The sequence below is a fragment of the Lepidochelys olivacea genome (assembly GCF_965140295.1).
Source record: "Lepidochelys olivacea isolate rLepOli2 genome assembly, chromosome: 1".
Classification (NCBI taxonomy): Eukaryota; Metazoa; Chordata; order Testudines; family Cheloniidae; genus Lepidochelys; species Lepidochelys olivacea.
Window position 1 is genome coordinate 126,616,158 of NC_140411.1, and position 72,089 is coordinate 126,688,246.

Here is a 72,089-nt window from a genome sequence, read left to right on the forward strand (position 1 = left end):
CAGGGGCAACCAACCCACTGTTTTCCACTCAGAAAGGCGTTCAAAAAGAAATAAATAGGCCTGGAGGAAGAAGGTAAACTGACAAAGAATCAAGTGAAGGAGTGGGCAGGCAAATGGTCAGGCCTATGCATCTGAGCAATTCAGGTAGAAAATTGTGCAACATCTTTTTTTAGTCACCTAATCACATTATACAAGTTGCTTTAACAAAAGCACAGCATCATAGCACCACCAAAGGGCTGGGCTCAGCTAAGTGCGCTCTGCGTGGGTAGAACTAGGGCAAGGGAACACAAATGTGTGTCACATGAATGTCCAGGAAGAAGGGACGTCACTGCACTCATTAAAGTGGCTGCCCTACTGCTTGTAATCCCTGGACTTAAAACGAAACAAAACAAAACCAAACTTGCTGTAATGGGCTATAAATTACCCTGAGGTGACAAACCACTTGTACTGAAAAGACCAGCAGATGTGTGGATAAGAAAATCAGCTGGGTTAGCCTGGGCCCTGTTCTCAGCCCCTTAGATAGTATTAGGCTCCAGCCCTGCATTATGATCCATGCAAACAGACTACTGTGCGGGTGTGAATTTCAGTATGATAAAGCATATGTGTACTGCTACAAAGAAGCTTGTTTGTTTGCAACAAAGGGAAGAAAAACTCAAAGCCCTGAAAGTGTCCACATAATAAACTGCATGAAGTGGCCTTCTAGTCCCCAACTAGGGTTGTCAAGTGTCCAGTTTTCAACCGAACACCCGGTAGAAAAGGCACCCTCCCCAACCCTCCCCAGCCTGGTGAAAATGAGCTGGTGAGTGATGTTGGGGGAGAGCGAGCGACGGAGGGAGGGGGGATGGAGGGAGTGGGGCAGGGCCTCGGAGAAGGGGGTGGGGGGCAAGGGTGTTCGGTTTTGTTCAGTCAGAAAGTTGTCAATCCTATCCCCAACACAAGAGAAGAATAAAATATAAAAAGTGGATTCCAGATTTTCATGCCTACATTTTCAAGTGATTTTAGGTACCTCCACTGTGGGGAGGAGGGCCCAGCTGCAGACACCTGGCAGGGCTGGATGCTCAGGGAGAGCTGAGCACCCATGCACATGACATGAGACCCCTTTAAGGTATCTCAAGTCGGGGACCAAAAAATTAAAACACACAAATTAGTAATCACGTTTGAGAAATTTGGTTTTAAAATATAAAGTCAGTTGGAACTGGGGAGTCTAACAAAAGAACTCTTAAAACAATCATTGTTCTTTAATCTGCTGTGTAAAAGAATACCACATTTTAAAATTAATGTTAAAGTCTCTTAAATTCCCTTGTATGCGTCTTTAAGAAAATAAATTATGATAAGATGATGAGACTGCCTACAATAGCATGTAGCTAATCTCCATTTGCTAGCAGAAAATATCTCCAACAGCCAGTGATGGGACACTAAATGGGGAGGGCTCTGAGTTACTACAGAGAATTCTTTCCCAGGTGCCTGGTTGTTGGGTGTTGCCAAAATGCCCCAGGACCAACTGATCACCACATTTGGGGTTGGGAAGGAATTTTCTCCTGGGTCAGATTGGCAGAGACCCTGGGGGTTTTTTTTGCCTTCCTCTGAAGCATGGAGCATGGGTCACTTGCAGGTTTAAACTAGTGTCAATGATGGATGCTCTGTAACTTGAAGTCTTTAAATCATGATTTGAGGACTTCAGTAACTCAGCCAGAGGTTATGGGTCTATTACAGAAATAGGTGGGTGAGGGTCTGTGGCCTGCAATGTGCAGGAGGTCAGATTAGATGACCATGATAGTCCCTTCTGGCCTTAAAGTCTATGAGTCTAAGATACTCAAATCTGTACCTTAAGTTATGGGATGACCATAGGAAGAACTTGGAAGGTTAACGCAACATCCTGTTGGTTTTTGTTTTTCCCACTACATACAGGGGGGCAGAATTGGGATCTGATTCACTTACTCATATAACAACATCATGGAAAAGAAATTGTCCTCAGAAGTATATTTGGGTTTGCAATAAGATTTGAAGTACCTCAGACAGTCTTAGCACAATAATTTGCATATCTTGAACACTTGATGTGGCAATAATTTGGCTACGATAGCAGTCAAGGGATTTTCTGAAATCTCTGAACCATCTATATTTCAGTTATAAAATGTCATACCTCTTAATTGGCATCATACATATTCTCACTCCCCCCCCCCCCAAAACTGTATATATGACATATTTTTGGCTAGTTCCTCAGACACCACAGAATGACTAATGCCTCATCACATGTAACCATAAGAATCAACTTCAACACTAGTAAAAAAACATCTTTTTTATTTCTTTAATCAATATTTTTAACAGCTTTGAATACATATGTCTAGATGCATGTGGAGAAATTCTGGTTTGCAAAGGATTTTGAGATTAAAAAATTTGGCTTCCTTCTGAATCAGAACAAACTCCCAAATGTAAAACTTATTCAGAAAGCTCCAAAAACAACAAATTGATCAAAATGTTTTGTTTCTATTTGACTTTTTATTTTATATTATAATATATAATGTAATACATTACAAATTAAAAATGAAAAGTCATTTCAAAATTTCAAAATTGATTTATATTCCTGAAAAAAGTCAACATGACATTTTGACTTTGTGGTGACTTTTCTTTTCTTTCTTTCTTTCTTTCTTTCTTTCTTTCTTTCTTTCTTTCTTTCTTTCTTTCTTTCTTTCTTTCTTTCTTTCTTTCTTTTGTTTTGTTTTCATTTGTTTTGTTTTTTTGGTTTTCTCCACAATGAAATTTCAGTAAAATCAACATTAGTTCATACAGCATTTCTATTTCAAAGGCACTTCACTGTCTCACAGAAAATGACTTCATCTGTGGTTTTTCTGACCAGCTCCATTTCCAAACAGTAATGTCAATTTACACTAACTGAGAAGCTAGTCCAACAATCTTAATCCTTGGTGTAACTACTTTGCCTTAAATAGACTTGTGCCAGGGATGAATTTCATCCTAAATGTTTGACTACAATGTTTGCTTTCAAGAAGCATGCACATTAAATGATGTAGGAAGATATTCAAAACACAGTTTGCAAGAATCAAGTGGGTTTTCCCGAGTCCGCTATCTAACAAAATGAGGTTAGAGAAAAAAAAATATGACATAGTTTAGCTGAAGTTGGAACACATACAATAAAAGGCTAATAAATGAACAGCTATATCCGGCATAGCATAGTCATTAATAAAATCTACAGTTGCTGAACATGCTAGAAGATGTAAAATATCGAGCAAAGATGAGACTTTCTCAGTCAAATTAATCCACCATTAAGGGTGAATTATCCCATTTGTCTACAAGAATGTGTCTACTATATGAAGAGAAAACCTAAGGACATGTACATGACTAGATGCTTCGAGCCCGATCTTGCAATAAGGTCCACATGCACAGACTTCTGTGCCTGCATGGACCCCCTAGCGCATTTGAAAGGGCTGCCCAAACAGAGCTCATTGCAGGATCAGGACCCAGTGTGACTCTGTACATCCTCACTATCATATTCTTGGGGGCAGATTCTGGTTGGTTTTTTTTCAGATCCTAGCTCCACGAGGTGCGGTGCAAATGTTCACCTCACCCATGAGAGCTGCTGGAAGCATTGTGCACAGCTCCTGCCACCCCCTTTGGAAAGGTGTCGCATGTACTCCACCACGTTCTGCTACCAGATGAGAAGGAGAAGGTAGGTCGATGGCGCTGCCCTAACTCTTACATTTTCCGCCCACTCGGATATGGCTAGTGCAGTTGTTTTCATTACCTGCACATAGTGCGTGCACTCCCTCAGAACAAGGACTGAGTTTGTGCCCAGCTCTTAAAAGGTGTGCAGTGAGTGAGAAGGATTCCTTGAATGCTCACCATGCAGGATGGGGCTCGGTTTAGCCAAAGAGATGGGCCCAAACTAGAGCCCCACATCCAAATACACCTGAATTGCCATGCCTTCTTGTTTCTCTAATGGACCTGCATAGGTTGTCCCTGAATTCTGGGAAAGTTGCAATCCAGATCCAGATTGGATAGTTTTGTATGTTATGCCAGGCAAGCCTGATTCTAACTTTTTACTCTACTCAGATAGCTTCTTTAAACTCATCAGGATCCTGTGTACCTTTTCCCGACACCATATGTTCCTACTGCATTATATAGTTTCATAAGATGACATACATGTCTTCATTCATACAGAACTTAAAACTCCCAAAAGAAACTGTATCACTGGCTGGTGGTTGCAGGCAAGTGTTCTGAGCAGAACTCAGATAATCTCTTTCATTCATGTTTGACAATTCACAAAGCTTTTCACTAGCTTCCTTCTCATCTTCCAGCTCAGTTCTCTCCTCAATGATGCACTCATGTTCTACACATTCCATCTTGGTGTGGCCCATTGCATTGTCAGTTTGGTCAATCCATTCCTAGGAGAATGAAAGGTTGGTGTCAGCACACTCCCTAATTTCATTTGAAACAAGCACAGGCTACACTGACCTTCATCATTGCTCCAGTAATGGCATGACCCCAGGACCTATACATTTGGGGGATGTCATGTTGGAGAGGAGGAAATAGCAGGCAAGCAGAAAATAAGACAAAAGCAAAAAACATGAATGCACACAAAGAACAAGGAAAACTTCAAGAAAATTACCACTGAGGACACCTTCAATGTTGGATTTAATTTTATATAGCACTTACAGTGATAGGTGCTTTCAACACACACTAGATGAATACATTACCTCCCTCTCCCCCTCCATTTGTCAGGGTTTTGCAAATCCTTTAAGCCAAGTCCTACCTCAATCAAAGCTTCAGTGGGAGATCTGCCTGATTAAGGAGTTCAGGATCAGGCCCTTTATTATTATTTTGTATCTTTTCAAACTTACCTTGGGCAAGTACATTTTTGACTCACAAGTAAAACATTATTATTGGTTTTCATTTTCATCACTGTTGTAACGGTGGCCCAGTAGCTATTATGCATCAGATAGTGAATATTCCTAATTATTTTGCCAGGCTGCTTTCCGGTATAGCATAGTCTAAATAGTAAGGTGCTGGGCAGATTCAAGAACATTCAAATAACAAATGCTCTTCAGGTAAACTACATACATTTCAACATTTCAATTTAATGGGAAGCAAACAAAAAGTTTGTTCCTCTGTCAGGCTGTGTGAAGATTTGCTGTTTCACAGCAAGCTGTGTGCTAAAGGATTGGAGGGCATAGTGGTAAATCAGGCAAGTTGGGAAACCATGGTTAGTTTTGTAAAGGACAAAGCCTTTTATGACAGGAGGGCTGGAAAGAGGATTGTACAATAATTTGGCCTGTTGTGATCTCTGCTTTTCATGCTGGCCACCATTGCTTCAGTCTTATTCTGTATGTTTCCACATATCTTCTCTTCTACTTTCACTGCAAACTCCCCTGGGCAGGAACTGTCTTTGTACAGTCCTTAGCACATTAAGTCCTCTTCTATGACTGGGTTCTCTATGTGCTAATACAGTGCAAATAAGTAATAATAATCATTCTTCTGTAAGACCAGGTGGTCACGTAGTAGAGCGAGAGGCTGCTTTTGGATCAGAGAGCGCTGAGTTTAAACTTCAAAAGAGACCACAAAGGTAGGCTACATTTTTTAAATTATGTGCAAGGTAGGACTGTTGTGTTGGAATGAATGCAACCTCACCAAGGGAAGTTCAAGAGTGCTTGGATATTTACCTGGAAGTTTCCATTATGATCATTAAAGAGATCAGAAAATATATGCTTTGGGTCTGGTATAACAGGCATAACTGATTTCTGCAATCTGTAAACAGAACAAAACAAAGTAAGCATTCAGCTGCTCTAAACTCTGCCAGCTGGTAGCAGTCCCAAGGGAACTATCCACTGGCTGGGAATTACCTGAGCACAGCACATCCCGCCATGTCCCCTCCCTTCTGGAGTGGTAGTGTAGGAGCCAGTCATAGTAGCTGTATGCCTGCTATGGAACTGAGGCCTGTTTCTGCTTTTTTGCTATTCAGAGTGGCATAAACAGAATGAAGAGGAGAAGCAATTCTGGGCCTGTAACATCAGTGGACTTCCCAGTAACACTTATCTCCAGTAATGTAATTGTGGTTCAACAGCATGGGATTTTTCAGAGAGAAAAAAGGCTAATTCAGTGGTTTTGGCAGTTGGCAGCTTTTGTAGAGCTGTAATATATGTACTGTAGATCTGAATTGATGAGCACAGGCATGCAAACCATAAATCTTAACATTGGCATCATCTTGCATGTGCTGATTTTGCTCATCAGTGCAACAGAGACTGATGCCAAGATCACTGGTGCTCTGATCGTGTCCAGTACTGAAGCAGGCAGTTGACGGAGAAACAAAGGAGTGAAAGTCAGCTTATCAGTAATAGGAAAAAACAGTTAGTTTGAAAGATTTAATTTTGGCTCTATGTAGGAGCAATAAAAAAAGTGGAACAGACAGCATTTTGCCCTGAAAAACTGTCTTTTAATTTCCTCTGGAAAACTACTCTAGTACTGGCCTACGTAGGCCTCGTAGGACTAGAAGAGTCACCTCTGCACCCTCACAATCACCCTAGTGGTCCTTGAAAATGAAAGGAAGAAAAGTCTGGGGAAGTACAAGGAAAGGAAGTTCCACGGTGCGGCATATCCGGAAGCCTGAATTAAGGTGTTGGCTTCCAGCTCCTCAGCATCCATTAAAGCTGACTTCATTATCAGATAAGTAAATGAGTGCCAAGTAGTCTAATCTTGAAGTCAAATCCAGCGATAGCATGGGAATTAAAGGTAGCTCCTTCCTGGCAGCCAGTGTTCAGATGGGATTCTACATTTGGCAATCTGAGCAGTTTCAAGTACAAATCAAGAGGTGCTGCAAGGCCACTGTATGGAATTTCATAGTTACTCTGGGAAGGACTGAGGCTGTCTACACGAGCGGTTCTTAAAGCCGGTCCGCTGCTTGTTCAGGGAAAGCCCCTGGTGGGCCGGACCGGTTTGTTTACCTGCCGCGTCTGCAGTGTGGCTGATCGCGGCTCCCACTGGCTGTGGTTCGCCGCTCCAGGCCAATGGGGGCTGCGGGAAGTGGCGCGGGCCAAGCGGCGGACCAGCTTTGAGAACCACTGGTCTACACTACAGACCTTACAATGGCACAGCTGTATTGCTGCAGCTGCTGACTGTAAGGTCTCCCGTGCAGCCGCTCTATGCCGACGGGAGAGAGCTCTCCTGTTGGCATAATTAAACCACCCCACAACGAGTCAGCGGGAGAGCTTCTGTCGGTGAAACTTATGTCAGTCAGGGGTATGTTTTTTCATACCCCTGACCAACAAAAGTTTTACCAACAAAAGTGCTAGTGTAGACAAACCCTTAGCTTTCAAGGGCTAGAGCCCTCTCACAATTCACACATTGTTGGAAGGCTGGCAGAAATTCAGCTGGGAGAGACTGTCTTTCTATTTTATTTTTAGGTCATATTGATAATTGGAAAGAGATGGTTTGTGTTATATTAAATGGGCAGATGGGACCCTTTAAGGTCAAGCCTTCCAAAATGTAGCCATTAGCTGTATTATTGTTATTTGTATCACTGTAGTGCCTGGCAGCCCCAGTTATGGATCACGACCCCATTGCACTAGGACAGGGGTTCCCAAGCTTGGTTTGTGGCTTGTTCAGGGTAAGAGATGCTTTGTTTACCTGGGCGTCTGCAGGTACGGCCACTCGCAGCTCCCAGTGGCCGTGGTTCGCCATTCCTGGCCAATGGGAGCTGCGAGCGGCCGTACCTGCGGACGCTCAGGTAAACAAAGTATCTCACGGCCCGCCAAGGGTTTACCCTGAACAAGCCACGGACCCTGAACAAGCTGGAAACCAAGTTTGGGAACCCCTGCACTAGAACAAATGTTTTTGTTCATGTAGCCTTGGTGCCCAGGGGCCCTTTCCCAGGCCCACCTGCCATGCTTCCACTCTTTCCTATTCTACTGCTTTGTCAACACAAGAAAGTTGTACTTGTTTAACTTAAATCAGTTTTTAGAATAATTTGCCTAAACCAATGCAAACTCTTGTATGGATGCTCTTATTTCAGTTTAAGGGTGGCTTATTTTGGTTTAGCTGAAACTGATTTCTAACTCATTTGAGCTAGACCAAAATAAAAATGTCCACACTGGGCTTCACCCCAGTTTAACTAAATGTGTTTAGTTAAACCAATGCATCTTTCTTAAGTAGGTGAGGCCATGGGGTATGTCTCCACTGCAATCAATGGTGGGATTGCAGCTCAGATAGGCATACCCCTGCTAGCTTTAATTTAGTTAGCACAGCTAAAATAGCAGTGAAGACAGGGCAGAACACACCCTAGCATGGGCTAGCAATGCAAGTACACAGTCAGGATTCTTGAAGCTTGTACAGCCTGCACCGAAGGCCAGGCTGCTGGGTCTACACTGCTATTTTTAGCAACCTAGTTAGATTAAAGGAAGCATGAGTATGCCTACCTGAGCTGCAAATCACACCTTTGATTGCAGTATAGACATAGCCTGAGTTACTTCACAAAACACACTTCTTCAAGGAGAATTTTAGTCTATGGTCACATATATATATGTTTGACTAAAGAGAAAAGACGGAACTCTTTGTATTCCTCAAGGTGCACACATTATTCACTGAAACACATTATCTCTTTCTTTTCACCACCACCATCCCCTCACGCATCCCTGCCCTATATTTGTCCCCTTGTATTGTGCCTGTCTTAATTTATGTTGCTAATTACCGTGCATAATGGTTATACAATAGAAATAAACAAACAATGATGAATATTCTCAACTGCAGCTTCTTTAAACATGTTTCAAGTTCCGTAATAGCTATCACTCTTGCAACATGCACCCTTTTAATATTTAGTACTGTAGCTCAAAAAGTTAACAGAAACAGCCTAAATTCTCCTTGGAATTGCAAGCCCAAAAGACTGTTTGCAAGACAGAATGCTCATAAAATGGATTTTCTTTTGAACGCTCACAGATGTTACGATTATGTTGCTTCCAACGTGCACCTCAGTGCCACAAAGTTTCAGTTTTGGTTTCTCATGTTTCATTTGTAATAGATCAGATGAGGCAGGAAGGCAAGTGAGGGAGTTGGTAAGAAGAATCTAGTGCCAATGTTTTATAAACCCCAGCCAGGAGATGCTATTTTTAAACTATCTTTACGATTTATAAATGAAAGAGAAAAGCAAATGCAGATGTCTTGGGGCTTTGATCCCACATTTGTCATTCAAGCAGTATTGTAAGTAAGGATTATTACAATAATACTATTTCCATGCAACGGGCCCAAAGTGCTTTCCAGGTACTACTGACAAAATCTTCACAACGTCACTGAAGGTTATGGTAGTCTTGTTAAGACCATTAAATAGATCAGGAGACTGCCACTCACTTCACCTCACCTATCCCCTGCTCCTCTACCACTATTTGAAGCTCTCCCATTTAATCACCCTTTACAACTTTTCATCTTTTACCTGCCTCCTTTTCTTGGTCATCCATTCCACCACCACCTCCCCTATCTTCCCCTTTAACATCTTTTGCACTCCTCCCCTTTACTTTTGTCATCTTTTCTTCTTTGTTACCCTGCCTTTCTCACCCTGTGGCTCCATCACCCTTCCAACTGTCACTCTTCAGGTAGAAGGAAATTCTCACCTTCTGTTCTTAGCTCCTCTAGTAGAAAGTATGTGTCTGCAGCTGCAGAAGCTCCCTGCTTCTATGGCAGTGAGGGTTGGGATCTCTGATTACAGGCACTCCAGAGATGTGCTCTCTACAAGTATGGCAGCAGGAAACTAAAGAGCAAATGACTGGGTCTGCAGTCTGCAGACTTTAGGCTGAAGGTGCCAATGATTCCATGGCATCATAAAGACCAGTGGGAGCCTATTAGGTTGGGGAGTATTTAATATTTAATTATTCTTTGTTTTCCAGTAATACCTACAATGTGCAAGGCACAGGACACAACCATAAGGAACGCGCCATCCCTGCCCTCAAGAATTTGCACTTTCAGAGGACAAACAACAATGGATGGTGGGAGAAGGAGAGGATCAAAATATGCACATTTTTTGCGTACGTTGCATTATCATGACACAAATATCAGTAGGGACCAGTAACACTTACCTTTGGCACTTGCACACAAAAATCAGAAGGAGGATTATGACTAGAAGGGCTGCCAGCACAGAAATTAAAAGGATCACATTGTCTGACAGAGGCTTTTTTTTTATATCATCAGCACATGAATCTAGGAGTAATCACAAAAATAATATTTTAAAATGTCATGTTTCTATAAATGTAAATTTATAAATGTACCTATTGCAGATGTTCTCTTTAAAACAGTAGCAATGTTAGGTAAGAAACTAGACAAACTAATCGAAATCTGCAAAAGAAAATCACAGTTCCTTCGCTCTTGCAATGAAATGCTTTCTGGTGGTGTTAGACAGAGAAGGTGGGTGAGGTAATATCTTTTTACTGGACCAACTTCTGTTGTGAGAGAGGCTATGTCTACAGTACCGACCTCACATCAGCCCAGCTGTACCACTATAGCTGTGCTACTGTAAGGTCCCTGGTGTAGCCGCTCTGTGCCGAAGGGAGAGCTCTCCTGCTGGCATAATTAAACCACCCCAAGGAGTGGTGTTAGCTATGTCAGCAGGACTCCTGCCAACACAACACTGTCCACACCAGAACTTTTACTGGTGATACTTATGTCGGGGGAGGGAGGGGTGCCAACAAAAGTTTTACTGACAAAAGTGGTAGAGTAGATAAAACCAAAGGCAAGCTTTTCAGCTGACACAGAGCTCTCTTGCAGGTCTGGGAGACTAAGACCATATCTACACTACACAGTTGTGTTGACACAGGGCAGCTTACATCAACCTCACTCTGGAGGTGTACACAGTGCAATGCTCCTGCTGCCAGTTTAACTCACCTGCTACACCGACATAATAAAATCACCTTGACGAGAAGCATCGAGCTTAGGGCAATGTAGTTAGAGTGATGCAGTGTCAGTGATGCAATGACACCACATTGCTTACAGTGACTTCCAGGAGGTGTCCCACAATGCCCACCCTGACTGCTTTGGTCACTGTTTTGAACTCTGCTGCTCTGCAGCAAGGGACACAGGTGAACACCCCTCCCCTGTTAAAGCCCCGGGAAGTTTTGAACTTGCTCTTCCTGTTTGCTCGGTATGGAGAGATCACATAGCAACTGCCCAGCTGAGCATGCCGGCTCCATGCAGCAAACCCACTTCTGCCTGAAGTACATGGGAGGTGGTGGATTTTCTGGGTCTGTGGGGAGAGGAGGCTTTGCAGTCACAGCTCCGCTCCAGCTGCAGGAACTTGCTCAGGGTATGGAGAAGGGCTATGATAGGGACACACGGCAGTGTCCTGTAAAAATCAGAGAGCTGCAGCAGGCATAGCAGGAGGCAAGGGAGGCAAATAGTCACTTCTACAAGGAGGGGACTGGGGTCAGAATGGTGGTGAATAGCCCCTCCCCGCACATTGAGCTCCTCCTAAAGCCTTGTATTCATAACGCACAGCACAAGACTAAAGGGCAGTGTGGGATCCATGCTTTATGACACAGATGGCTGGCTCGCAGGTTACCAGGGCACCTGAAAAGCAGCTGGAAACCTAGTAGGATGCCCATGCAATGCTGAGATTGAGAAACCTGCATCATGTGATGCTTACCTGCCCCATGAGGCACTGCAAACCCTTTCCAAATCACCCTGCAGCCAGTTGCACAGTGGGATAGCTACCCACAGTGCACTGCTCCTTGTGTTGATGCAAGAGCTGCTAGTGTGGATGCGCTCTGCCAACAGAAGGTGCATAGTCTGGACATGCAACAGCAGTTTAATTATGGTGGTGGCTGGATGTTGCCGTAACTTAAGTCGACTTAACTTTGCACTAAGAAAAGGAGTACTTGTGGCACCTTAGAGACTAACCAATTTATTTGAGCATGAGCTTTCGTGAGCTACAGCTCACTTCATCGGATGCGTACCGTGGAAACTGCAGAAGACATTATATACACACAGAGACCATGAAACAATACCTCCTCCCACCCCACTGTCCTGCTGGTAATAGCTTATCTAAAGTGATCATCAAGTTGGGCCATTTCCAGCACAAATCCAGGTTTTCTCACCCTCAGCCCCCACCCCCCCACACACAAATGGATTTGTGCTGGAAATGGCCCAACTTGATGATCACTTTAGATAAGCTATTACCAGCAGGACAGTGGGGTGGGAGGAGGTATTGTTTCATGGTCTCTGTGTGTATATAATGTCTTCTGCAGTTTCCACGGTACGCATCCGATGAAGTGAGCTGTAGCTCACGAAAGCTCATGCTCAAATAAATTGGTTAGTCTCTAAGGTGCCACAAGTCCTCCTTTTCTTTTTGCGAATACAGACTAACATGGCTGTTACTCTGAAACCTAACTTTGCACTGTAGACATAGCCTTACTCAGAGTGTCACTGCTAAATACAAGGAGGAACAGATTGTTTATCATAAGTAGTTAACACATTTCAAGGGACCATTCAAGGTGAAGTGACCTGATAACACCCCTCCAGTCATAGGGAGGAAAGGAAGGGGGTGGAGAAAGCAGCTGGGAGTGCAGGGGATTGCTAGTGGGTTACAGATTGTTGTAATTAGCCATAAATCCAGTGTTTCTATTCAGTCTATGATTGTTAGTGTCTAACAAAGTTATGAATTTAAGGCTGTGGTATTATCCATTAGAAATAGCCTTGTGTGTGATTAAAAGGAGGTCTTAGGCATCATTTGGGGTATTCCATATCATGTTCAACAAACAGTACTGATTAAACAATACTGCAATAATTATGGACAATGGTACATGTTTCTACTCAAAATTGCCCCCCAAAATGACCTAGTTTTCACATGTAATCCCTGCTTTTTATTTCTCAAAAACAGAACAAACAGACAAGACCTCCAAATGTTTCATACCTAAACCCAGAGAGAGTTAGGGAGAAGACTACTGGCGCAGTGTGACGCATTTACAAACCTCCTGGAATTCTTAGTTTTCCTTGTAGTAAAAACCTTTTATTGTGCCAGCTCAGCACTCTAACTGGAGCAAATAGGGCTTGATTCACAGAGGGACTTGGGTGTTGTGATATTCAGTGTCACAACACCTCACTTTTAGGTGCCTAGAAAATCACAGGAACACACTGCAATCTACAAAGCCTGAGTTAGGCCCTAGCTCCTTACACAACAAATGGGGAGAAATACAGGCGTTAGACTGTGATTCATAAAAGCCGGCATCTGAAGTGGGGCGCTGCCTCAGCTAGCAAGGGAGATGCTGCCAAGAGGAGTGTGTGGTAAGCCCCGCCTTTCTCCTACAGATAGGTGCCTAAATCCAGATTGCAGGGAGGAACTTATCTCCACTAGTGATTTCCAGTTATGGGTCCTCTTTGAAGTCAGATGCCTAAGGAACTTTTTGCAAAAAGCAGAGGGGAGAAGAGCTATTCCCTCATAAATATTAGCCCAGTGATTAGAGTATTCACTAGGGATGTGGGAAACCACCAGTTCAAGTCTCCCTTCCATTTCTTGAAGAGAAGGGACTTGAACAGAGGTGTCTTATCACTCAGATGAGTGCCTAACAACTGGATGAGGGGATATTCTGATGTGGGGCTCTCTTAATCTCTCTTGTTGAAGCTGGTTTCATTTAGGCCACACACAGAGAGGGTTAGCACATACTCCCAGAATGTGAGAGACCCAAGCTCCAATCCCCTTGCTCCAATGACTCTTTAAGGAATTAGCCACAGTGGAACAGCTTCAATAGGAGAGACTGAAAGAACCATACATCAGAATACCATATAGCTCAGTGGTTGGGGCGCTCCTCTGAGAGGTAGCAGAGGCCTTTTCAAATCCTTTTTCCACAGCTGGTGGAAGAGGGACTTGAACCCAGGGTCTCCCACATGAATAACGTAACCACTGGGTAAAAGTTATGAGGGAGGTCCTCCCATGGCTGTTGTGTGTGAACTTCTCTGAGGGGCCTAAGCCAGTAGGTGGCCTTTGAGCATGCCTACCAACTCAGGCCCTGCACATGCTCTTGGGCTTTGGAAGAGATAGATGTCCAGACTCCTTAAGTGAGGCAGCTGTGCTCAATTCCAGGGGCAGAAACATAGGCACTGAAGGAAAGTCTTACTGAAGAAACTGAGGTGCCAAGTGAGTTGAGGTGCCTAGAGGGTTCAGTGGGAGTTTTGTGAATCACAGTGAAGCCTAAAACTAAACTCAGGATCCTAAACCCAAGACTTCTGCTCGTAAGTACTTTTGTGAATCTAGTCCATGAGCTTCTGCTCTTCGAAAGGTAACATAACTTATATATTGATATAATTTAAATATTATTTAATATTTAATATATTGGAATGACTGCATTATGGGTAAAGTTCCAGTTTTACACCCTACCCAACAACAGAGTTTTCCACCTGCCCATCTGGTCCATATTCACAAAAAGCCACAAGGAGAAGGGATGATGTCTCTAGACAGTACTTGGATTCAGACATTATGGAATTTTAAGAGACTCTTCTTGGCTTGCCTTTCAGATGTTATTTAGTATGCAGGCACTGAAAACTTTGGTATGGTCCCAGAGTGAAATCCTGGCTGCACTGAAAACAATCAGAGTTTTACCATTGACCTCAATGAGGCCAGGATTCCCACCCTAGTGTTTCGTGTAGACAGATTTTCCCCAGGAAGTTACTATCCCCATGTGTCAAAGTAGAGATATCTTTTTGGGGAGTTAGAAATCTGAGTCTCTCACAGTTCCTATAAAGCCTAGTGGATGGCACCTTGTGGAGATCTGATTTGAAGGTGTGTGGACTGAGTGACTGCCTGTGTTCATGTAACTACAGCAACTCTCTCTCTATTGGTTCATGGCACTCATTGGGAGTATTGCTTTCCAGCAAAGCGATAAGGAATAATCCAGACCTACTAAAGCTTGTGAAAAGTGTCCTCTAACTTAATGTGATCTGTCTTTGAGACTGTACTTAGAAGAACGAGGCACAGGATGGCACTAGGGGGTCTTGTTAGATCCAAAGCTTACTTGATGTTCACGTAACAGCTGCTGGCAAGAGTTCTGGTTTTTTCATTGTGCTTGGCGAGGAATGAGCAAAAGAAAAGGTCAGAGGCAGACCTAGCCAGACACTTGATATTCTGGACTGCACTCTAGAGGGGGCTGCATCTTGAGACCACCAAATACTGAAGCTGGTGCAGCAGCTGTAACATCAGCGATCAGTGAGCTCCACTGTCTGCCTGTTACTTTGTAGGTGGAATATAAAGTGTTGATTTTAACTTACAAATCCTTAAAAGTGAGCTGGCTACTTGGAAGACACCTTCTCTCAGCCTACACTGATAGAGTTCTCTCATTTTAAACCTGATGGGATTGCTGGTGTGGCATTTTCTGTGAAGGCCACACAACTCTGGATTATACTTCCACTTTTGGCCTGCCAGAACCTGGATCTGTTAACCATACAGACATGCTGAAAAGCCCTTCTGTTTTCTGAGGATTTAGGCCAGTTGTTCTTAACCAGGAGTGCATGCACCCCCTGGGGGTGCGAGATGCCCTTTCTGGGGGTGAGAGACATGCCAGATTTTTTTAGAAGGTAAATCATCAAAAACACAAATTAAACACAGGCACGTAAGTACAATTACTTTGTTTCATCAAACCTAAATGTTAATTTATTAACATTATACATTTTTAAATTATTACTGTAATATACAAACAAAAAATATATCTAGGTTTAAAGAACTGACCTACTTCAACTATTTTTGATAAGGGATGTGGGAACATATTTTGATTTTTTGATAAGGGGTGCGAGAACATATTTTGAGAACCAAAGGGGTGCAGGCTGCAGTAAAAGTTAAGAACCACTGATTTAGGCAATGGTTGGCTGATGGTTTAAGGCTTTTCAACTTAATTGGCTGTGGGTATTTCAATTTCATTTTTATTGGAGGTTATTGTAGTATTCTATTTTATTCCATTACTTTATTGCACTATATTCTTTGTACTAGTCTCATAATTATAGTGATTATTGGATGTATGAACTATAGCTAAATTTCACAGAGCTGTGGATGGGAATTTTGCATTTTTAAATCTAAATAAATAAATAAATAACATTGAGGAACCCTGAAGAGTTCCTTCAAACAGGGATGTCAGCAGCATATATATCTCACAGACAAACCAGACAAGGTAAACAAAACTGTGGGAGAAAGGAAAAAGTATTATCTAGAACTAAAAAAATTAAATCATGTGTATAAGATCTCAATGGCACAGACAGTATCTTTTCCTTATTTATCTCTGTCATTGAAAAATTGCACACATCATTTGAACAATCCATGAATCAACTTTGTGTATAATTATTAATGTCACTGTAATTCTGAAATAGTGTACTGACAAATTTTCCACTTTAGAGGGAAATTGTACAGGGCTTAGCACAACTGGAAACTAATTTCATTTAGGGTATGTAGGTGCTACTGTAATACAAAGCCTATTTGTTACTGGCCAAATCAGTAGTTTTCATAGATTCATAGATTCATAGCTATTTAGGTCAGAAGGGACCATTATGATCATCTAGTCTGACCTCCTGCACAACGCAGGCCACAGAATTTCACCCACCACTCCTGCAAAAAACCTCTCACCTATGTCTGAGCTATTGAAGTCCTCAAATCATGGTTTAAAGACTTCAAGGAGCAGAGAATCCTCCAGCAAGTGACCTATGCCCCATGCTACAGAGGATGGCGAAAAACCTCCAGGGCCTCTTCCAATCTGCCTTGGAGGAAAATTCCTTCCCGACCCCAAATATGGCGATCAGCTAAACCCTGAGCATATGGGCAAAATTCACCAGCCAGATACTACAGAAAATTCTTTCCTGGGTAACTCAGATCCCACCCCATCTAACATCCCATCACAGGCCATTAGGCCTATTTACCATGAATATTTAAAGATCAATTAATTACCAAAACCATGTTATCCCATCATACCATCTCCTCCATAAACTTATTGAGTTTAATCTTAAAGCCAGATAGATCTAGTTGCTTGGGACATCTACAGCAACATAGATCTGAACTGAAGGATCAGGCCACCAACCCAATTTGCACTCATGAATCAAATTATTTTTGAAAGGGCTATGAATTAACCTGATCCATCCATCATCATGATGGCAAATTGCAAAGGGACGTATTCTCCTTGCAGATTGAGCACCACCCACATAAATCTCTACCTGGTCCTTTAGGTGGTCTGCCTAGATATTCAGTTTATGTCTATTGCTGGCAAATTTATTCCGCCACCAAAGCTTTTGGTGACTAGATGATTGCCAGCTGTGTAGCAGCATTCCTAGATAAACATGCTTCGTAATTCATTGGTATTCCATCCTATTAATATCTCTGTACCAAGAAAGTCACTGAAACCAAACCAACATTGATGGAGGTGGCTGTTGGTTTCAGTTTCAAATATCCTCATTTCTGATCTTGTCCTGCCACTTGATATGGAACAGTGATCAAGTTCCCCTGCCATTTAATAGAGTCAGTATAACCATGGTTGTGTAGATCCACAACTTCATAGCAAGCTTGATGTCACGACCTCCCCCCATAAGTCACTGAAGAGCCTGAAACATGGCAGCAACTGTCTATGTCACTTCCCAAGTATTTGACAGATTCAAGGGAAATTTCCACTTCCATGTCAATGTCTTAAATCAGTGGCAAAGGCCAGAATACTCAATGTGGCTTTAGACTCGGTTGTTCCATTGTTTGACTAGATCTTTACTTTGAATTAACCTGATGCACCACCTGACATCCCCTCTCCCAGCCTCCCCTCCCCTGATTATATTCCCAGCAAAGAACATGAATGTAGCTTAGCATTTACCTAGTAAGCTGCCATTTCTCCAAACTGTTGCCTCTGCCCATTCACTGGCATAAGGAATTCTATTGCAAAAAGGAACGAGTCTTTCCAATCTGACCCGGAAGGAGTAGCACTTTTCCAGATCAAATCCTTGCTCTTCAACTTTGCAACATGCAGATTTTCTAGACTGGACAGGAAGATATTTGATCATTAATTATTATTTCCAACATATATTTTTCTTCTCACAGTATTATACTATATCATTGTAATAACAAACATAGGAGATGGGCTGACACAAGTAGAACATCCCCAAAAATTTTAGGAGATCTGGATCTTGGATGGATTTTCCTGGTTCAAATTGATTTCTAGCCTTAAACAATGTTACAGTTAAGTTAACGTATAAGTTCTTTGTTACATTTATGTCTCAATAATTATTTGCAGTGAAACAAACAGAATTAGCTTTGGTCCACAAAGCATACCCGTTAGTTATGAGCCTAGGAAGAATTAATCCATGAAATGAAATGTAAAGCTGGTATTCATGTTCTAGATAAATAAGTTGCCTGAAACATTGTCTCTTCCCCATCTCCTGTTCTCTGTTGTTTTTCTTCTTTCTCCCATTTTTCATCATCATTTCCCATTTATGATTCCCCTCCCTGCTCCCATTCTTTATATATGGCCTTTCCCCTATGTCTTCTTGATATGTGTGTATGAGGTGAAGTGAATCTCCCTTGAAATGTGGCCATTTACTGGAATGCTGACATTCAGCACACATTAGATATCCAGGAGTCTAGCAAATGTTAGGGCTTGCCTTCACTGCTAAACAAGATGTGTTTTTTACTGGGGATAACTAACACTGTCTTGAGGTAAAAATACACTGAAGACCAGCCACTTAGTTTACCATGAAGTAAACTCCTCAAGGCTAATCCCTGGAGGAGGTATAGGATTGTTTTGCTTGACAACTTTACCTTTCTTTAAATTAAAGTGTCTGGCCTTCAGCATGTATTTACCTCAGGGTAGCACATGTGTGTTAGTTACCCCAAAGGAAAAAATGCACCTTTTTTGCAGTGAAGACTAGACATTATTCTGCTGCCAGCCCATCAAGTGTATGTTAATGGGATGGGATGGGATGGTCCTGTTGGGAAAACCCATGCTTTCTGTTCTGTGGAGGTGCCACTCCCATCTCTTTCCTGTGCTAAGTGAGAATTCCAAACTCTACCCACCTGCCATTCTTTGTCATACTTGCTTTTATACTGAAGTTCAAGCTTCAAGCACCTTGCTGTTGTCTTTGGTTTATTACATTCTATCGTAACCGTATCTCTTTTCCAATGGAAGGTTACATTTTCAGGCGGATTGGGTTTTACTGAGGAAAAAATTTGATATAAATTACACAATACGCTCTTAAAAAGAATCACTACAACTCACTTCAAACCATCGCTCCCAAACCCAAGCCTTCCTGGAATTCTTTAGACTGTCATGAAGTTCAGTTCTCCTGGAATGTTCAGTTCTCCAGCTGGCCTGTTTTCTGTACATCAAAATGTAATTCAGACCCATGGCATCATGCATTTGTGCTGTTCTAAATTGACACATTGATTACAGATGGTCAGCGGTTATGGGCACAATATTTTGAACCATTTGGTTGTTTACCTCTTAGCAGTGGAAGTTGCATCTTCATGGGAGTTGGAGCATAACACCCTTCCTAAAGTACATTAGTGCACCCTCTCTTTTGATCCACACCACCTGCAAGAAATCTAACTACTTCACTCCCATTCCTGTAGTATCTGAGCACCTGGTAAATATTAATGAATTTTCGCAAAACCCCCTGTGAGATCTGAAGCACTATTATCTCTGTTTTAGGGATGGAAGACTGAGGCACAGAGATCCAAAGTGACTTGCCCAATGTCTCACAGGACATTTGTGACAAAGCTGGGAATTAAACCTGAGTTCCTGAACACCACTCCAGTGTCTTAGCCATAAGACTACCCTGCCTCCTGGGAAGCTCTCCTAACTTTAGAAGACATGCTCAGTGGTGCTCTATAGCTGGTTTATTTTATTTTATTTAGTATTAGTTCCTACTATTCTGCAGATTTCTTTGCACTAATAGTCATTACATGTTGAACCCATAAGGCACATCTACATACATAAAACCAATAAAAGTATAACAGAAATGGAAATGCCTCTTTCTTACTCTTCCAGTGTTTTCTCACTGTAACCCGTTGTCATTTTGGCATTGTGATATCATCTATTTACCCCTCCACTATGAAAATGGAAGCATGGCTTCCAGTTGTTGCTACATGTATGTTTACATGTTCTACATAGTCAACTATACTAAATATTTCAAAATCCAAACATATCTACATTTTTAAGTGTTCAAAATCCAGATTTTGATCTGAATTTGGGGGGCTTTATTCAAAACAAGTAGCCCCAGTGAAGGCAATGTGACCACTGAAGTAAGTGTTGAAGAAGAAGCCTCAGTATACCCAAACAGAGAACAATATTCTGTCCATCCTGATAATATTTTATACACTTGACTAATTCGCCATCTTCCTCGATAATATTTTATACTCTGAAATAGTTCTATCTCTTCATCTCAGACTCAATACAAAAGAAGATCACTGAAGGCACTAGCATTACCAAGGAATCTGGTAATGTCATTGCTCACTCACTTACTAAAGGAATCAGATTTTAGCTGATGATGGAAAAGCTCTTCACTTCCATTCTTATCCTTAAAAGAGATGTTAAGAGTGAGTCCCTCTGTCTTAAAGAAACAGCCAGAATTGTAACCTTGGTCAAGTATATAGTGGGGGCATTGCTTCCAAGTTCTGTTTTGAAGAGCTGTGCCAAATCTATAAGTAAAAACAAAATAAAATTAGTTAACACAGTTATTATGTTACCTATTGAAATGAGTTAGTTGCGTTTTGTCACTTTAGCTTATTAAAATACTTCTCCCATGGGAAATTTATAGATGGGATTTTCAAAGCGGAAAAGGGGAGTTTGGTACCTAATTGCTATTGCCTTTCCAGATAGCTGTTCATTACAATTTGAGATTGTGAGGTTTCTTTAATATTGTCTTTTCTAGGAAGGGAAGGGTTTGTTTTAACAGCTGTGTCAGACATTCACCATTTGGTGACATGTCCTATTTCTACACCATACTACTGGAAATGCTGTCTCATATACCCACTAACAATTGAGTAAACCTCCTACTGGTTGACTTGTCATTGACCCAAAGCAGCTATAAATGTTTCATTTCATTTGCAGCATCAACTGATTGCTGCACAGCTCTTAATTATAACAGCAGCTAAAGCTGTGTGTGTGTGTGTGTGTGTGTGTGTGTGTGTGTGTGTGTGTGTGTGTGTGTGTGTGAAAAATGGCTCCAACTGTTCTGACAAACTGGTGGGCATCAGAAAAATGGACAAAACTGTGGGTGTAACTACTTGCGTGCAGCTAAGTATTCAGCAGATCTGATGATTAGTTTGGAAAATAGGGTTGTGGTGTGGAGCGAACACAAACGAGTCTGCATGTTGATCTGGATCAAATATAAGATTCTCTTTCATTTGCGGGTGTAGCTCAAACACAACTTGGACTGAGTGAGATGGCAAAGGGTAGGTCTGAGTTGCAATTAAAACACTCACAGGTGCCCCATGTCAGTGACTCAGACTCGCAGGGCTTGGGCTGCAGGATTGTAAAATTGTGATGTAAACGGAGTTCCAGACCCCCATGAGCCCAAGTTAGCTGACACAGGCCATGGGTATTTAATTGCAGTGTAGACATACTTTCAGAATCACTAACCAAAGACATTAGCCAAGGGGAAGAGGATAGCCATTGCCAGTACTTACCTGTAAAAAAAAGTCACATTCCTGTCAGGGAAATAGTCTTTAGCTGCCCATGTGATCTGCATCTGTTCACCATTGAAATTGACTGCTGTGATTTTGATAGTTTCTTTCAAACCTGTCTCATTGCAATGACAAACAAAACAGTTTTAACCCCAGAAATCAAGGACATGACCACACATTTGTTCAGAGACCAGTAGTTCCGATTTAATTACTCCACGGTCACAGACGACAGAAAAAATGAGAGGTGACGTGAAGACTTGCAAGGCAGAGAAATAAGACTAAAGGACCTAGAGAGGTTAGAAATATGGGTGGAAAATAATAAGGGCATTGAGACTGGAAAAGTACAAAACAAGGCCTCTGCAGAAATATAATCTGAAACATTTGGAAGGAGAAACCTGGAGAACAATAGCGAATGAACAACACCGAGGGACTGTTAGGCCTGGTCTACACTAAAAAATTAGATCGGCCCAGCTGCATTGCTCGGGAGTTGTGAAAAATCCACACCTCTGAGCGATGTAGTTAAGCTGATTTAACCCCCAGTGTAGACAGCGCTAGGCTGACAGAAGAATTCTTCCATTGACATAGATACAGACTCTCAGGGGGGTGGATTCCCTACACCAATGGGAGAACCTCCCCCGTCTGTGTAGGTAATGTCTAAACTGAAGCACTACAGCCGCGCAGCTGCAGTGCCTGAGCTGTGGCTCGGTCGCATTTCAAGTGTAGACAAGCCCACAGTGTACAACAATAGATATGAGTCTGCAAGGCCATGTGGCAGCACAATAGGCCCAAATACGTATGCAGAGTCATCACACAGCAGAGCAGGTTGATGTCAGTCCCTCATTATACAACTTCAGTATAACTGCCCTGGAATATTTCATTTTGTTCTGTGCAGCTCAACGCCAAGAAGATGTCAGCAGACTCGGAGGAATGCAGAAAGTAGCAATAAAAATGATTACGTATTTGGGAAAGAAGAACTATGGTCCTGATTTCTTCTCTCACACCAGTTTTGAATAGGTGTAACTTGAGTGTCTTCAATAGATTTACTGCAGATTGGTGGCTGTCTGAGAGAAGTATCAGATCTGAATTTGGGTAGCTTGTGGGGCTATACTGAAATTCAGCTTTGAATAGCTCTTCAGAGGAAATCTAGCCAACTTTCCGATATTTGGCTTCAGCTAAATAATATTTCAGATACCTGCTTGAAGTGGAATCTTTAGAAAGAAACACTGCCTCCACATAGTATATGCAGCATCACTGATTTGGCCATTTTTTATCCCTCTCCTTCAGAATTAGTTTGGCTAGTGTCCCAGATTTGAATCAGTGGATAAGAAGGAATTTTATGGTTTCTCCCAATGGACCTGGCCACTTCTCCCTACCTCCTTATGGCCAGGTCACCTCAGAGCATCTTACTATCCTCACATCCTCTTTCTTCTCCCATCCTCCTGCTCCCAACTACCAGACTTCCCTCTTGCTCAGATTCTAGGCATCTGATCAAAGCCAATGTTGCTTCCAGTTATTCAGGCTTGATTAGAATACCACAGTGGTACATCAAGTATATTCCTCAGAGCTTGATTTATCTTTAGACAAGATAAACAGCTACAAATATCTGAAGGGTGCATATATCAAGGAACCAAGGGAATTTTTCTGGGTTACACAAGAAGCATAACTATAGGTAGTGGAATGAAATCAAGAGTATGAAAATTTATGCTAAATATCAGAAACAAAACTCCTAAAATGAGATCTATAAACTGTAAGTTCCAGTTCGGAGTCATTTTAAAATATTTATCATAATACAGGAAAAATTACTATAGGGAACAATTCTGCACTTGCAGGATACAGGTGATTGGGCCTGATTCTTATTGACACAAAGGCCACTTTACACATCTCTGGCAGTGTCAAAGGGCATTAAAGTGGGCATAAATTATATCTGTGAATAATTAAACAAATTTATAGTGTGCTTTTTCTTATTTTTCCATCACATCTCTTCTTTTAAATAAAGATCCCATATTATTAAATTTTAAAAAATTGAAATAGTGTGTATACAGAACACTACATATCTTGAAGTCCCTTTACACACATTAACTCATTAGTCTTTACAACAGCCTGTAGAGGTAGGCAAATAAATATTTTGATGACTATTATTATGGACAATTTTTCGTTCTATAAACCAAGTAGGAATCGTTAACTTTCATGTGTTAGAATCATAAAAAACAAATAGGGAATGTTTGCATTGCATGCTTGTTTAATCACATACTTTCAAGGCTAAGTCAAATTCAATGCTCATTTAATTTTTCAATGTCAGAATGCACTGAGTTATAGGTAAACATAATGGCAGGCAGTAAAGAGGCATTCCTATCCATATGAAGTATTTGTATGTAGGACCCAAAATGACTCTGGAGTACCTTGAAGCCCATATGCTGTCTGCTGGATATGTGTCCTTCTCTAAGGGAATTACTTCTTTAATGTCTTTCAGCCAGCTATTGTCTTATGGAACTGTCAGATGTAGCACTGTACTTTTTTTAGGGGAAGTACTGGTCTGAATTTCTTTATGTACACCTGAGAAATATTGTGGTGGCCAGATGTGAACATTTTTGTGTTAATTCCCCTTCAAATTTGTGGTGACTATCAGTACATATCTGGACGTTCCCTTGTCATTTTATTGCATATCACAAGGACCTCAACATACTCATAAAAATAAACCACAATTCCTGTCCTTTTGAACAAGTTTATAATTTATTTCTTTTAGCGAGGAATAACTAATCCCTGTGGAAGATGCCAGATTGGCATTTAATCCTTGATCTCAATGCTGAGATTACCAACAAGGATGCCAGCTCTAGGACTAATTGTGATGTTGTTGTTTTTTTTTTGTGATGTGGACACATGTGCCCTGAGAATGTGATCAGAAAACGTAACTTATTTTACTTAGAATACCTCACAGCCATCATATGCTAAGGGCATTTGATCACCGCTGACCTCCTCTCCATACTAAGAGGTGAAAGGTTCTGTAATCCTATTATCAATCCGCTGAACCAATCCTTCCTCAAGGCAAAATCCTGAAGTCCTTGATTGCGATCCTGCCTTTCCCTTCCATGAGCAAGCGGGCGCCTAAATGGCAAATTCCCCCAAGAACTCCCCCACCCCATAGAGGCCCCTCGTCAGAGACTCTGTACTGTTCAAGATCTGCAGACTCTGAGTGGGCAAATCAGGGAAGCCACCTGGGCTCCTCTGGATTCCTTTTCAAAAGGCTGCCAGGGAAACTGAGGGTTAGATTCTGCCTATTTGGAGAGAACAATCCATTTACCCACTTTTACACACCCCTCATAAGCACAAGGCAGAATCCCAGGCTCTGTGGTCACTTCCTTCTGACATCCCAGAGTGGATGGAAAGGGATGGGGAGGAGGTGAGGCTGGGGGGTCTCACCCTCCATGGAAAACCAATAGAGATGACTGGTCACAAAGGATGGAGTAAGCTGCATCCCACAAAAAATGCCTCCTGGTCCTTCTCCTGTGGGAGGATAGCTCCATACTATCCTTTAGTATAGGCTGTCCCTTAAAGGCTCAATCTAACCCTGGATAAAGACCTTATGTTTTGGCTTTATATGCTTTTTATTCGGCCTTAAAGATTGTCATTTTTATTCCGAGCCTTCAAAGACTTACCCATATGCTTAACTTTACATTTAGTCCTCTTGGCTTCAGTGGGACTATGTGCATTGTGTAAAGCTAACCACATGCAGGAATCTTTGCAGAATCGCGGTCTTATTCTGCACATAACTATAGGCCTGCTGCATATTATGGATTGGAACTCTGGGATTTTCACATCTGTATTTGACATCTAGCAAACATGGTCATTGATGTGTACACCTTGTAAATACATTAACAATAAACAGTGAGTAATTAATAGAAAGAGAGTGGGGGGTTATAATAAAACATCTGGTGAGATAGGAACCATCTGATGTACTCTAGTTTCTAAGAACTTCATAAAAGGTAAGTGATGGCATAACCTGTTAAAGATTTTAAAATAATGTATTCAATTACAGAGGACTTATATAATTTTAAATACATTTTAAAATCATTTGAGTATTAAAATATGCATTGCTGTTGAGGAAATGAACTTCAGACTCTGCACTTTTTTGGTTTGTTTAAGTATTTCATATACATTTCAGAGCCCTCTCCAATACCCTATGTGTTCCAGAGTAGGGACCAGACCCTCAGACTCCCTCTGAAATGTGATGGGAGTAAAATACCTTTGAGGATCTGGACCCATGCTCTCTCTTTAAGTATTGGGACAGTACTGTGTTCATCTTTACAAATAATAATATAAATAAAGAAAAGGTATTATTTTAAATAATATTTTTAAAAGGTTGACTCAGATCAGCATCAGTAGTTTGGATTCTTTTCCATAGCTTATCCAAATGTTAATCATCCCTTCTTACGCCCAACACTTCCTGCCCCGTTTGCTGCAGGGATGTTTATTGTCCTCTATGGGCAGACACTGCATTTTTGGAAAGAGAACCGTCTTATGTCAGTGGAAAGTGGCTTTCATGGGAGTCAAGTCAGAGAGTTTTAACTTGGGGGGGGAGGAGCGGGAACAAGGTAGAGCGATAAAACAAAGGATATTTTCTCCCCCTTTCATAGGCTTCATGATTCCAAGGAGGATAAGTGGGATGGTCTTAAGCATTGAACTGTCCACCCAGTCAGGATCTTTACAAGCCAATTGGGTGCCTCATTTCATAATAATTGTAGCCCCCTATTTTTCCCGCTGCCCCACAGTTGCACAAGAGCAGGGAGATCACATGACACCCCAAAGTGACAGGAAAGAAGCAGGGTTATTAGTTAATTATTATTATTATAATTATTTATTACTGTAGCATGGCTGGAAGCCAAGGCCTCATAGTGCTAGGCTCTGTACTACCATACAGCAAGGAGACAGTGCCTGCCCTGAAGAGCTGTTCTGGACCCATGCCCTCCTGTGTCAGCCAGTGGACCTGGCCAAGAACTCAGTAAGGAACCTGCTGCACTGCTGGAAGGGCCACAGCAAGGTCAGACTCTTCCAGCTCCGGGGAAAACTCTACTTTTGTTCTCTGAGGGAAAATTCTTGCTGGAACTCCAACAGCATTAATGGTGCACCACATGGCCCTCAATGACAGGGTCTTATTGGCACAGTTGATCACTGAATGCACTGAAAGTGTGTAGAAGCATAAATACATGAAATATGTGATCTCTGCATGTGCAGGAAGTCGTCTGGTAGGAAAAATAAGCAGAAAATGTGACTATTAGTTGAGCCCACCATCCTCAGTAATTTATGCAAGCAGAACCCAGAGCAATTAGGAAAGCAGCAGTACTGCGAACCACAAGTAATGTTTTTCTTTATCATTGAACCAAAAGGAACACCATAATAAACCTGAATGTAATGGAACAGACAAAAAACACATATCTACAAAGATAACAGAGTGGAACACCAATGTTCTGGAACCGTTGCAATCTCACCAAAACAACAAAACAGAACAAAAAAGAAAAACCACTTCTGATTTCCCCAAACTGATTAAAACCTAATAGGCAACCACACATAGTACTTCCACATGCAGTAGCTCCTAGCCTGCTGTATTGAGCCAGCCTGAGACTGATACCCTGCAACTGATTCTGCAGCAGCTACTTGCACTGAATATTATTTATCCATGACAGCAATCTCATCTAAGTCAGTAGAACCGCATGTAGGAAATAATGCTACTCAGGGTAAGCACTGAAAAGCATGAAATGAGCTCCCATGACTCAGAATAAAAGGTAAGTGAATCCCTGTCTTAAAAATGAGAGGGAGTGAGATGGAGAGAAAGTGAGTGCATATGCCTGGGAGAAACGTATTCCTTATTACATCTATTGGGCTTCATAGCAGGCGGAAGTGGCACACAATTGGTAGGATCAGCAGACACTGCAGTAGCTAGGCACTACTAGGCTGATTCTCCACAGCCTTGCATCTTATGAGGTCATTTATGCTTGTACAAATTGGATCTAACATATGTGAATAGTAGAGTGTTACACCCACTTTGTAAATAACCATACCAGGTAATTAGTACTGGAACATCGGTCCTTGTGTTACTGAGTTGCCATAATTAGTATGTTTCAGACATAAAATATAATATAGTACAGATTTCTAAAGAAAATGATAAACTGTTGGAAGAATCTTAAACCATGATTTTTTTTCATGAAATTCAGAAATGAAAAACAGGAACTTAGAGTTAACAAGAATGAAGGTCAAATTGTCATCCATGTGTGCTGGGTGGTTTTTTTAATGGATTTTTGAGTTAATTTGTTTATTTCTTAGCACAAGTAATAATGATACTGTGCAATATAACTAAAGACAGATATTTTAATGTCCGGGTTATCAAATATCCAAGCTGTTACCGTGGATTAATAATAAGTGAGGTTTTCCCCTCTGGGAAATGTATAATTAAGTATATACTTTTTCAGTATCCTCAGGTCAATGGATATTTCAGTATCCTCAGGTCAATGGGCATTATCCCATATACTACTTAATATGAGAGAATATTAATTGTTTAAGTCTTACTTTAATCTCTGGTTTTTAATATGAATATCTTGTCAGAAGATTGCACTTCTATTTTTTGCACATGATCCCTGCTCGCATAATTCATAACTTCGGCAGTATGTACCACTTCTCAGAGTTTTGAGAGGCACTCCCCTTATCTTCAAACAAAACATTCATCTTCCCTGAATGTTAACTGGAAGAAACCATTTTAAATATTTCTGTTATATCCCTATAGATTTGTGAAGAAACAGGGGTCAAATTCATGCCTGGTGTAGCTCCACTGAAGTCATTGTGATGTTACACCAGTGATGAAACGGGCCACATTTTTTAAGAAGGTATTGTACTTGATAAAACATGAAGCAAATAAAGCATCCACAGAAATAATGTGAATCTGCACATCAGGTTTTAAAATTAATATCTGGAAGTTCAACTTACTTTGTGCAAGTGGTTGAGAAGCCACCAGGTTGCCCAAGATAAAGATTGCTGCATGGGCTTGAAGGACTAACCCCATACTTGCAAATATTCATTAGTCTATGATCAGATTACCACGGGAAGCCTTGATAGCATTTCTTCATGAGTAATCTTAACCTCCGGAGTTCACTGCTTAATATCAGAGACTGGAAGGAACTAGAGGAAATGACAACAGGAAACAAAAAGTTAATTTTCATGTATATACAAATGTATGAATGAAATATATATTATTACAGAACAGCAGCACTTCACGTGTCTGCCTATGTTATTCACATTATGTGATACCACTGTTAGGCAGAAGAATAATAGTAATTGAATAATAATAATTACTAGTATACGGCTTAATCATGCCTAATAGCCTCTGGTCTGCTTTGGGGAAGGGTATTTTTAGCACTGAAGGCACTCCAGGACCCAGTGCACCATGATGACACACTCCATTAACTGGCTCTATCACTGACTGCAGTACCACAAGCAGGGGGAGAGCAGGATCCAGGAGTCAGCAAAGGAGAGGGGGCAGAATACTCTGGCATTCTGGGGAAGAACAGCAGCTGCTATAGCCCCAAAGAGGATGCAGTATGTTTTCCTCTCTGCCACTAAGTGGTCCCCTGGTTGCTGTACAAGGGCCATAAGATGATTTTTTTTTCTTGCCACACTTTCTACTGGCTAAATCTCAGTTGGACTGCAGCTGTAGGAAAGCAGGCTGGTGCTGCTGTTATTCCAGGCCTGGGGGCGGGGGGGGGGGGCAAAGGAAGACACAAGGAAAAGGTTCTTTAGCACTCCCCTCACTAGCCCATAATTACTAAAGAAATACTTTGGAAAGGATATATTTTAAGTCAAAACTACTGCATTCCCCTTTTCTTCATTCAGGGACGGCCATTGACTTCAGAAACCAATCCTCATGTTGAGACATTGGGGACTGTAACCAAAGCCCCTCAAAGTCAACAGAGAGACTCCCACTGATTTCAGCGGGTTCTCAGACAAACCCTAAGGAAGGGATCTCCTTGAGCATGCCTAGGTGACAATCTGACTGCGTAAAACAAACTGACTCCACAGAGATGCTTCAGGAGCCAGCAAGGAAAGAGTTAACCACCATTTCAGGGAGCTTGGTAATTACCTGTTTTTATATATTTTCCACAGATAAATGATCTTCAGTCCATGAACTAAGATGCCGTGAGCCCTGAGATCTGTTCTGCAGTGCAGCCACCCATGAACCAAGGAGTAGCTCAGGTTTAGGTGCTTTGTTTGGGGATGTATAAATGATTAACTCACTCTCACCCTCTTGGTCTTTGCTCCGTTTGCCCCTGAGACAGTGCCACAGCCCAGTTAGTTTGGACTAGGGTGACCAGATGTCCCGATTTTATAGGGACAGTCGTGATTTTGGGGCCTTTTTCTTATATAGGCTCCTATTACTCCCCACCTCATCCCGATTTTTCACACTTGCTGTCTGGTCACCCTCGTTTGGACCCTGCTCTCCAGCCTGACATCCCAAATGCCTATCCCTATGTCAGGATGGAGAGGAGGGTCCAAAAAAACCTGGCTCCAGCACAGCCTCCCTCAGGCCTAAAGGGAGCAAAGATCAAGAACAAGTTAATCATTTATAGGCATGGATGCTGAAGGAGGCTGAACTGAGCAAGGCTGTAAGCTGCCAGGTGACAGCTGCTAAAGAATCACCCAGAGAGTAAGGACAGTGCCTTCTCTCCTAGGGCCTGATCCGGGGTTCATTAAGTCAATGGAAAGATTCCCTTTGAGTTCAATGAGCTTTGGCTCCAGTCCAATAAGAACTCCTGGCCCTGTGCCAGCAATTGTATCCTCCACCCAGGATTAGTTGCTTTTAGAATTGCTCACCTACCTCCTCCTGCAGCATCTGCAGCTGCTCTCACCAACTTCCTTCCTCTCCTTTTTATTCCCCTACCTCATCTTCAATTTGAAAAGGGCCTTTGATCATCAGATATCTCAGCAAAGTAAATTGCCTCAGACAATTTACTTGTTCCTTCTTATAGGGACCTAAATAAACAATAGCCTGTGTATAACTTCTTCTTCTTCTTTGTTTGCTTTTTTGCATTGCTACACATTCCACGGAACAGCTGATGGATATGTAAATGGAACGTTCACACTGTTCGTTCCTGTCTGCAGGGCAGGTCACTGTATTTTTATTACCAACCCAGCACTCTCAGTGCGCTCTGTGCTGTACAAAGTAGAGGAAGTAGAGAGAATAGTAGAGAATTAGTAGAGAATAGTAAGGTCTGATGCTCAGCTGCTGTAAATCAGTTTAGCTCAATGGAGCCAATTTGCACTAGTCTGGCCTTCAGTTTGTACTATTCTGTGAATGACATGGCCTGTAGGGCACAACCCCTCTTTGCAGGCTGAGTGGGAGCTCTAGGCAGCATAGACACAATGACTGCAGAAGCTCCCAAAACTGAAGCTTCCAAACATCACTTAAGAAAGTGTATTGTACCTGGTGCAGATACATGGTCTGCATCTCACCAACACCCAGTGATTCCCCACCACCTTTGGTGTAGAGAGTGCCCCTACCAGTGCTAGCTTTGCATTCTCATTTGGTTGAGAGGTGTGTAAAGACTGTGTCCATCCAAGCATGGGTGAGATGCAATGGATGAAGGCAAGAAAGAGGGAGATATATCACTGGTGACTATCTAGTGAATAAGACTTGTTGTGACAATATTTTCTGTGCTCTGAGACAGAGAGGAACTAAGGAATATGGTTAGTGTTAGTCAGCCCGGGCAGAGTACAATGAGAAAACAATATGAGTTAGTACACCTTCACAGATTTTAAGTTCAGAAGGGACCCTTAGGGCCAGCTAGTCTGTTCTCCTCTATAGCACAGGCCATAGAATTTGACCCTGTAAATTCTGCATTGCAGCCCAGCCATGGGAGTAATCCATGACTGAAAACGAATATTGTGCGTGGGAAGTATGGATCTTCCTTTCCCCGGGCAGAATGGCAACATTCAGATTCAAGCTGTGGGTGGAAGGGCTCAGAGTTACATCTGCTCATCAACCTTGTGATGCCATTTTAAAAGGGGCAAATGCCATTCTGGTGTGTATTAATAGGAGTGTCATATGTAAGTCACAGGAGGTATTTGTTCTGCTCTGCTCAGTAGTGATGAGGCCACAGCTGGGGTATTGTGTCCAATTCTAGGCACACACTTTAAAACAGATGTGGACAAAATTGGAGAGAATCCAACAAAAAGAAACAACAATGGTAAGAGATTTAGAAAACCTGACCCATGAGGAAAGGTTGAAATAGCTGGGTATGTTTAGTCTAAAGAAGAGAAGGTTGAGGGGGCACATGATAACAGTCCTCAAATATGTAAAAGGTTGTTATACAGAGGACAGTGATCTATTGTTCTCCATGTCCACTGAAGGTAGGACAAGAGGTAATCACTTTTGAGAAGAAAAGAAATTGCTCTTTTACAAAGAGAGTTAGGTTGGGGGATTAGGCAAAACGTTCTAATTATAAGGGTGGCTAAGCACTGAAATTGGTTACCTAGAGAGGCTGTGGAATCCCCGTCCTTTGAGGTTTTTAAGAACAGGTTAGACAAACACCAGTCATGGTCCTGCCTCGGCAAAGGGGAGTGGACTAGATGTACTCTCAAGGTCCCTTCCAGCCCACACTTTGAATGCAGCTCTGGTCACTCCATCTCCTAAAAGATATATTGGACATGGAAAATGGGCAACAAAAATTATTAGGGGCATGGAACAGCTTCCATATGAGCGGAGATTGAAAAGAATGGGACTGTTCAGCTTGGAAAAGAGACAACGAAGGGGAGGGGATATATGATAGAGGTCTATAAAATCAAGAACGGCGTAGAGAAAGTGAATAAGGAAGTGTTATTTAGTCCTTCACATAACACAAGAGCTAGGGTCACCCAATGGAATTAATAGGCAGCAGGTTTAAAACAAACAAAGGAAGCACTTTTTCACACAACATACAGTCAACCTGTGGAACTCATTGCCAGGAGATGTTGTGAAGGACAAAAGTATAACTAGGTTCAAAAAACAATTAGGTAAGTAACCTCTGACTGCCAGAAGCTGGGACTGGATGGCAGGGAATGGATCTCTCAATAATTGCTCTGTTCGGTTCATTCCCTCTGAAGCATCTGGCATTCACCATTGTTGGAAGACAAGATACTGGGTTAGATCAGCGGTGGGCAACCTGCGGCCTGTGGGCCATATGCGGTCCATCAGGGTAATCCGCTGGTGGGCTGCTAGACGTTTTTTTTACATTTGTGCGGCTGCCCACAGCACAGTTCATCAGTTTCAGCCAATGGGAGCTGCGGGAAGCGGTGGCCAGCACATCCCTGCAGCCCGCACTGCTTCCCACAGCTCCCAGTGGCCGTGGTTCACCATTTCCAGCCAATGGGAGCTGCGGGAAGCAGCGGCCAGCACATCCCTGCAGCCCGCGCTGCTTCCTGCAGCTCCCAGTGGCCGCGGTTCCTCGTTTCCAGCCAATGGGAGCTGTGGGAAGCAGCGGGCAGCACATCCCTGCAGCCCGCGCTGCTTCCCGCAGCTCCCATTGGCTGGGAATGGCGAACTGCGGGCACTGGGAGCTGCAGGTGTCTTTGCCTGCTTACGGTCAGTATAAAAAAATACCTCGCAACCCCCCCCACAGTGGATTACCCTGATGAGCCATGTGTGGCCCACGGGCCGCAGGTTGCCCACCACTGGGTTAGATAGACCATTGGTCTGACCCAGTATGGCCGTTCTTATGTTCTTATGTACATTTCTATATTTTTATGTTCTTCAGAAATCCCTGCAGATTTTCCTTATGCAGGGTTTATTCTTGAGCAAACGATTTTTAATTTTTGATGTGTGTGCAAGAATGTTATCTATTTAACTTTTAGCTTGCCATCAAGTATCATTTTAGTCTGTTGTAGATGCTGCATGTGATTACAGCATATACATTTATCACTGGAAGTTTCCTGTTGCCTCGCAGTCACTTGCATCATATCACTATAATCTGCATGACACTACAGAACTTTCTGACTTGATCTTTCATTCGTAGTTGAGCATTTCTCATCACCCTAGTGTTCTGACTCAGTTTACTTCCATGTCAGCAAGGAGGATCCACAGCAAGCAACAGCTGAAAGTCTAGGAAAGCCCAGGTCTACACTACAGACTGACATCGGTGTAACTACGTCACTCGGGGGGGGGTGAAAAATCTACACCCCTGAGCAACACAATTCTACCGACCTAACCTCTTGTCTCTCATGTTGACATAACTACCATCTCTTGTGTAGTGGATTAACTACAGCGATAGAAGAAGCTCTCCCGCGGGGTAGTTGTGTCGTCACTGAAGTGCTACAGCAGCACGGTTGCCCCAGTGCAGCATGCCACCGCAGCCTTGTAAGTGCAGGCCTGCCCTAAGAGACTGCAGCAATGTAAATGAAATACAATGGCCTGAGCCTCCATCGTCCCTGCACCCTGTGCAGTCATTGGCACCAGTGCAAAGTGACTGTGAAATGCTGCCATTCTGAACTGCCCACTTCCCACTCAGTTTGCACCGGATTTAATGACTATCCCAGGGCAGAGCAAGTGAAACTATATTACACACAAAAACTAAACTACAAGAGCATTATTAAGGTTGCAAAGTCAAGCACTCAAAAATTAGGAAATGCCCGAATTAAGGTTCTTGTGAAACCTTAATTCAGCCCCCTTGGACGTATGCGTTATGATACAGTCTTTACATGATCATATACTACTTTTTCCAACTACAGGACTCCTGTCTCATTCACAGGACGGGCGGTGTTCACTTAATCAGCAGCTATTCAATATTTTGCTTACACAAAATATTCAAGGTGTGGCTCCAGGCCTTATTTCCTGCACATGTTTCAAACCCTGCTCTGAATACAGAATAATTCATTTTCTCATGGGCTTTTCTATGGCACCCATCAATATCTGAGTGCTTCAAAACATTAATAAATTTATTTTCACAATGCCCCTCTGAGGGGAGGGCAGTGGGGTGTATAATCCCTATTTTACAGGTGGTGAACTGAGGCACACAGAGATTAAGGTCAACAGTATCCACTAATTCTAGGTTTCCAATCTGAGATTCTAGGACCTGATTTTCAAGAGTACTTAGCATTATATCACAAAAAGAAAAGGAGTACTTGTGGCACCTTAGAGACTAACCAATTTATTTGAGCATAAGCTCATTCGGTGGATGCATCCGATGAAGTGAGCTGTAGCTCACGAAAGCTTATGCTCAAATAAATTGGTTAGTCTCTAAGGTGCCACAAGTCCTCCTTTTCTTTTTGTGAATATAGACTAACACAGCTGCTACTCTGAAACCTGTCATTATATCTCATTTTATATGTTCAAGCCCAGCTCCCATGGATTTCAGTTACTGCTGCGAGTGCTCATCTCTTCCGCAAATCAGATGCCAGCTATCTCAAACTGGGTACGCAGAAAATGAAATACACATAGTGGTCAACTGTAAAGTCTTTGGTTTAAGTGACTTGCCCAGTAGGGTTGCCAATTGTGGTTGGATGTATTCCTGAAGTTTTCATCACATGACATAATCTTGTATTAAAGATTAATCTTTAGTTCCTGGAGACTCCAGGACAATCCTGGAGGGTTGCCTACCCCATTGCCCAGCATCATGCAGGAACTCTGTGGCAGAGACAGGAATAGAATCCAGTTCTCCAGGGAAGCACTTCACTGTCTTAACTATAAGCACATTCTTTCTCTTCCCGCAATCCCTTGTCTCTAGCCATAACTTTTTTCCACCCAAAAATGCAGACTTGGGTTGACCGAAATATTTTGCAAATTAATAAGTGTTGCTTAATTGTTTTGTCAAAATAAATGAGGGGAAATGTGAGGCTAGATTCAGAAAACACAGGCAATGGTGCTCCTTTGTATCCAATAGCCCACTCACTGCAATCCCGATTCTGCAGCAGGTCTCCCATATCCCAGTGAATGCCCTAACAAATGGGCTATTGGGTATCAGTTTTGTTAATCTAGCCTGAAATTTCAGTTGATTTAATAAAAAGAGAAGTTTAAAATGCCTGGAAACAAAATGAAAGAAAACATTTTGTTAAACCCAAAACAAAGAAACAAAGTCTGACTTTTCAGTTCACTGAAAATCTTTTACAAATTCAGGATTGGGTGCCCTGAAACAATTTTTTTTTTTAATGAACTGGAATGAGCCAAAAAAAACCAGTTATTTGCATAGCTGTATTCACTCTTTTCTATAACAAATGAAGATAGGGTCCTACAGACAAGTCTCCCTTATTGCGTTACCCTGCCCATCCCCAGAGCAGTGTACTAAATGAGATAGGGTTCTATGGAAAACATAGTATGTGACCATATAATTATAGACTGTATCAGAATGCATACGCACAAAGAGACCTCAGTTCGGACATTCCTAACTTCAGATCTACCACACAGGCTTTTGACACCTGAGCTTATGGCAGAATGATAGCAGTAACAGGTTGTCATCCTTTACATGGACCATCATTAGAGGAGTATGAGAAACACACTTTGCTTGTGGGTTTCACCAACATTTGCTGAGAGCAGAGCACTGATGAGACTCAAGAATCATGGGCTGCATTCCAGGCTTTGGAGGGGAGTGCGCTCTAGTGGGCACATATTCTTCTCCCTGTTTCCCCAAGCTTGACCCCCTTCTACCCTATCTCTGCCAACGCTATCCCTGTCCCTAGTTCTAACTCTTCTCCACCCCTGGCTCCTTGTGCCATTCCCGTTCTCCTTGTCCCATCTGTGCCTACCCAGCCACACTCTCTAGTCCTTAGGGAAAAGAAAAGGAGTACTTGTGGCACCTTAGAGACTAACCAATTTATTTGAGCATAAGCTTTCATGAGCTACAGCTCACTTCATCGGATGCATACTGTGGAAAGCACAGAAGATCTTTTTATACACACAAACCATGAAAAAATGGGTGTTTACCACTACAAAAGATTTTCTCCCCCCCACCCCAATCTCCTGCTGGTAATAGCTTATCTAAAGTGATCACTCTCCTTAACAATGTGTATGATAATCAAGTTGGGCCATTTCCAGCACAAATCCAGGTTTTCTCCCCTCCTCCCCCCACAAACCCACTCTCCTGTTGGTAAAATACATTGTAAGGAGAGTGATCACTTTAGATAAGCTATTACCAACAGGAGAGTGGGTTTGTGTGGGGGGAGTGGAGGAGGTGGGGAGAAAACCTGGATTTGTGCTGGAAATGGCCCAACTTGATTATCATACACATTGTAAGGAGAGTGATCACTTTAGATAAGCTATTACCAGCAGGAGAGTGGGGTGGGGGGAGAGAATATCTTTTGTAGTGGTAAACACCCATTTTTTCATGGTTTGTGTGTATAAAAAGATCTTCTGTCCTTTCCACAGTATGCATCCGATGAAGTGAGCTGTAGCTTACGAAAGCTTATGCTCAGATAAATTGGTTAGTCTCTAAGGTGCCACAAGTACTCCTTTTCTTTTTGCGAATACAGACTAACATGGCTGTTACTCTGAAACCTGTCTCTACTCCTTAGGTTTCTGTCACCCAGCCCCAGTCTCCTTGCACAGGCTGCCCCAATTCCCTTGGCTGCTTATCTGACCTATCTCTTCCCTGTCCCACCCTTTGGCTCCCAGTCTCCCTTTCTGGGCTCCTCATCCAATCTCATCCAATCCAATTGCGATCACAGGGACAGGCTTCCTGCTCTCAGTTCCATGCTCAGCCCCATCCCTGCCAGAAGCATTGGGGATAAGCAATTACAAGGAAAGTCCTTCTGAGCCCATAATGCTAAGGTGACCAGATGTCCCGATTTTTGGGTCTTTTTCTTATATAGGCTCCTATTACCCTTCACCCCTGTCCCAATTTTTCACACTTGCTATCTGGTCACCCTAGTTTGAGAATGCTCAGTGTCACTCTCTAGGGACAGCATATGCACAGTCTGGTCAGAACTAGGAGCGGGGAGGGGATGAAGATGGCTCAGTCACCCTGTGGGGATAATGCATGTGCAGGCTGATCAGTGATACAAGCTGTAAGAGACATGAGCATGGTCAGGATGATGAAATCGTCAGAGATTTGAGCTGCTAAAATTGAAGAAGTCTTTACTGAGCATATGCAAACTTGATTTTGTTAAAGGTTTATAACTTAGCCAGATTTGGGCAGATTTTCACAATGATGGCAAAAGGCACATCCCTGACACAAAGGCTACCTCCAACCCATGCCAAATTTCAAGTCCTTACTACAAAGTGGGGGTGGATACTAGAGCATCTCAAGAAAAGTCACCAGCATTTTTTATTATGGGGAAAGCAAAGTATGCTTTCCTAGCCTCATTCTTAGAAATGGCTGAACCATTTTGGCTGAATTTTCCCAAAATAATGGAACCTGAGGCAGACACCCACTATTGAAAAAGTTCACCCCAAATAGTTGAAGTTTTCCAGGGTTATGAACAACTGAATATAGGCTCTAATGCTGGGAAGTGTCAGGGAATCTTAATAAAAAACCTAAAATAATTCTTGTCAAAGTTCTACTGGGCAAGACATGTTTCACTTTTTACTGAATCACATTATTAAAATTCTCTTTTGCCAGGTGTCATTTTTACTAATCACGACATAATGAGGATTTTGTTTCTGGGGAGCAGAACATAAGAGCTTTCATAAACTAAGGGATACAACTGAATCAAAATCCCAGAACTGAACACTCTAGACCTTAGGAAGGACTTTGAATCCAGACTCAGGTCTGGATACAAATTCTGCTTCTTTCCCCTTTGTCTAAAACTGGCTGAGCCAAAACCTTAAATGTAAACACTATACATCTTTGGGATATTTGAAATCCAGATCAAAGTGTCGCAATTTAGTCCTATCTCTAGATAAAAATGCACAATCAACATATTAAATATACCTGACAATGTTATTTTAACCACAAGGTCCTCTTAGCAATTAACCTATGAGAGACAAAGGAGTAATTGTATAAGTGTATTTATGATGGCCTTTTAATCATATAATCATTGATGATGGCGATTAAGATAACCTACTGAGTCATCCAGTTGCTCTGTTCGCTGAAGCAGGATTGTTTCGTATCAGGTGCTAGTACTCTGATACTGTTTTAAAGCTTCCAGTTCTCTGCCCTATTCTCTTCCAGAATAAGAAATTCAGATAGCTTCACTTGATCTGTTTTCGTGAAAGATGTAGCTTTCTTCTTACCCCATGTAAGAACCAAGTGACACACTGGAGGGCTTGTAAGAGAGACTGAACTTTATTCACTTTTTGCAAGGAACAGTGTAAAGGGGTTAGAAAGTTTGCAGCCCAGAATAGAGGCTGATCTGTTTAAACTGGACTGGGTAATAAATCACCAAGCCATATAATTATGGCAAAGCAGCTTCATAATAATTTTTGTTTTGTGATTGTGTGGCAGAGAACATGAGTCGGAAACAGTCATGGGAAAGTATGACAGACTACGTGGGAGATGAAAGGAAACCAAACGATGTGAAAAATCAGCTGCAATCAGGGAGAAGAAATGTTGTACCAGCACTAATTTAATCCATCTTCATTGCACCTTCCCCCACATCCTAAAAACTAAGAGGAGAAAATGCATAATGTGAAACTGGCAGCCAGTGTTTCCACTATCAGAGGGAAAGAACAAGTGATAGAACAAGATATAGCAGCAGTAACCTCTCTTTTTTCCACTCCACAACTATCTTGTCCCATGGGGGTTCTGATCCCTATCTCCTCTGAGTCATCCCCTGCCCTGAATTGTGATAAAGAGTTCTGCCAATGGGTATTTAAAAGCAGCACTTCTTATCTGAGTTCTCAGGTGGTTATTTCAGGATACATAAAACAAAACTGATCAGGCCTAAAGGGGGTGCTGGAATCTGTAATACATATTAGAAGGAAGAGACTCTCACAGATTAGAAGTCATGGGGGTTAAATAGATATTTGAAGGTGGTTCAAGGCTTGCCACTTTACAAAGAAGATATTCATTGACCGAAGCCCTGTTATTAAAATCTTGATTTATCTTGTAGACAATGAGAGAAATCAAATTGATTTTGAGACTATACATTTTTCCCCACACCTGGGGAAACTGTAAAACATAAGGCATAGCTGTGTTAGTTAAACATTATTTTTATTTATTATTATTTTACTTCAAATCCTGGAGTCCTCACTGAAGTTCAGTTTTTCACAGATTTCACTCACCCAGAATTCCCAACTTCTCAGCTAGTGACTTTAATGAGAGTTTTTCCTGAGTAATATCTGCATAAAAATGAAGCAAGGATTTCAAGATTCAGCCCAACTCTAAAGTTATGGTCCTCTTTTGTTTCTTATAAAAAGACGGCAGACAGAGTAGTGAGTTCTGTCATTGTGGAAGGTGAATGCAACAGAACAATTAATGCTGTCATTTAATTATTTGCAAAAAGAAAAGGAGGACTTGTGGCACCTTAGAGACTAACCAATTTATTAGAGCATAAGCTTTCGTGAGCTACAGCTCACTATTCATATCTCATTCTTTTAGAGACCCAGGCATGGAATCACCAACTTTGAACCTGAAGAATATATATGTCTCATCTGTTTCCGTGGACAGTTCAGTCTCAGTCCATTCTTAGTTAAGAGGAAACAGCTCATTCACTGAAGATCTTTCAGTACCATTTTCCTGGACGCAGAGCCTGTATTACTGCTTTCCTGGCTGTGTTTATGAAGGTTGCTTTCTTAACAGCTTACAGGTTCCTAGCTTCTGGAACAACTTGTTACAACAATGTACAGGACAAAATCCTCTGTAATCTGCTCTTTGGTGGAGACTAGATTAATTTCTATCTGGGATGTCATGACAGATAGTTAGCTGGGTTGCCCTTCGAATTCTGTGTCACTTGGTATAGCTGCAGCCAAGAGACCATAGTTCTACCTGAGCTGATAACCTAGATGCAAACAAGTTAGTTGAAGATTCTTTCTAGTGGTTTGTGATCAGCTGAGCTGTTCCCCTCTAACTGCTTGGATACTGCTGGAATCTATAGAGGGATATTTCTATACGATGTGTACAAACGGTCATGGAAAAGATAGGATTTTCTGTTCCTTTCTATTGGGGTTTAGAGTAATCTCTGCAGAACTTTATTTAGGGCTCAATTGTGGCTTTACAGGCAGCCCTGTGTAAAGAACGAAGCATAGCTGTACTACCCCAGGAGTAGTCCAGAGAAAGAGATCTTCCCCTACTCCCTCTTGCTCTGCCTTGCTCTACAGCCCCTTACTAGAAGCTGATTACTTTCCTCACCTGTGCTGACTCCACTGGCTAACACATTGTAGAATGTAGAGGAGTCAAGGCTTCACCCTCTCCTGCCTCTCTTCCCCACGCTACTCTCACCTGCTTATTCACACAGCCTGTTGTTCCCCTGATTCTGGACTGGTGATCTAGAGAAGCTGCACGGTAGAGGTTCAGGAAAGAGGGATGTAAAGCTGGGCCACAGTTTGCTCTTGTATCAGTACAAAATTGGTTTTTATCCCTACATTTCTTAAGGAGAGGGAGGATAGGAAATGGAAGGGGTGAGCCATAAAGGAGTAAAATGTGTTTGTATCTGATGGTGTCAGAGGAGGGGATAGCTATCAGGAGAAAAGAGGAAGGAAAAGAGTAAAAGGAAAAGCTACATGTGGGGGAATTCGCTAATCTGATTGGTTGTTTAGAGGCTGAGTCACATACTGCGGCACCCATGAAGGGAAGGAAACTGCATGAAGTTCACCTTGGAATTTCCAGTAGGCTTTTCTTCCTTCAGTGCGCCCTACTTCTAGAGAAACTCATCAAGGAATATACATAAATTTTAGTTTAAGAGCTTTTCCGAAGAAGCCTCTGCCTATTCAGTTAAATCTGAGATACTGAAACTAAGATAAGAAAACTCAGAGAGTTTTTTCCATGCTTTGTTTCACTTGTAGAAACTTTGTACATTCATTTTCTCACACTACAACAAAACAGATATTTTTGCTGCTGGATGCTTAATTTGACTCCTCGGTCAAAGTATGTTAATGAAACAAATTGTTCTAACCAGTCTTTCCTGCCTCATAGAGCAAAAGGCCAAGAGACAAATGGTGCTCGTTGCAATGTCTACACTAACAATGGCAAGAACAGCAGTCATTCCAGCTGCAACACCAGTTGCTATAACCAAGGGTATTTCTCCTCCCTCAAACCAGCAGTTCACTTTAAATATTGGGGGTGAAATCCTGGTTCCATTGTAGTCAATTAAGTCTTACCATTGACTTCGGTTGAGCTAGGATTTCATACTTGGACTTTCTGAAATGATGGAGTTGCCCTAAGAGCTCCATAGTTAAGACTGTGGTGAAGGTTGGACTTGAAGCAGACTAAAATCCCTGTTCTTCACACTCTAATGAGTGAATTTATTCTCCTCACACTATAGGCCAGATTTTCAAAGAACTTGATTTGTATTTAGGCACTTAAATGAAGTGGCCAGATTTGAAAATGCCAAATTAATGGTGTGGGACACTATGCCTCAAAGCAGCACCCTGGCACCCCTATATTCACCACTGTCATATAATTATGACATGTTTTATATAAAGTATACCTTGTGAGGTATCATTTTAAAGTCTTGATCTGTTGAACGTTAATATCTTGTGTGTGTTACTGAAATATGGTGTGAGGTTGGGAACACCCACAACCAGCCTTTCAGGTACAACAATAGAGCAGCTAGATGCTGTTGAGGGCCCAATAAAGGAAGTCCACACTCACAAGGACTATCCTAGGAACTGTATAAAAGTGGAGACTTCTCAGAGATAATACATAGACAATGGAGACTGCTTGACTCACGTCATAGCAAAGGCTCTTTCCAGCAAGCTGGAAGAAGCTATAAAAGAGGGGAAGTGACATCATCACTTGGACTTACTCCCCCTACAGCTCAACACCTGGAAATAAGTCTGGAGGACTGAACTGGGAAGGTTCTCCCAGGCTGAAGGAGAGTCTCAGCCTGTGTACTGAAGATCTGTGACCTGTTTGTACTATCTATCAGGGTGAGACATTGCTTGATTTAAATCCTGTTTATAGAACTTAGATTGTGTGCTTATTTTTATTTTCTTTGGTAACCATCCCTATCCTTTTTGCCTATCACTTAAAATCTATCTTTCTGTAGTTAATAACCCTGTTTCATGTTTTACCTAAAACAGTGCATTTGGTTGAAGTGCTTAGGAAATCTGCTTAGGAACAAAAAACTGGTGCATGTCCTCTCCTTATTGAGTGAGGGGCGGACTGGATTATAAACATATACTGGTCACACTTCTGATCAGGGCAGGACAGTACAGCCCTGTGACCCTAGAGAGCTTGGGGAATTGGCTGGAACCTCTCTATTGTTAGTTTATGAGTGGCTAGGAGAAGCATTCATGTAACTCAAGCAGCTGTGTCCCTGCCTGTGGATGTCTGTGTAAGTGCAGTACCTGAAAGAGGTTTGTGGCTAAGCAACAGCATCATGGTGTGAGAAGAAGCCCAGGTTGGAGGGACAGAGGGCTCAGCAGTACCCCAATTCCAGGTTGCACCCCGGGGAACGCATCACAGATGGGTACTGACAACTGATGAAAATCTGGTCTTCGCTCTTCATAGGCCAGCTGAATTTCCCATAGTATTTTATACAGTTTGTTTATACAGTTTGTTTGGTCAACTTCATAACTTTGGCAAAAAGAACATTTTGAAATGAGTCCTTTTTGAAATTCACCCTGAGCTGCTGTGTAGCTGTAAGTAACCGCTGTGGCCTGAAGCCCTAGAGAAAAGGAAGCTCACTAGTGACTCCTGTTGGTGAACAGGCAAAGAGTGACCCAGAGCTGCTTGAGAGTTCCAGATGGGCAGGGGTTCTGCTGGGGAGGGAGCTCTCCGCCAGCATCTGTTAGTGAGCAAGAGGGAATGACTGAATGGGCCAGGCTTCATTTGCATTGCAGTTGTGGGACAGTTTGGGGCATTTTGGATAAAATACAGTTAAGTTTTCAGTTTGGGAGCAATAAGATGTTACTGTCCCTAGTGGGAAAGGGAGATGAGATCTACAACAACTATGCCTGGGGGAAAGGGTCACCCTGACTGACCACAATCAGATTCGGTTGGGTAAGGGAGCCTGGACATGGCTAAAGAAACAGAGAAAGAAGAAAAGGGCTCTGACCTTTTTCTGGGAGTACCGCTCTGCTGGGAAGGACTCTGTCAAGTGTCCTATATTCCATCAATCCCTCTCTAAAGAGCTGAGATGAGGCAGTTACAAAACAGAGGACAGAGTAAGCTGAGGTGGCTTTGGACGCAAAGGCTGGCACAGAGGCAGCAGTGGCTTAGTGACTGTTCTGAGGAAGCTTGGGCTGAAGCAGCAGACGCAAGGGACCCTACCTGTTGGTGAGTATCTGAGTGTCTGTTGTGGGGACAGTTTGACAGTTTGACTGTGTGCTTGATTGGTTGTTTGTTTGAAAAGTGTGAATTGGGAGTGCTTTGTTCCAGGTGAGCCTTGAGTGGGCCTGACTGTTATAAAAAGCCAGTCGGCTGCGAACCAGCTGAGCGGCGAACAGCAGAGAGGCTAACAGAGGGAGTTTGCCTGGGATCTGTCTGAGAGGAAGTACGCTAAGGGCTGCATTAGGGAGGTTGTGTTGGTGAGCCTTGAGTGGGCCTGACTGTTATAAAAAGCCAGTCAGCTGCAAACCAGCTGAGTGGTGAACAGCAGAGAGGCGAACAGAGGGAGTTTGCCTGGGTGTTCACTCGGGGAGAGCCCACTGAGGCTTACACCTTGCCGGCTTCTCTGAGTAGTTACTACAACTCCTGAGGAAGCTCTTAGAAGGAAGGTAATATGGATGGGGAGCATTCAGCTGTTGTGACTTGCACTGGATGTGCCATGTTTCTCTTTCTTCCACAGGACAGAAGCGACTTTGTCTGTACAAAGTGCAAGCTGGTCTCCATATTGGAAGAGAAGGTTCAAGGTCTGGAGAAACAAGTATCGACCCTGCGTTGCATAAGAGAAACTGAAGATTTCCTGGACAGATGTCAGGATATGCTTCTATGGGCACAACGTTCTCAAGATTCAGAGCAGGCTGCGCAGAAGGGACAGGAGGACGGTGAAGAAATTTGGCAGTATGTGACCTCCAGAAGAAGAAAGGGGAGCGTCCATGTACCAGCAGCACAGATACAGGTAAGCAACCGTTTTCATGTTCTCACCACAGGTACTAATGCGGAGAGTGGACTAGATGATACATCTGAGGGAAGGGAACAGAAGGAGACTCCACCGATTGGAAGGCACGAGATGCAGTGTCCTAGGGATGGGGTTTCCATGACCACTGCTCCGACGAGGAGGAGGCGGGTAGTGGTGGTCGGGGATTCTCTCCTCAGGGGGACTGAGTCATCTATCTGCCGACCCAACTGGGAAAACTGAGAAGTCTGCTGCTTGCCAGGATCTAGGATTCACGATGTGACGGAGAGACTGCCGAGACTCATCAAGCCCTCGGATCGCTACCCCTTCCTGCTTCTCCACATGGGACCAATGATACTGCTAAGAATGACCTTGAGCAGATCACTGCAGACTACGTGTCTCTGGGAAGAAGGATAAAGGAGTTTGAGGTGCAAGTGGTGTTCTCGTCCATCCTTCCTGTGGAAGGAAAAGGCCTGGGAAGGGACCGTCGAATCGTGGAAGTCAACGAATGGCTACGCAGGTGGTGTCGGAGAGAAGGCTTTGGATTTTTTGACCATGGGATGGTGTTCCAAGAAGGAGGCATGCTAGGCAGAGATGGGCTCCACCTAACGGAGAGGGAAGAGCATCTTCGGAAGCAGGCTGGCTAACCTAGTGAGGAGGGCTTTAAACTAGGTTCACCGGGGGAAGGAGACCAAAGCCCTGAGGTAAGTGGGGACGTGGGATACCGGGAGGAAGCACGAGCAGGAGAATGTGAAAGGGGAGGGCTCCTGCCTCATACTAAGAAAGCAGGACAAACAGCAAGTTATCTCAAGTGCTGTCATAAATATAAAGGGAAGGGTAAACCCCTTTGAAATCCCTCCTGGCCAGGGGAAAGCTCCTCTCACCTGTACAGGGTTAAGAAGCTAAAGGTAACCTCGCTGGCACCTGACCAAAATGACCAATGAGGAGACAAGATACTTTCAAAAGCTGGGAGGAGGGAGAGAAACAAAGGGTTTGTGTGTCTGTCTGTAGTCGTCTTGGCCGGGGACAGAACAGGAATGGAGTCTTAGAACTTTTAGTAAGTAATCTAGCTAGGTATGTGTTAGATTCTGATTTCTTTAAATGGCTGAGAAAAGAATTGTGCTGAATAGAATAACTATTTCTGTCTGTGTATCTTTTTTGTAACTTAAGGTTTTGCCTAGAGGGGTTCTCTATGTTTTTGAATCTAATTACCCTGTAAGATATATACCATCCTGATTTTACAGGGGGAATTTCTTTATTTCTATTTACTTCTATTTTTTATTAAAAGTCTTCTTGTAAAACACTGAATGCTTTTTCATTGTTCTCAGATCCAAGGGTTTGGGTCTGTGGTCACCTATGCAAATTGGTGAGGCTTTTTACCAAACCTTGTCCAGGAAGTGGGGTGCAAGGTTTTGGGAAGTATTTTGGGGGGAAGGACGCGTCCAAACAGCTCTTCCCCAGTAACCAGTATTAGTTTGGTGGTGGTAGCGGCCATTCCAAGGATAACGGGGGTAATATTTTGTACCTTGGGGAAGTTTTGACCTAAGCTGGTAAAGATAAGCTTAGGAGGTTTTTCATGCAGGTCCCCACATCTGTACCCTAGAGTTCAGAGTGGGGGAGGAACCTTGACATGGTGGCACAGTGGTGGGATTAACCTGAAATCATTTTGAGATCCAGTTGAGATTTTTTGAACTAGAAATACAGATTTTAAAAAGGAATTTTTAGGAAGTCCAGAAGGCAGCTTTGAAACTGAAAGCAGCTTGGTTTCTCTCTGCTTTGTGGCCAAGCAGAGACAAAAGGGGATTATCTTGTGAATTGCAGGTTTTCTTTGCCTAGAGGCAGGGTACTTAACTCCTGCAGGGAAATTCACAGTCTTCCAACCCAGAGGTTTTTTTTTCTTTTCTTCCTAAAAGTAAATAGGGGGTGTGTGCTCTACCCATTTGCCTGGAGACAAAAGTGGCAGGGTTTTTTTAGGATTTTGATTTTTTTTTTGTTTTACAAGGAGCACAGGGTTGAAAAGAAATTTTTTTTTTCTTTGGGCTGGGTAAGCAGTTTTCCAAGTAGTTGGAGGTTTTTTGCTTTAATTTGGGCCCAGAGCAGAGACAAGGGAATTGTCTTTTTCTGTAGGCTGACAATCACTATCAGAGAATAGGTATTCTATTCCAGCACAGCAAAATTTTACAGCCAAGTTTTGTTTGTTTATTTCTGAACCTCGGGTGTAAAGTTAGTTAAAAACAGAGAGGTTAGAATGGGCAAATCCTCAGCTCGACTACAGCTGGAATTAGCCAAATTTCAGGCTGAGGAAAAACAAAGGGAACATGAAAGACAGATAGAACTCATGCGGCTGAAGGAGGAGGAGAAGGAAAAAGAGAGGAAGCATGTGGAGGAGATGGAGAGGATAAAGGCCCAGCAGAATATACCAACAAACCCTAGCAATCCTTCTCCAGGTACCACTTCCCATCCCAGAAAGTTCCCCACCTACAAGGCAGGTGATGATACTGAGGCCTTCTTAGAAAACTTCGAAAGGGCCTGCCTTGGGTACAACATCTCTACTGACCAATACATGGTAGAGCTGAGGCCGCAGCTCAGTGGACCCTTAGCTGAGGTGGCAGCTGAAATGCCTAAAGAACACATGAACAAGTATGAACTGTTTAAATCCAAGGCGAGAGTCAGAATGGGGATAACACCCGAGCAGTCTCGTCGGAGGTTCAGAGCCCTAAGGTGGAAACCAGACATGTCATTTACCCGACATGCCTACCACATTGTAAAACATTGGGATGCCTGGATATCAGGAGCAAGTGTTGAATCTCCAGTAAATTTGCCCTTCCTAATGCAAATGGAACAATTCTTAGAGGGTGTTCCTGAGGAAATAGAAAGATACATCCTAGATGGGAAACCCAAAACTGTAATTGAGGCAGGAGAGATTGGAGCCAGATGGGTGGAGGTGGCAGAGAAGAAGAAAACTGGTCGCAGTTGGAGCGGAGACCAGAAGGGACCACCCCAGACCACACCCTATTACCGGGGGCCGCCCAAAGCCCCACCTACCTCCCAAAGAACCCTCCAGACCCCTTATCGTCCCACCACCCCGTTCTCCAGCAACCCACCTCGCCCCGGTGACCCGTCAGCTGGACGATGTTTTAAATGTAACGAGCTGGGGCATGTAAAGGCCAACTGCCCCAAGAACCCCAACAGGTTACAGTTCATTGCACCGGAATCACACCAGAGGTCCACAGGCCCAGATACCTCCCAGATACCCTTGGAGCGGAGGGAAACTGTGAGTGTGGGCGGGAAGAAGGTCACCGCGTGGAGGGACACCGGAGCACAAGTGTCAGCTATCCATGCTTCCTTAGTGGACCCCAATTTAATCAACCCAGAGATCCAAGTGACGATTCAACCCTTCAAGTCCAACTCTTTCAATTTGCCTACAGCCAAGTTGCCTGTCCAGTACAAGGGCTGGTCAGGAATGTGGACTTTTGCAGTCTATGATGATTATCCCATCCCCATGCTGTTGGGGGAAGACTTGGCCAATCATGTGAAGCAGGCCAAGAGGGTGGGAATGGTCACCCGCAACCAGGCTAAACAAGCCGTGAGGCCTAGCTCTGTTCCGGAAACTTCTATCAGGACCCAGTCAGAGGTGATGGACCTGGACCCCAGGCCAATGTCTGCAACAGCAGTAGTGGATCCAGTCCCAGAGACCCAGACGGAACCAGTCCCAGAACCGGAACCAGCCGAACAACCAACACCAGACCCCGTGTCAGCACTGAATCCAGTACTTGCAACCTCAACACCAGAGGGCCCCACCGAACCTGAACTGGCAGCAGCCGATAACCCTACACAAGAGGCTCAGCCGGAGCCTGAATCCCAACATAGTACACCAGCGGAGAGCGGTTCACAGTCAACAGAAACAGCTCCATCCCCTATATCGCTTCCAGAGGGACCAAGCCTAGGTCCACAATCCCATGAGGAACTGATGTCTCCAGCATCAAGGGAACAGTTCCAGACCGAACAAGAAGCAGATGAAAGTCTCCAGAGAGCTTGGACGGTGGCACGGAGCAACCCACCGCCTCTCAGCTCTTCTAATCGATCCAGGTTTGTTGTAGAAAGAGGACTTTTATACAAGGAAACTCTTTCTGGGGGACACCAGGAAGACTGGCATCCTCAGAGACAGTTGGTAGTTCCAACTAAATACCGGGCCAAGCTCTTGAGCTTAGCCCATGATCACCCTAGTGGCCATGCTGGGGTGAACAGGACCAAAGACCGTTTGGGGGGGTCATTCCACTGGGAGGGAATGGGCAAGGATGTTTCTACCTATGTCCAGTCTTGTGAGGTGTGCCAAAGAGTGGGAAAACCCCAAGACCAGGTCAAAGCTCCTCTCCAGCCACTCCCCATCATTGAAGTTCCATTTCAGCGAGTAGCTGTGGATATTCTGGGTCCTTTTCCGAAAAAGACACCCAGAGGAAAGCAGTACATACTGACTTTCATGGATTTTGCCACCCGATGGCCGGAAGCAGTAGCTCTAAGCAACACCAGGGCTAAAAGTGTGTGCCAGGCACTAGCAGACATTTTTGCCAGGGTAGGTTGGCCCTCCGACATCCTCACAGATGCAGGGACTAATTTCCTGGCAGGAACTATGAAAAACCTTTGGGAAGCTCATGGGGTAAATCACTTGGTTGCCACTCCTTACCATCATCAAACAAATGGCATGGTGGAGAAGTTTAATGGAACTTTGGGGGCCATGATACGTAAATTCGTAAATGAGCACTCCAATGATTGGGACCTAGTATTGCAGCAGTTGCTCTTTGCCTACAGAGCTGTACCACATCCCAGTTTAGGGTTTTCCCCATTTGAACTTGTATATGGCCGTGAGGTTAAGGGGCCATTGCAGTTGGTGAAGCAGCAATGGGAGGGATTTACACCTTCTCCAGGAACTAACATTCTGGACTTTGTAACCAACCTACAAAACACCCTCCGAACCTCTTTAGCCCTTGCTAGAGAAAACTTACAGGATGCTCAAAAAGAGCAAAAAGCCTGGTATGATAAACATGCCAGAGAGCGTTCCTTCAAAGTAGGAGACCAGGTCATGGTCTTAAAGGCGCTCCAGGCCCATAAAATGGAAGCATCGTGGGAAGGGCCATTCGTGGTCCAGGAGCGCCTGGGAGCTGTTAATTATCTCATAGCATTCCCCACCTCCAACCGAAAGCCTAAGGTGTATCATATTAATTCTCTAAAGCCCTTTTATTCCAGAGAATTAAAGGTTTGTCAGTTTACAGCCCAGGGAGGAGACGACGCTGAGTGGCCTGAAGGTGTCTACTACGAAGGGAAATGTGCTGGTGGTGTGGAAGAGGTGAACCTCTCCATGACCCTTGGGCGTATGCAGCGACAGCAGATCCAGGAGCTGTGCACTAGCTACGCGCCAACGTTCTCAGCCACCCCAGGACTGACTGAACGGGCATACCACTCCATTGACACAGGTAATGCTCACCCAATTAGGGTCCAACCTTACCGGGTGTCTCCTCAAGCTAAAACTGCTATAGAACGGGAGATCCAGGATATGTTACAGATGGGTGTAATCCGCCCCTCTGAAAGTGCATGGGCATCTCCAGTGGTTCTAGTTCCCAAACCAGATGGGGAAATACGTTTTTGCGTGGACTACCGTAAGCTAAATGCTGTAACTCGCCCAGACAACTATCCCATGCCACGCACAGATGAACTATTAGAGAAACTGGGAAGGGCCCAGTTCATCTCTACCTTGGACTTAAGCAAGGGGTACTGGCAGGTACCGCTAGATGAATCTGCCAAGGAAAGGTCAGCCTTCATCACACATCTCGGGCTGTATGAATTTAATGTACTCCCTTTCGGGCTGCGAAATGCACCCGCCACTTTCCAAAGACTTGTAGATGGTCTCCTAGCGGGATTAGGAGAATATGCAGTCGCCTACCTTGACGATGTGGCCATATTTTCGGATTCCTGGGCAGACCACCTGGAACATCTACAAAAAGTCCTTGAGCGCATAAGGGAGGCAGGACTAACTGTTAAGGCTAAGAAGTGTCAAATAGGCCTAAACAGAGTGACTTACCTTGGACACCAGGTGGGTCAAGGAACTATCAGCCCCCTACAGGCCAAAGTGGATGCTATCCAAAAGTGGCCTGTCCCAAAGTCAAAGAAACAGGTTCAATCCTTCTTAGGCTTGGCCGGTTATTACAGACGATTTGTACCGCACTACAGCCAAATCGCTGCCCCACTGACAGACCTAACCAAAAAGAAACAGCCAAATGCTGTTCAGTGGACCGGAAAGTGTCAGAAGGCCTTTAACAAGCTTAAAGCGACACTCATGTCTGACCCTGTACTAAGGGCCCCAGACTTTGACAAACCGTTCCTAGTAACCACAGATGCATCCGAGCGTGGTGTGGGAGCAGTTTTAATGCAGAAAGGACCTGATCAAGAATTCCACCCTGTAGTGTTTCTCAGCAAAAAACTGTCTGAGAGGGAAAGCAACTGGTCAGTCACTGAAAAAGAATGTTATGCCATTGTCTACGCTCTGGAAAAGCTACGCCCATATGTTTGGGGACGGCGTTTCCACCTGCAAACCGACCATGCTGCACTAAAGTGGCTTCACACCGTCAAAGAAACTAACAGAAAACTTCTTCGGTGGAGTTTAGCTCTCCAAGATTTTGATTTCGACATCCAACACATCTCAGGAGCTTCTAACAAAGTGGCTGATGCACTCTCCCGTGAAAGTTTCCCAGAATCAACTGGTTAAAATCGTCCTTGAGATGTGGAAAATATTGTTAGTCTTTATGTACTTGGTAGTATATTTAGAGATGCATGTGTCTTATTAACTCTGTTTTCCTAGAGCTCCAGGAAGAAATCCCAGCCAGTGTTTCACCCTAGCTGAGATTTGGGGGGCGTGTCATAAATATAAAGGGAAGGGTAAACCCCTTTGAAATCCCTCCTGGCCAGGGGAAAGCTCCTCTCACCTGTACAGGGTTAAGAAGCTAAAGGTAACCTCGCTGGCACCTGACCAAAATGACCAATGAGGAGACAAGATACTTTCAAAAGCTGGGAGGAGGGAGAGAAACAAAGGGTTTGTGTGTCTGTCTGTAGTCGTCTTGGCCGGGGACAGAACAGGAATGGAGTCTTAGAACTTTTAGTAAGTAATCTAGCTAGGTATGTGTTAGATTCTGATTTCTTTAAATGGCTGAGAAAAGAATTGTGCTGAATAGAATAACTATTTCTGTCTGTGTATCTTTTTTGTAACTTAAGGTTTTGCCTAGAGGGGTTCTCTATGTTTTTGAATCTAATTACCCTGTAAGATATATACCATCCTGATTTTACAGGGGGAATTTCTTTATTTCTATTTACTTCTATTTTTTATTAAAAGTCTTCTTGTAAAACACTGAATGCTTTTTCATTGTTCTCAGATCCAAGGGTTTGGGTCTGTGGTCACCTATGCAAATTGGTGAGGCTTTTTACCAAACCTTGTCCAGGAAGTGGGGTGCAAGGTTTTGGGAAGTATTTTGGGGGGAAGGACGCGTCCAAACAGCTCTTCCCCAGTAACCAGTATTAGTTTGGTGGTGGTAGCGGCCATTCCAAGGATAACGGGGGTAATATTTTGTACCTTGGGGAAGTTTTGACCTAAGCTGGTAAAGATAAGCTTAGGAGGTTTTTCATGCAGGTCCCCACATCTGTACCCTAGAGTTCAGAGTGGGGGAGGAACCTTGACAAGTGCCTATACACAAATGCAAGCCTTGGAAACAAGCAGGGACAACTGGAAGTCCTGGCACAGTCAAGGAATTATGATGTGATTGGAATAACAGAGACTTGGTGGGATAACTCACATGACTGGAGTACTGTCACGGATGGATATAAACTATTCAGGAAGGACAGGCAGGGCAGAAAAGGTGGGGGAGTTGCACTGTATGTAAGGGAGCAGTATGACTGCTCACAGCTCCGATATGAAACTGCAGAAGAACCTGAGTGTCTCTGGATTAAGTTTAGAAACATGAGCAACAAGGGTGATGTCGTGGTGGGAGTCTTCTGTAGACCACCGGACCAGGGGGATGAGGTGGACGAGGCTTTCTTCTGGCAACTAATGGAAGTTACTAGATCTCAGGCCCTGGTTCTCATGGGAGACTTCAAACACCCTGATATCTGCTGGGAGAGCAATACAGCGGTGCACAGACAATGCAGGAAGTTTTTGGAAAGTGTAGGGGACAATTTCCTGATGCAAGTGCTGGAGGAACCAACTAGGGGCAGAGCTCTTCTTGACCTGCTGCTCACAAACCGGGAAGAATTATTAGGGGAAGCAAAAGTGGATGGGAATCTGGGAGGCAGTGACCATGAGACGATTGAGTTCAGGATCCTGACACAGGGAAGAAAGGAGAGCAGCAGAATATGAACCCTGGACTTCAGAAAAGCAGATTTTGACAACCTCAGGGAACTGATGGGCAGGATCCCCTGGGAGAATAACATGAGGGTGAAAGGAGTCCAGGAGAGCTGGCTGTATTTTAAAGAATCCTTATTGAGGTTATAGGGACAAACCATCCCCGATGTGTAGAAAGAATAGTAAATATGGCAGGCGACCAGATTGGCTTACCAGTGAAATCCTTGCTGATCTTAAACACAAAAAAGAAGCTTACAAGAAGCAGAAGATTGGACAATTGATCAGGGAAGAGTATAAAAATATTGCTCGGGCATGCAGGAGTGAAATCAGGAAGGCCAAATCACACCTGGAGGTGTACCTAGCAAGAGATGTTAAGAGTAACAAGAAGGGTTTCTTCAGGTATGTTAGCAACAAGTAGAAAGTCAAGGAAAGTGTGGGCCCTTACTGAATGAGGGAGGTAACCTAGTGACAGAGGATGTGGAAAAAACTAATGTACTCAATGCTTTTTTTGCCTCTGTCTTCACGAAGGTCAGCTCCCAGACTACTGCACTGGGCAGCACAGCATGGGGAGGAGGTGACCAGCCCTATGTGAAGAAAGAAGTGGTTCGGGACTATTTAGAAAAGCTGGACAAGCACAAGTCCATGAGGCCGAATGCACTGCATCCAAGAGTGCTAAAGGAGTTGGCGGATGTGATTGCAGAGCCATTGGCCATTGTCTTTGAAAACTCATGGCAATCGGGGGAGGTCCCGGATGACTGGAAAAAGGCTAATGTAGTGCCCATCTTTAAAAAAGGGAAGAAGGAGGATCTTGAGAACTACAAGCCAGTCAGCCTCACCTCAGTCCCTGGAAAAATCATGGAGCAAGTCCTCAAAAAATCAATTCTGAAGCACTTAGAGGAGAGGAAAGTGATCAGGAACAGTCAGCATGGATTCACCAAGGCAAGTCATGCCTGACTAATCTAATTGCCTTCCATGATGAGATAACTGGCTCTGTGGATGAGGGGAAAGCAGTGGACATGTTGTTCCTTGACTTTAGCAAAGCTTTTGACACGGTCTCCCACAGTATTCTTGCCAGTAAGTTAAAGAAGTATGGGCTGGATGAATGGACAATAAGGTGGATAGAAAGCTGGCTAGATTGTCGAGCTCAATGAGTAGTGATCAATGGCTCCATGTCTAGTTGGCAGCCGGTATCAAGTGGAGTGCCACAAGGGTTGGTCCTGGAGCTGGTTTTCTTCAATATCTTCATTAATGATCTGGAGGATGGTATGGATTGCACCTTCAGCAAGTTTGCAGATGACACTAAACTGGGAGGAGAGGTAGATACGCTGGAGGGCAGGGATAGGATACAGAGGGTCCTAGACAAATTGGAGGATTGGGCCAAAAGAAATCTGATGAGGTTCAACAAAGACAAGTGCAGAGTCCTGCACTTAGGACGGAAGAATCCCATGCACTATTACAGACTAGGGACCGAATGGCTCGGCAGCAGTTCTGCAGAAAAGGACCTAGGGGTTACAGTGGACGAGAAGCTGGATATGAGTCAACAGTGTGCCCTTGTTGCCAAGGCCAATGGCATTTTGGGATGTATAAGTAGGGGCATTGCCAGCAGATCGAGGGACATGATCGTTCCCCTCTATTCGACATTGGTGAGGCCTCATCTGGAGTACTGTGTCCTGTTTTGGGCCCCACACTACAAGAAAGGTGTGGAACAATTGGAAAACGTCCAGCGGAGGGCAACAAAAATGATTAGGGGACTGGAACACATGAGTTATGAGGAGAGGCTGAGGGAACTGGGATTGTTTAGTCTGCGGAAGAGAAGAATGAGGGGGAATTTGATAGCTGCTTTCAACTACCTGAAAGGGGGTTCCAAAGAGGATGGATCTAGACTGTTCTCAGTGGTAGCAGATGACAGAACGAGGAGTAATGGTCTCAAGTTGCAGTGGGGGAGGTTTAGGTTGGATATTAGGAAAAACTTTTTCACTAGGAGCGTGGTGAAACACCTCAATGAGTTACCTAGGGAGGTGGTGGAATCTCCTTCCTTAGAAGTTTTTAAGGTTAGGCTTGACAAAGCCCTGGCTGGGATGATTTAATTGGGGATTGGTCCTACTTTGAGCAGGGGGTTGGACTAGATGACCTCCTGAGGTCCCTTCCCAACCCTGATATTCTATGATTCTATGATACCACAGGGACTCTGGTATAGACCTTCCTACCCAGCAATTAAAGCTGAAATCCTTATTAAATCAAATCTTTGATCCCTGTCAGTTTCCCATGCCCATATGACAGACATAAAAAACAATTAGAAGCTAGGAAAGTTGGGGTTGCCTAATGCCAAGGTGTCACTTCTATAGCTCCCATTTCTCCCTTTAAAATTCTGTTACTAAAACAAAACAAAGATGCAACAACAATGAAATGAACAATGAAATTAGCTGAAGTGAACCAAAAACTAATTGGAAAAGTCCCTGTTGTATGGTAGTTAGAGCAACTTGAGAATTAAACATGCCACTTGTCAAGGTTCCTCCCCCACTCTGAACTCTAGGGTACAGATGTGGGGACCTGCATGAAAAACCTCCTAAGCTTATCTTTACCAGCTTAGGTCAAAACTTCCCCCAAGGTACAAAATATTACACCCGTTATCCTTGGACTGGCCGCTACCACCACCAAACTAATACTGGTTACTGGGGAAGAGCTGTTTGGACACGTCCTTCCCCCCAAAATACTTCCCAAAACCTTGCACCCCACTTCCTGGACAAGGTTTGGTAAAAAGCCTCACCAATTTGCCTAGGTGACTACAGACCCAGACCCTTGGATCTTAAGAACAATGAACAATCCTCCCAACACTTGCACCCCCCCTTTCCTGGGAAATGTTGGATAAAAAGCCTCACCAATTTGCATAGGTGACCACAGACCCAAACCCTGGCCAGGAGGCATTTCAAAGGGGTTTACCCTTCCCTTTATATTTATGACACGCCCCCCAAATCTCAGCTAGGGTGAAACACTGGCTGGGATTTCTTCCTGGAGCTCTAGGAAAAACAGAGTTAATAAGACACATGCATCTCTAAATATACTACCAAGTACATAAAGACTAACAATATTTTCCACATCTCAAGGACGATTTTAACCAGTTGATTCTGGGAAACTTTCACGGGAGAGTGCATCAGTCACTTTGTTAGAAGCTCCTGAGATGTGTTGGATGTCGAAATCAAAATCTTGGAGAGCTAAACTCCACCGAAGAAGTTTTTTGTTAGTTTCCTTGACGGTGTGAAGCCACTTCAGTGCAGCATGGTCGGTTTGCAGGTGGAAACGCCGTCCCCAAACATATGGGCGTAGCTTTTCCATTCCTGGAATTCCTCCATTCCTGGTCTATCCCCGGCAGAAACCAGCATATAGACAGACACACAGACCCTTTGTTTCTCTCCCTCCTCCCAGCTTTTGAAAGTATCTTGTCTCCTCATTGGTCATTTTGGTCAGGTGCCAGCGAGGTTACCTTTAGCTTCTTAACCCTTTACAGGTGAGAGGAGCTTTCCCCTGGCCAGGAGGGATTTCAAAGGGGTTTACCCTTCCCTTTATATTTATGACACCACTAATTCTATAATTTCTATTCTAAAACTTGTCTTCCCCAAAAAAGAGAAGTCTCAATAAGCCTATCGACATTGCTAGGTTCCCCTTCTAGGGCCATGACTGTTTGTTTGGGGCTTTTCCAACTGTGGATCCAGCCTTTGGTTGTGTCACCCCTTTAGTAACCATGGTACTTAGCACAGGAGAAAACCAAAGTAGTAGAGAGGGATTTAATGGGATCATATGCAGGTAACTACAGCATTTGTCACAACTGTGGGTTTTTCCAGTTGAGGCTTCTGCAGTCAGTTCAGTTCCTGTAAGCAGCCTTGCCACACCACTTCCAAAAGCCATACAAATAAGTTCCTCTCTTGACTGGTTTGTATGTGGGTTGCTAACACTGGGATCTTCCTTAGCCATCTTCTTCAGGAGCTCTGGCAAGGACTCACTGTCATATTTTTTTCCTTTGGAAGACACTGTTACCTACTCTGTTTCTGCATTTTTTCATCCTTGCTGCACTATTGTAGTAGCTAAGTTTCATCCATAGCAGCTGGTCTCCTGATTGGTTTGAAATCTCTTGGACTAGAGTATTGTAACAGCCAGCTGCCGACAACATAACCAAACAGTCTTTAAAAATGAATCACTACTTTAAATAAAACATATTGAGGATTCAGCCCCAGTGGTGAATTGTTTATACATCATACATGATACTGCAAATCCATCCTGGGCACAAGAATGACAGGAAGGAAGATAAAGTACACACCACTCTCACAGTAGGGGGTCAAGGATTTTAAAAACAACAAAATAAGGCTTGGATGGAGGGTGGGGGATGGTACATGCCCTCTTCCTCATGAAGAATTTATTATATTGTTTCCTATATCTGGAATAACAGCCTCCTCCCCCGCCACTGAAAACGGTAGAAAAGAAAGAGAATGGCAGTGCTAAGAGGTAATACAGAGTATTGATTATAGAGTAATAACCTGCAGAATGGCCCTTGTAGCAAAAATAAGCATTTATGTCAGCTAATCAGCTCCACTAACTGGAGTTGTTATGAGTTGTCTGAACATTCCGACTTCTCTTCAGTGAACAGGAGTCACACAGATTAGTGGAGCTCTCACGGTGCCCCTCCGTATGTGGAGATACAATATTTCTAAATGTTTATGTCATTCCTAATATGGCTCAATATTGTTAGTGCGGAATGCAAAATGAAAATATGATTTGATTTAAAAATTCCAAAAAAAGTAAGTTGTTTTCACTTTGAAGGGTTTGAAACGGCTTTTTGGTTGTTTTGTTCTGTCAAACATTTTCATAATTTTTATTGTGGTGTTTTAGAATTTTTTATTGTGGTTTTTTAGAATTTTTTTTACCAAAAACATGATCAAAAATGGGTATTGAAAGAGTTCATTTACCAGATACCCAGCTTTTGTCAAATGAAAAATTTTCATTTCCTTGAAAACCCATTTTTCACTGAATGAAAAATTCAATAGCCATTTCCGTAACATTTCTGCTAAAGTTTTTAACAAAATATTAATTAAAACTGTCAAGTTTTAAAAGAAAAACTTCAGTAAGGTTGACAATGTTTAGTGGAAAAAACCAAGGGCATTTTTGGCCATCTCTAGTTATTTTGGGATCTGTTCCCAACCCATAAAAGTAAATGGTAAGATTCTCGCTGGCTTCAGTAAGCATTGAATCAGGCCTTTAGAGAGAAGCATTTGGGCCATGGCCACATGCAGCCTAAAGTCCTGATTGTGGTAGAGCAGTTAGACATCCCCGCAAGGATCCTCCCCCCCCCACACACACACAGAAAATTAAGTACATCAAAATCTTAAAATGAAGATAAGAAAAATAAGCAAAGAAGTAATGGATAAAATATTATTCACAAGCATATATGCCAAAATTTTGCATCTGGTTTTCAAAATTATTTTTAAAATGTGCCATGCTTACATGCATAATTTGCAGCATATAGTTATAATGATTGTACATGCAAATCAGGTAATTGTGCATGCCAGTTACTTATTACATGCCTGATTTCTTAGCTGAATAAACAATTACCTGATTTGTACAATCATGTTAATTATGTATGTGCATTACACACATAAATACTTCCATTTAATTCAGAAAACCAGGCTCTGTAGAACTTAGCAAGGGGAATGGCTATGAATCTTGGCACATATCTTGGTTTTACAATATTAATACTGTACATTTTTATCAACTTTCACCCCAAAGTCCTTTAGAAAGTGATTTAAGCCTTGATAAAGTTAAGCACCTCCTTAACTTTAAGCAGATGAGAAGTCCCTTGACTTCAGTGGGACTACTCTCAAACTTAAAGTTAGTCATGTGCTTAAGTATCTAGTGGAATCAGGCCCATGGAGACTATCTTTGGGGATCATTTAAATCCCCACTGAAATGCAGTTATTCCTAAGGTAGGTTAACCAGCACCACTTTCTGTACAATTTAGGACAAGAAGTGAAGAACCATAGAATTAGAGGAACATGGGACTACAAGGAACCTCACAAGGTCATCAAATTTAGCCTCCTGCACTGAGGCAGGACCAAGCAAACCATGACCATTTCTCACGGGTGTTTGTCCAACCTGTTCTTAAAAACCTCCAGTGATGGGAATTCCACAACATCCCTTGGAAGCCTATTCCAGAGCTTCACAACCTTTATAATTAGAAAGTTTTCCCTAATATCTAACCTAAATCTCCCTTGCTGCGGATTAAGTCCATTACTTCTTATCCTGTCTTTAGTCGAAATGGAGAACAATTGATCACTGTCCTCTTTGTAACAGCCCTCGACATATTTGAAGATTGTTATGAGGTTCCCGCTCAGTGTCCTTTTCTCAAGACTAAACATGCAGGTTTTTTAACCTTTTCTTATAGCGCAAGCTTTCTAAATCTTTTATCATTTTTATTGCTCTCCTCTGGACTCTTTCCAATTCATCCACATCTTTCCTAAACTGTGGCACTCAGAATTGGACTCAGTACTCCAACTTAGTCTTCACCAGTGCCGAGTAGAGTGGAACAATTACCTCCCATGTCTTACATATGATACTCATGTTAATACACCCAGAATGATATCAGATTTTTTCACAACTGCATCAGACCTAGCCAGGTATTCCCCATTTTGTTGTTCTGTATTTGCTTTTTCCTTCCCAAGTGAAGTACTTTGCATGTGTATGTGTATATATATCTTAAATCCATATAAATCCATCTTAATCCACAATAACCTCTAATTTTCTAAGTGTTTAAAACTTGTATAAAGAAGAATTTAGTGTCATTTAAGGATTAATCAGCTGAAGGTCACAGAGCCAACAGAAGGAGTACAAGAAATTACTTGCAAAATGACATATTAATTTTTCATGATACCCTTATTTTTAAAGAGCCTGATCCTACAAATCCTTACTCGCACAAGCAAAAAGTGTCATTGGTTTCATTGGGTGAGAATTACTAATGCCAGTAAGTATTAGCAGGATCAGGCACATAGGAAAATGTCTGGAGGGGTTAATCAGAACCGAAGCATTGAGCCTTTTGAAAAAGTTATATTTTTCATATTTGTGAAACCAAGAGTATAAAGTGGTAAGAAATAATTCTATGGAATTTCTTAACTGTATGGAATGAAACCTGAGGAAGAAAGGATGGAGGAATTTTTGAATAGTTTAATCGTTTTTGGCTTGATTCTTCAGCTCCCATGCAATTCTGAGTTTAGGAGAGGTAAAGTATGTTATTTAAGCTGTCTCCAATTCTGCCCCAGGTGTTGGTAGCATATGTTCTGAACTGTTTCAGTACTTAACTGATGAAAGCTGAAGGGTTGTTTTCAAACTGTATAATTGTATTTGGAACACTGGCAGAGTCCCGAAGATGTGGAAGCAATCTAGTTCTCTCTCTTTAGAAAAAATATCCCACCTTGGTTCTAATTATCCTAAAGCCTAACTTCAGTTGTAAGTAAAGCTGAAGGAAACCATGAGTCATCCTTGTTATCATCTTTTCAGACAAAGACTACACAGCCAACTCTGAGTGCTTTTAGTGGCCAACTTATTTTATAAGTTGAACTAAGAAATTCACACTGTCATTATATATTACAGTGTAGAGCTGGTTGAAATTTTTCAACAGAAAAATGGGGTTTTGTTGAAAATGTAATTTTTCAAAGGAAAATGTCATTTTCAATTAATTTTTTCTACAAAGGATTATTAAATGAAATTAAACAAATATTCATTTAATTTTCAATTTAAATGTTAAATATTTAGTTTGGTTTACAAAAACATTACAATTTTGGAAATTTAAAATATCTGATTTTGCCCTGTTTCTCCCCTTCCCCATGCCATCTTTTTCCACTGAATGCAATAGGGTGAATAATTTCTACAGTCTCAATCCTTCAAAAACATACACAGGTTCTTACCTTTACTACTGTGATTGGTTTTATTGATTTCAATGGGACTACTTGTAGTAATAAAATTACTCCTGTGTGTATTGTCAAGATCAGAGCCCAATTTTTGAAAAAGCTATGAAGCAATGAAAGGAAAAATGAAACACTAACTTTGCCATTCTGTACATTTTCAGAAGTTGAGGAAGTTTTGAAAAGTTACAGAATAGCAGAGTTACAGATTCCTTTTTTCTTTTTGCTATTCTGTAAATTTTCCAAAGCTGGGGAAGGTTTGGAAAGTTAGACTGGAAAAAGAAAAAACAAAACCAAAAAACCCCTACCTTGGACGTTATTCATTTTTTTTTTTTTTGCATTCAGTGTCAAAAATAATAATAAAAAAGGAGGAGGCAGGGAAAGAGTAAAAAAGGGAAATTTCAAAATTCATTTTTTCTAAAATTGTTGGTGGGGGGAATTAAATAAATTAAATACTGTTCCATTTTGACCCCTACAAAATGGAAACAAATTCAAAAATTTGAAATGTTATGTGGAAATTGTTTTCTCATTTTTCAACCAGCACTATTACATTGTCTTTTGATGATTTTTTATGATGATACAGCAGTTGTCTGCTAATTTTGTATTGTCTTGCTACAAGTGTGATAAAGTATAAAGGGGAAATAAATTCTGACTTTTTAAAAAAAATGTCTGCAGTAAAGCTAAACATATAAGTAGGTTTGACAAAATTTGGTTTGTATGTATTTATAATTTCAATGGATAATATCAATGTTTATTTTTAAGCTTTTTAATTTTTATTGATTTAAATTTCCACAGTTGTGGGAAATTATAGGGGGGCTAGACTAATCATTTAATGACGGTAGATGTTGAGATTCAAAAAGTTTAAGCTTTATAACTGTTAAAACTCAAATTGTCCAACATACATGGCAAACTGTACAAAGTAGATAGTCTTAAATCAAACTCTCAGGTAGGTTCTCAAGCAGCATTCTTTTTTTTTTTTTTTTTTTTTGGCCTATCTGTTAATTTTGATGATCAAGGAAAATATTTTTTTTATCATTTTGTATGTGAACAGTGAAATCAACATTTACTGATACAAATCAAATCCTTCCAATTCTACATATTAAATGCTGCCTGCAGCTTCACCGCACTGGACTATGATAATACTGGATCTCATAAAGTGTGCCGGGTTTGGGGCGTGCCCAGTACCCACTTGGAGGGGAAATCTACCTGTTACAGGAACAATGGTACCTGTGAGTCAGTAGGCAGCATTCTTCTCACTGAACCACTGACTTCAATAGGCTTTGGATCAAGTCCTAAGTAGTAAATACCCTAGCAGAGTAAATATTGTGCTGCTAGAGTTTCTAGGCCTGCTGCTCTCTTGCGTTGAGTAGTCATTTATTGCAGTGCACAGTGAGTTGAAAGTGGATGTACAATGCTAGCAAACCCAAAAGGTAGTGATTTACACTTTGCTTTGCACCAGTGTAAATGACAATGTAAGGTTCAGGGCAAGAGAGAATCAGGTCTGCTGTCTTTTGGATGAGACTAGTGGGAGGGGAGGCTGGTTCATTAACTGCTTAGAGCTCTGTGTAACCTACACTGTATGCTGAAAGAAAAGGAGTACTTGTGGCACCTTAGAGACTAACCAATTTATTTGAGCATAAGCTTTCGTGAGCTACAGAAGCTTATGCTCAAATAAATTGGTTAGTCTCTAAGGTGCCACAAGTACTCCTTTTCTTTTTGCAAATACAGATTAACACGGCTGTTACTCTGAAACCTGTCTGTATGCTGAAAGTATTCTCTGAGGTAGAGTAGCACATATTGTATAAATATCCTAATGGGAGGTGGAGAAAGAAAACACTACTAACTGGTGGCATTAGTTCCATGCCAGTAAGCAGATGAACAATAAGGTCAACATCACCGTGACCAAAACATGCTCACTATATGCAAGGCAAACCCTGCCTGGGGAAAAAGGAGTTACTTATCTTTCACTGGAATCTCTAATGAGGATACATAACTGTGACCCAAAGATCTCCTTTATGTCAGCACACTGTTGTAAGTATATTTAGCCAAGCAATATCTTAAGGTATCATATAAAAACTGGTGACACACTGGTCATGAATGTCACTCCGTGATGTATGTACGGGTTGTGTATGAAGAATTATATGTGTGCTAGAAATATATTCTTATACTGTGTTTTGGAGGCCATGAATAAACAAGCATGCTTTAGTCAAAGGAATGTGGATTTACCCGTCTGCCTGTCCGGGCAATGGACAATGAAACAATATTTACATATATGGTAAACAAAGCCACCAAGCTAACAAGCTATGGAGGAAACACGGGGTGAGCACACCGGGGGACCTCACCCCCAGGAGGTCTTCCTGGCTCTTGACACAAAGAGAAAGGATTTGCGGAAATACAAGAGAAGCACAAAGACATTCTTCTTATCCATCACTTAGGGGATAGCAGCCTCTGCTTCTGTAAATGTTGGATCCTCCTACTGGAAGGGCTGGAGATGCTGGTAGCTTGATGCAAATAAGAAAGCTATTTAGCCAAAGATTGTAACTTGCTAAAGCTATGTCTTAGACATTAGGAAGCATGTTTTATTTTGTTTTATTTGTAACCTTTTTTCTGTTTCTGTTATCTCTGTTTAGTATGACTTAAATCTCTGTTTTTTATTAATAAACTGATTCTTAGTTTTACTATAAGCCATGTCAGTGTTGTATTTAAGGTACAGAGTATCCTCACAGAGCCAGCAGGATAATGTCTCTTTGGACATTATCTTTTGGAGACAACAAACTTAATAATTTCTGTGAGTGTCCAGTGAGAGAGACTGGACACTGCAGAGAGACATTCCTGGAGAACTCAGGAACTGAATGTTACCTGCAAGGCAAGTTTAAGACTGGCAGAGCTGCATGGAGTTTGCTGGTGAGGTGCACAGACTGGTGTGTCAGGGAGTTGACACACAGTTTAAGCTCCAGCAGAGCTCTCCCATGCTGATGCAGAGAGATAACACAGTGGTTTACCTTTCTGGGTGCTCTGAGCAGAGTGTCACAATAACACAGCTTAAAATTACAGAAAAGATTAGGATGTGCAGCAAGTGTGATGGTAAACGCCCCGCACAACATTGCAAAAACTCATGTGATATGAAATCATTATCTTGCACTGTATTTAGGAAAGCTACTTTCAGGCAATCTTATCTTTGCTGCCTGGAACCTTGGCTGAAGACTTCTTGCATTTTAATCATTTCTACCTGGTAAAACAACGAAATAAACTGAATTTATATAACCAAAAGAGATAAGGAGATAAAATGAAATGAGAATGGAAGTTATCTTTATCTTCAGGACCTTACAGTCTAGGGCAGTGGCTTACATGAAAATAGTGGATAGCAGACTTTGGTCCCACAGAATGTGTTTGAACATTACAAGAGGATGGTGTTCCATAGGTCTATTGGATTTGGACAGACATTTTTTTTTCAGTTGTTCACAGACTACAAATGTAAGTGCTTACTTTTTGAGAAGTTTACACTGTGCTTCTCTCAATATAATGAGCAGAAAAGATTGAACTGTTCTTCATGAGCAAATTATCTCTTGAATTTAGCCTTTATTTTTTCTGTTAGCAATCATTTGAAAACCAACCCTGATTTCTGTGACTATATTAGCAATACATAAGTATTAGCTAAATAGCTTGGACAAGATGTTGAACCTATGGGATGATCACAAATTGTTTACTTTGAGTATTCACTCTTTGCTATTCATTTTGCATATTTGGTCACCTAACTCTCATGGTATCATTGCTGCTCCCTAAATGGTTGACTTTTTAAAGAGGAGAATGATGAATAACAAATATATATATTTGTTTATGTACAAGTTTCATTGTTTGTCTGCAGATACAGGTATTTGGATTCAGAAAAGCCATTCATTCCCCATTCATACAAAAACCTGTTTTGCAAACAGAGAATAAAAGGAACATGAATGGGTTCAAGCTGAACAGCCATTCAGAATTTGAACAAAAGTTTGAACACTGTTCTTTTACAGGATTTGACCAACAGCCGTAATACGTGTGATGAAGGTTCCAATTATTATTATGGTAGTGTTCCAAGATCTTACTCAGATAGGATCAAGGCCCATTGTGCTTTGTCTTGTACAAACACAGAGAAAGAGACATTCCCTTTCCCAAAAGTCTTACAGTCTGAAGCCCTAATCCTTCAAGGATTTATGCATGTGCTTATCTTTAAGCACATGAATAGTCCTATTGAGTACAATCTACTACACACAAGTTCACATATTCCTACATAGGCTTTGCAAGATCAGGGCCTGGTTTTATGACAAGAGACTGCTGCTAAGAAGAAGATCATAGATTCTAGGTTTAGAAAGAACTCAACATTTTGAGGCTTGAGCTGTACCTTGTCTCTGGTAAAATGTGAATTTGAGCAGTTTGGTTTGGTTTCATTTTTACTTTGTTCCCTGGTAGCCCTAGAAGGAGGGTAAGAATTACTCTGGGGTAAGAATTATTCTCCATAAGAATCTTACAGTTTTTTGCATAGTATTTGCTCCTATTTGAAAATACATATTTTATTAATTAAATTATTAAAGTATAATGGTTTAAATAATGGAGGCAAATATTTTATGAATCTCAAAAAGCTTAGGGAAACTTACTTCTCTTTTTTTTCCCAAGTTCTAGGGGTTTTGCAAAACGCAAAATTCTCTCTTCCGTGCTTCTGGTTAAAGCAGAAGTATTGTAAGAGCAAAGTCCATCTTGTGATATTTCATCACTTCCTTCTGTGAAAGTAAAAACCTCAGGGAAAAAATATCTAACCATGTTCAGTCCTTCACATTGATTTAGTTCAGATATAGTTTGAGACTTGGGTTGAGAAGTCTGAATTTGATCTGACCCCATTTATCCATTTTGCTTCAATCCATGGTCGTAAAATGTCACTTCTCCTATACCAAGAAAGAAAATGTTGTATCAGAAAATTCAACTCTAATATTTAGCCACAAACATTTAACCACTAATTATACACATCCTGACTGAGGATGAAATCCTGGCTCCATTGAGGTCACTGGGAGTTTTGTCACCAAATTCAGTGGGGACAGGATTTCACTCTGAGAATTCTGAAAGTCACAAAAAATTACAGTATACTTTATTCAAAAAAGGTCAAAGTCTGAAGAACTTACTCAGTTTTGACTCAGATTGAACTCCAGCTGATTTCAATGAGAGTTTTGCCCATGAAACTGTTTGAAATTTCCCATCAGAAAATGTTCATTTCATCAAAATCAAAACTTTTGAAGGGAATGTGTCACCTTCAGTGAAATTTCATTTTGAAAAAACTTGAAAAAATAATTTTGATAAGGTTGAAATGGAACATTGTGATTTTTCACTTCAAAATTAATTTTTATTTTGAAATTTATTATAATATAAAAAGGTTTAAAAGTCAAATTGGAATGAAATGCTTCAGTTTTATCAAAATGTAACATCTGAACTGTCCTGAAACAACAAACTGTCATGGGAAACTTTGAATGTTTTTAGTTTTGTTCCAATTTGAAATTTAAATATCAGAATTTCCCAGCGAACAGAGATTCCAAATTTCGACCAGCTCTTTTTGCAGAATAAGAACTTCTAGGCTTGACATAAAATCGTAATGACATAATGCTAAATTCTCACTGTTTTTAAACTTAAGCTCCAACCCTGCAAACACATGTGAATAATTTTATACACTCTGGGCACCGTGCTGTCCCTCCTTTGGGGCCTTCAGCGGCTGGAGAAGGACCAGGACATTTTAGATATTTGCCATTATGTCCTGATGATGCTGACCAATGACTGCCCTCACTGCAACTAACTCAACAAATTTCTGCTCCCTCATCCCCCCTCACATGCTGACAATATTTCAGGCAAATAATTTTACAAACAACAAAGTTGACAATATAGTTATTTTGTTGTTTGTGAGATGAGTGGAGACCAAGAACAATGGAAAATAAAACTAACCTAGGCTTCCTTCATTAACAATCTGTCATGACACAATAGCAGTGCAGATAGGGATTGAGATTTCTGGAGACAGGATGTCTGCTCTGCCTTTTCTTGGGTCTGAGTAGAGGTAGCCTGAGAAAAAATGCTCAGTCTGTGTTCTGCCCTTTGGGTCCTAATAGAGGAGAGGCTATAAAAAGAGGCTGTACAAGGCTGAAAGGTTGGTTGAATATAAACTTGGTGAGGGCGAGAAGTGGGTTGGGGGAAGGCTTATTTGTCTATTTCTATACAGACAGGCACTGGCAAAAAGAGATTATTCCTATAATCAAGACCACACATCTGTGGTGGTAACTCGAGTCCTGAGGATTTAGGATTACCCACAAATAACCAGTGTAAATAGTTCAGCTTTGATTATCTGAATCTTTACTAACCAAATTGTCTCATGTCCTGAGATGGCTATTAATTATACTCAAAATTCCCTTGATTATCTAAAACCACAATTATGTGAAATTATTCTACATTTCCCAAGAAGTTTCAGTAACTAAGACTGCACAGTATATTATACCAGTGTGAGTTTAAGTGTTGTTCATGTGTCTTTTACCTCTACGCTTCTTTCAGATTTTTCACGCAAAAGTCACCATGATCTGAGCTCTGTCTGTTACAGCTTCAGTTCATATCCTCTGCTCCTTGATTCCCTCTTCCTCACCACTACACAGTCTACCTGCAACTAAAGGAATGAAATTCCACACTTCAGATCATAAAATGGAGCTCATGTATTACTGTAAGAAGAGGAATATGTAGATGGCAAGAAATTATGGCCAAGAGGAATTGTGGGAAGGCATTGGAGGGCTAATAGCATTCGAGACACATAGGTTGGCCTTCAGCCTTCAGAGTACCTGTGGTAGAAGCTGGAGTGTTAGTAGCAGATGGTCATTGCCTCTACCCACTGACAGGCCAGCCACTAAAACCCCATCACCACTATTGCAGCAAGAGGTTTTTGTGTATGGAGGGGACTTGGATTGGTGTGACATTTGAGTGATTAACTCTGCAGTGAAGAGAATCCCACAGAGACTGTGGGGCAGATTCATCCCTGCACTAGCTCAAGTGCTTGCACAGCCACTGGAGTGGAGATAGTTTAGACCTCCCTTATTCAGGTCACAGCTAGGGGCCAGTGCAACCCTTGGTACATGCTGGAGCAGCTCTGAGAGCTGCCCTACACTGTTCTCCTGTTTCAATGACCTCTGTGGGGCTGATTTCTGAGGCAAGTCCTCCCTTGGCCATGCCTCTTCCTAACTACCCTTGATCCACCCTCTCCTTCCTCTTGCCTGCCCATCCCCTTCCTCCACTCTGCCCCCAATCTGGCCTTTAACACCCCCTGAACCTGGAGCTGCTGTAAGGGGTGGTTCCTCATTGCAGTCTCCTGCACAATGGATATTTCCTGAATGAGGTGACCCAAAATGACTCCAGAGCAAAGATGAATTGGGCCCAACATTTGTGGTGCATTGCCAAGTTGTACATTATAAGGACACATCTTCTGAAAAGGGTGGAAAGGCTTGCACCCATGCAAGACTGATTGGAGGCGAGGTAATGTGCAACATTAGATAATACAGTACTTAAAGGGGAAACTCTACTGAACGGAGGAAAAAAATACCTACAGACATCAGCTTATGCCAGCACCAGCCTTGTCATTTGCTTGACAATCCTCATTATGTTACAGCTTTGGTATCTATGGCATGTCATCTTTTGCAAGTTGATTGAAAAAGGAAACAGGGCCCACCTCAAAACTGCAGTTAAGTTAACTGAATTTCAAATGTTGTTTTTCAACAAACCATAGAAATCTTGAACAGGGGAAATATACACAATATTCGCTAATATACAACAGTACATTCAGACACATGTTTTGAATTAAACTTAGTCAATTTCTGGTAACAGTATTAAATTTGTGATGGCCATGACTAGGAGGCATATGGGGAACAGAAGATGGTGGCTTTTATCAAATTAGAGCTAACGGGGAAGAAAGGATTTTTAGGGTTTTGTTCCTGCTGTTTTTGCAGCAAATAACCTAGAAAGGAGAGTAGAGACTGGGAGGGATTGGGGCAGGGGTGATGGAAAGATCACATCACTTGGGGGCAGGAGGGGGCTGTTTTTTCTTTCCTTTTTGTTAAAGGAACATCTTTTCAAGATGTATCCATTTCTCTACACCTCACCTTACAGCTCACTGTAGTTCTGATCTGAAAAGTGAGCCTGAAAAATGGCACCTGCTCTCTCAGCAGATCTGCTTCCTGAGCTAGATGTTCTGGTCTGGCTGTGCTTCAGCACCCATGGATATAGGCTGAAGGTTTTTGATACTGCGGTTACACCTTCCCTATTCTGTGACTGCTTACGGCTCAGGGCTGCTGTAACTTGAACCCAGATACCATGGCATCAACGAGAACTCCAGAAAACCTGGATCACCGAAGTGAAGCAGAACTCTGGCCATGATGCCCAACCCCTTGTGCTCCCTTATACTGGGAGATTCCTTATCCAGGATAACTAGCCCGATGTGAATCAAAGAGTGAGAGTCAAAGCCTCTTCCTCTGGTGACAAAAATAGATTTGGCACGTCAGATCCTAGGTAGTGTCTTCAGGGCTGGTAGATAGAAAAATCATTTTTTACGTGTAAAGTGAGCACATGTGAACTTAAAATAATGGAGAGACAATAAGCATGGAAGCCCCCATGATGCCCTATTTACAGAGTAGCTTTCAGCATAGAACCTCACTTGGCTCACTGGTTTCGGGATAGAATCTACATGGGCCAGCAGATGCTGCATTAGCAAATATGGAAATAATGGGTTTCTGATTCTCCACTGCCTTGCACCTCATACAGTTAATTATATCTGTGAAAAGTGGGTGTAAAATGCTACCAGATCGGAATGTCCTCACTTTACATCCATTTTGCATGGGTGTAAATGATGGCATAAGGTTCAAGGCAGAGGAAAATCAAGCTCTGTTTGTCTCTTCTCCGTTACTTTCTGCCTACCCACAAGTGTGGGGCCCTATAACCATGATGGGCAAGTTCTCCCTCTCTTCTCATTCTCCCCTCAAAGGAAAGAATTACCCTTACACTGGAGAAAGGGGTGTAGCATGAACATCGTGCCAGTGATGGACTAGTCGCACAAAGAGCAGACCCTTCTCCATCCTCACCTTGCATCCCTCTCTTCTCTAGTAGCACAGCTAGGGCTGCCATGCCATTGCCTATTACTCTTGCACCCTACCACTGCTCCTAGATGGGGTATAAGAAGCAGTAGGGAAGTTAATTCTGCATGCACTCAGTTTGGTGGTGTCAGTCCATCCAGAAGCCAAGTGCCCAGCAGCAACTGACAAATGGTGCTAGTTGCTTCTGATGGAGTTAATTTAGTAGGGTGCCACAGAATACACAGTTCAGTGTCACCTGACACAGTGCATTTATAGAAAGAAAAATGACAGAACGAGATGTATTTTTCTCTATTCCCCTATTTCTTGGCCCTTAATCTCTTCCATCAAGTGGGTACGGTGCAGATAAGAACATGAACTTATACTCAGATGTATTATCTAGGCTTACTGCTTAAATAGATTATTTCAACCTCACCGCACTATTCTGAAAGGACCTTTTAGGCAAATATTTTTACCTACTTTGCCCTGAATCATGAAAGTCTGTGGAATAAGACACCATTACTGTGCCCATATATGTCATCGGCGATCCCTTGTGGTCAAGGATGATCTCTTTAACCGGTTTTATTTTTCATGGGTCCTTTGGTAACTGAGGAGTCCGATCCTTGAGCCACAGGCTTGTTGGCAGACATTGCAGGTGGTGTTAGAAGACAGGGTTGGGCCACGATTGCTGCGTGGCAGTTGAATTTCCTTTCTTTTCTGACATTTTTCTGTGACCAGGGCAAGGAGATTTTCCCCAAATGTGGACGTTTCCTCTCTGACAAGTCTTCACCAGTTATCCCTATCCTGGGCTGCTGTCTCCCAGTGTGTGGTGTCGATGCCACATCTCTTGATGTTTATCTTGAGGGTGTCTTTAAAGCGTTTCTTTTGGTCTCCCCCTTTCCTTTCTCCTTTGGTGAGTTGGGCGTACAGCAGTTGTTTTGGTAAGCGCACATCAGGCATGCGCGCACAGTGCCTGCTCCACTTCAGCTGGTGCTGGACAATCAGGACCACAACACTGAAGATGTTGGCCTGTGTGAGGACACCGGCATTAGTGCGATGATCCTCCCACTTTATGTTGAGGATCTTCCGAAGAAAGTGCTGGGGCTGGTGTTCCAGGTTTTTCAGGTGTTTTCTTTAGGTCACCCAAGTCTCACAGCCGTAGAGGAGAGCTGGTATTACCACCGCTTTATAAACTAAAAGTCTCGTAAAAAGAAAAGGAGGACTTGTGGCACCTTAGAGACCAACAAATTTATTTGAGTATCAGCTTTCGTGAGCTACAGCTCACTTCATCGGATGCAGTGAGCTGTAGCTCACGAAAGCTTATGCTCAAATAAATTTATTGGTCTCTAAGGTGCCACAAGTCCTCCTTTTCTTTTTGCAAATACAGTTGCTACTCTGATAAAAGTCTAGTGTGTGTTCTGATGTTGTGATTATTGAACACCTGGTGAGACAGTTTGCCAAAGGCAAGACTGGCGTAGCGGATTCTATGCTGAATCTTGACATCTATGTCTGCCCTCTGAGAGAGATGGCTGCCAGGATAGACAAAGTATTCTACCTTTTCCAGTTCTTCTTTGTCGATGTAGATCTTCCTTGCGGGGTCTGATGATTGCAGGGACTGGCTAGTGAAGAATTTTTGTTTTGCCAATGTTCAGAGTTAGCCCTAGGCTTTTGTAAGCTTCAGAGAAGCAATTAAGGGCTGCTCATAGACTCTTCTTTGAGTGTGCAACTACAGCACAATCATCTGCACACTGGAGTTCAGTTATTGTTGCCGATATTACTTTAGTTCTGGCACGGAGACAAGAAAGGTTGAAGAGGTTGCCGTCAGTCTGATATTGAATGCCAATGCCCTGTGTTAGACGGTCTTGGGTTAATGCTTTCATAGCTGCTAAGAAAATGGGAAAAAAGGCTGAGTGCCAGTACACATCCAGTTCAGATGACAA

The 72,089-nt window shown here is 42.4% G+C and overlaps 1 protein-coding gene across 2 annotated transcripts; it reads right to left on the minus strand.

The window, feature by feature from the left end:
* Nucleotides 1-2,716: 2,716 nt before the first annotated feature.
* On the minus strand, nucleotides 2,717-29,822 carry CRLF2 (cytokine receptor like factor 2). Of its 2 annotated transcripts, none has more exons than XM_084617642.1 (9): nucleotides 29,733-29,822; nucleotides 28,583-28,774; nucleotides 21,614-21,725; nucleotides 20,448-20,623; nucleotides 19,001-19,140; nucleotides 17,805-17,967; nucleotides 10,068-10,188; nucleotides 5,673-5,757; nucleotides 2,717-4,397 (listed from the first exon to the last, which is right to left on the minus strand). In XM_084617642.1, the coding sequence occupies exons 2-9, from the start codon at nucleotides 28,656-28,658 to the stop codon at nucleotides 4,140-4,142; spliced, it is 1,131 nt and encodes a 376-aa protein (XP_084473768.1). In that variant the 5' UTR covers nucleotides 28,659-28,774; nucleotides 29,733-29,822; the 3' UTR covers nucleotides 2,717-4,139. The 2 variants fall into 2 exon arrangements, with proteins under 2 accessions (XP_084473768.1, XP_084473769.1); XM_084617643.1 differs by having other exon boundaries at nucleotides 21,614-21,729.
* Nucleotides 29,823-72,089: the final 42,267 nt, after the last annotated feature.

Bases quoted from the DNA above. Each gene is read 5' to 3' on its own strand.
- CRLF2 (XM_084617642.1), bottom strand. From the start codon at position 28,658: ATGGGGTTAGTCCTTCAAGCCCATGCAGCAATCTTTATCTTGGGCAAC. The intron at 20,624-21,613 runs GTAAGTACTGGC...TTTTACTTATAG, and splicing joins AATGTGACTTTTTTTTACAG to ATTTGGCACAGCTCTTCAAA. The intron at 4,398-5,672 runs GTAAATATCCAA...TCATTCTCCTAG, and splicing joins ATCATAATGGAAACTTCCAG to GAATGGATTGACCAAACTGA.